At 32.0% G+C, this 58,889-nt stretch overlaps 5 protein-coding genes across 7 annotated transcripts; 2 read left to right on the plus strand and 3 right to left on the minus strand.

Moving 5' to 3' along the window:
• Positions 1–277: 277 nt before the first annotated feature.
• LOC145599215 (uncharacterized) lies at positions 278–2,145 on the minus strand. The gene is made up of 2 exons (XM_081655618.1): positions 1,221–2,145; positions 278–675 (listed from the first exon to the last, which is right to left on the minus strand). The coding sequence occupies exons 1-2, from the start codon at positions 1,945–1,947 to the stop codon at positions 278–280; spliced, it is 1,125 nt and encodes a 374-aa protein (XP_081511744.1). The 5' UTR covers positions 1,948–2,145.
• Positions 2,146–9,164: 7,019 nt separating this feature from the next.
• LOC145598430 (pentatricopeptide repeat-containing protein At5g47360-like) lies at positions 9,165–14,448 on the minus strand. 2 transcript variants are annotated; one of them, XM_081654781.1, is made up of 3 exons: positions 12,789–14,448; positions 12,570–12,680; positions 9,165–9,978 (listed from the first exon to the last, which is right to left on the minus strand). In XM_081654781.1, exons 1-2 carry the CDS (start codon positions 14,194–14,196, stop codon positions 12,673–12,675), a joined length of 1,416 nt encoding a protein of 471 aa, XP_081510907.1. In that variant the 5' UTR covers positions 14,197–14,448; the 3' UTR covers positions 9,165–9,978; positions 12,570–12,672. The 2 variants fall into 2 exon arrangements, with proteins under 2 accessions (XP_081510907.1, XP_081510906.1); XM_081654780.1 differs by having other exon boundaries at positions 12,570–14,448.
• A 3,976-nt stretch (positions 14,449–18,424) lies between these two features.
• Positions 18,425–22,759, minus strand: LOC145599216 (7,8-epoxymelianol synthase CYP88A154-like). Its single transcript, XM_081655619.1, has 9 exons — positions 22,566–22,759; positions 22,014–22,341; positions 21,744–21,896; positions 20,991–21,260; positions 20,493–20,576; positions 20,040–20,118; positions 19,838–19,947; positions 19,431–19,549; positions 18,425–19,240 (listed from the first exon to the last, which is right to left on the minus strand). Exons 1-9 carry the CDS (start codon positions 22,757–22,759, stop codon positions 19,150–19,152), a joined length of 1,428 nt encoding a protein of 475 aa, XP_081511745.1. The 3' UTR covers positions 18,425–19,149.
• Positions 22,760–29,950: 7,191 nt separating this feature from the next.
• LOC145599290 (uncharacterized) lies at positions 29,951–32,419 on the plus strand. Its single transcript, XM_081655688.1, has one exon. It carries the CDS (start codon positions 30,174–30,176, stop codon positions 32,094–32,096), a length of 1,923 nt encoding a protein of 640 aa, XP_081511814.1. The 5' UTR covers positions 29,951–30,173; the 3' UTR covers positions 32,097–32,419.
• A 24,172-nt stretch (positions 32,420–56,591) lies between these two features.
• On the plus strand, positions 56,592–58,497 carry LOC145598378 (homeobox-leucine zipper protein HAT4-like). 2 transcript variants are annotated; one of them, XM_081654721.1, is made up of 4 exons: positions 56,592–57,032; positions 57,129–57,445; positions 57,526–57,617; positions 57,736–58,497. In XM_081654721.1, exons 1-4 carry the CDS (start codon positions 56,708–56,710, stop codon positions 58,109–58,111), a joined length of 1,110 nt encoding a protein of 369 aa, XP_081510847.1. In that variant the 5' UTR covers positions 56,592–56,707; the 3' UTR covers positions 58,112–58,497. The 2 variants fall into 2 exon arrangements, with proteins under 2 accessions (XP_081510847.1, XP_081510848.1); XM_081654722.1 differs by having other exon boundaries at positions 56,593–57,032; positions 57,538–57,617.
• The last annotated feature ends 392 nt before the right edge of the window (positions 58,498–58,889 follow it).

Below are 58,889 nucleotides of genomic sequence, written 5' to 3' on the forward strand. Positions count from 1 at the left end.
AACACATTTCCAGTCAATGGCTAAGATAAGATGAAAGACCAATTAGCTTTCATATTAATAACAGGAAAAAAGAAAAAAAGAAAAAATATTGGACAAAATTCCACAATGCACATGATTTTTTCATTTTTTGAACCAATATTTGACAAGTGTATGTGAATCCACCATATGGTTCTTAAGGTTTAGAATCCAATTTACCTTTTTAAAAAAAAAATATGTTCATAAAAGACCAAAATAAATAATTTTAAAAATAATTTAATGAAGGGACTTAATTAAATAATTAGGAAGGACCCTGTTGATTTTTGTGGGAATTAGCCCAAGTAAAAATGGAGGTAGCAAGCCTATTAATTGCTTCAGTTAAACCATTAAAACCTTGTCTATTAATCTCTAATTCTGATTCTTGAATCCTTAATCTTGATTCTTGTATGTTCATCATTTCCCTGTGTCTTCTCTCTTCTCTTTCTTCACTTGCCTGAATTGCTTCTGATATCATTGTTGCACTCCTACTTATCGCTGTGCTTACTTCTTCAAGTGTTGTTGTTGTTGTTGTTGTTGTTGGCTTTGCTGCGGCCGCTTTGGCGGCTGCTGTATGAGTAGCAGCAGCAATGGCTTCTTCTTTTCTTGTCCTCTTGGCTGGTGATGATTCTGGATCATGTGAATGCTGGCTCGTTTCATATTCTGATGATCACCCACATTTAATGTAACATCACTATCATATGCAACATTTCTATTTGCATAATATTTCCGTATATAAAACAATTTTGGTAGTGTCATTGTAACATTGATATCACTCATAAATTGGTTTGTTCGTTTTTCGAATGTAGACAAAAAAAGCTGATTATTATCTAGGAAGTATATAATTAACTTAAAATTTGGAATAGTCCAACATTTAATACGACTATACGAGTAATTAACATTTATATTTAGATAACCAGTCAAACCAGGTAAGAAGAATTGTCCTATCGGATTAAAACCCCCACACGCCAATTCAATCTGAGTTAACGATTACGAGTAGCTTTTTAGGATCTAATGGGGAAGTATAAGGACTGAGTCCCACCTCTAGAGTGTCCCTAGTGAAAATTGAAAACTAATTTAAGGTACATTTAATTTCTAGCTATTATTAGGCCAAGTTTATATTAGTGTAATATGAAATAACAACCAAATTTAAAATAATTAAGTTAATTTCACAACTATAGTGCATTGGAAGAGTTAAATAAAATTACCTAGTGTAGGCGATGGATGATGCGGCGGTGGTTGAGGAGAGAGAAAAGCCGAGGACGGAGGAGACTGCAATAGCGGCGGCAGCCGAGGAGAAGGAAGCATAGATTGAGGCGGAGACAACTGCAATGCCGGCACTGATGACGGAGTTTGCTGCATTTCAAGAACTGGAGAAGGCAGTAAAAAATGAGCTGCACTAGTAGCAGAAGTCGGAGTCGGAGTTGGAGTCGGAGTAGAACTAGTACTAGTACTAGTCTCAACAACGTCAAACAAAGCTTGATAAATCTGAGGCAACATATTAGTAGGCAGACCCTTGTCTTTCCTTTCAACCTTATCCATACTCCAATAAGACTTACTGATACTGGTACTACTACCACTTCCCCCCTCGGGTTCGGGTTCGGTTCCGGTTCCGGTTTCAGAAAGGTTCTTTTGGTAATCTCTAACTTTCTTGTAATCTCTCATGAGATTATCCCATTTATCATTGCACTGATTTTGGCTCCTAAAACAGCCTTTTCCCCAACAATACTCTTCCACCCATTTCCACCTTAACTCTATTATTGGCTTACTAGTAGTAGTTGTAGTAGTGCTTCCACCACTAGTAGGAGTTGAAATTTGAAGTGTTTGTTTTGATCTACTAAACTTCCTTCTTTCATCATCTTTCTTCTTTGCTTCAATTAAAATCATAGTCTCTTCAACTGTCCAATTCCCTTTTCTGTACTCTCTCATTGCCATTGATCAGGAATATGATTGTGCATGCAATGTTGTTTTTTACAAGAAATATTCTCAAATCAAGAAATGAAAAAAAAAAAAAAAAATGAACAAGTTAGTGAGAGAAAGAGGATTTTAGTGAGAGAGGGAGTAATGGAGGAAAATATGGGTCTTCTGTCACAATATCTCTCTTTTTTTCTTGGGGCATATCATTATTACTATATCCGTACCTCGTTCATTGTCCCACTAAATATATATGGGTCAAATTTTAAAAACTTAAATTTTTACTAGTCATGTAAAATCTTATTATCGAATAAATTGTTTTGATATCTATTTATTACAGCCCGTCTTGTGTGTGGTCAGCCACACCGTGTGGCCACATATAAAAGAACAAAGTAATCCATATAAAACTGACCAAGTAACCCTTGTAATACTAGATGAGTAACCCCTGTAATACTAACTGAGTAATTTTATAACACTGACAAAGTAACCCCTTTAACACTGATTAAGTAACCCCTATTACGCTAACGAAGTAACCCCTGCCACACGGTGTGGCCAGCCACGTATAAAACTATGTGTATTTATTAAATTTTACAAGTAAATAAAGACGTGTTTTAGAGATAATGAAAGATTAAAGGTGTAACTTGGTAAAATAGATGGAGTATTATTATTTGTATAATTTGATAGTAGGAGTAATTTTTAATTTAGTTGTGAATTCTGATGATGTCCTTTTTAGAAGTTGATGTGGACATAATGTAGGGACAGTGTAGTTCAAAGTTCAATCAGATGCTAGTCAAAGCTGGTGGTCAAAGGTCTGTAACTACATGAAGTAATAAAAGTGACATTAATAAATGAGAGGAAACAGCCAAAATAAAAATGAGAGGAAGATCAATATGAGTGGTTAACTTCAGATTCATCTTTATGGCAAATGCTTATAAAAGACTGATCAGTTTTTATCTTGTCAGGCATTTGTAAAAAAAAAATCTACATTTTCTATAGCTTCCACCAAAGAAAAAAAAATAAATATTGCCTCTTTAAATTTCTGTGGGTCAAAAATCTATAAACCTTTTACCCCAATCGTCAATAAATAACAATAATTACAATATACTCTCTCTGTTTTTAAATACCTGCTCCACTTTCCTTTTTCGGTCCGTTTTAAATACTTGTTTCATTTCCTTATTTAGTAAGCTTTTGCAATATTTAATTTATTTCTCTCACCTAGTAGACCCAACAAATATTATATTTTATTAATATCATATTCTCTCTCCTCCAATTTCTCCACTATTTTTGCTTTTACAATTTCTTATTCTTCTACCAATCCTACTACCTCCATATTTTATTACTTTCTCCAATTTCTCCTAAAACTCCGCGCATGGAGAAATGGAGCAATTATTTAAAAATGGAGGGAGTATTTTTTAAAAAAATTTATAGAGTATCATTTTTTATTTTTTGAAAACCAATATACAGAGTATTACTCATATATACGGAGTTGTTTTAATTGGTACTAAATTTAAACACATATAAGTGGAGTTCTTAGAAGAGTTGCATTTGATAAAATTAGCCCATCTACTGAAGAGGTACTCGCATGTCCTTTGAAAATTTTCCAATTGTATAATATTAATATATTATGGGTCAAAATTAGAATCTTTGAACACCAATTCTCATTTTGCTCCATATACTTTGTAATGTATTAAAGCAATGCACAAAATATTTACACGAGATATTGTTAACTTTGTATCAATGCTTACATTTTAAATACGACTATTAGTTTTATAATTACATGTGTGCGAAATAATACAAAACTTGTAATTATTGTTGCAATATCTAAGAAAATAACTAGAGGAACTTCAAATAAATGAAGATTTGTTTAGATAAGTTTAAACAAAACACACTCACTGTTTTTATAAGTGTTACTCCCTCCGTTCCTAAATTACATTCCTCTTTCTCTCTATTATGTGAGGAATAAATGCTAGAAAGAGGAATGTAATTTAGGGACGGAGGGAGTACATTTTGTCCGTCACAATGTTTAAGGTAATTTAATTGACTTTAATATAGAGTGCAACAAGAGGTAAGTGGAGTTAATACTCTAACTGATCCGTAGTTGTTAGTCAAAAATAAAGTGTACTCGTAACATATGGAGTAGTATTTTTTTCTTTTTAACCAAACTAAGCATATGGGATTTTTTTAAAAAAAAAACAAGGTAAAAGATTATAACTACTTTGACCAAAAAAAAAAAAAAAAAAGTTTGATAGAAAGGTTAGAAGACCATTTCACCAATAACTCAATAAGCTTGAAAATGGTGAATTAAAGCAACTTTTCGATGTAAAATATGATTAATTATATGACAAAGTCCAATGTTTCACCTTAAAATCATCAAGAATCTACAAAAGCTAAAAGTTGAAATCTAAATCTACTGATTAAAGCCAGTGCTCCCTAAAAGCACGTATTAGTATTTGAGAGGAGGAGAGAGAGTTTACATTCCTCTGTTTGTAACTAGTGATAAAGTGTGTAGCTCTGAAGTGCTTCATCATCATCATAATTTTTACAAGTTTAACGTTTTTATTAGTCTTTCTAACGTTTTTAATGTGTTTAAACAGGTAAATACAGCTGCCATTGTGTTGGTTTACCAATGAGTAATACATTACAGTAATACCCAATAAACTAGAATTAATTCTTTGAGATAGGAAAACCACTAACTACTTTTGGTCTTTAGGGAGACCACTAGGATATACAAGTACGTAGTACACAACATGAACAAGCTAATTCCGCCACCATACCTCATCTTTCCCATTTGTAATGTGTTGATGTCCATATTGATACATATGTTTAACTTAAATCGATTATATCTTTAATTATCAATAAGTATAAATTATAACAATTGAAAAAAGTAATAGAATATATTTTGAGACGATCTAGCAATACATATAAGAATATGTTTTTTCTAATGTATAATTCACAATCATTGATTAAAATAGGTCAAGTATATAAATGGAGGGAGGTTTTCTTTATTCATAGTCTTGATACGAGATTCTTATGGATTGAAAAGAAAGAAAAACGATGTGTTTAGAAATATTTTCCAAAGGAACACTAAATTCCTATTTGACCCTTTACCCTAGAGGCCTAGATAGTATAGTCTCATTTGAACTGTCTTTCCCCATCTCACAGGTCCTCTCGGCCCGGGTTGATGGGCTAGGCATTTTGAGCCTGTGTGTATGTGTGGGTGTGTAGGGGGGGGGGGGGGGGGAGGGTAAAGGAATTCTCACTTCAAAGTTTCTCTAGTGGGGTTTGATTCCACAATTTCATGGTTGTGCAATACAAACTTTATTACCACTAGAAGCTTGATAATTTCACTTGTTCATATGAACATTAATATACAGTACGTACGTAGAGTAATAAAGTAAGAATTAATTCCTTCAATTTTTTTTTTTTATTTATGCCACTTTAACTTATGTGCTATAATCTTAACATACTTTAATATGTGTGAGATCTTGTTACAATTAAATGGCCTCAAAGTGTTGAAGTAACATGCATGTAATATATAAAGACATTTATGCATAAAAATAAAATAAAAAATAATATCTATTTGTATATGAAACTTATACGATAAGGTCATATGAAAAAAAAGGTTATTTATGAGAAAATGTAATAATAGTGGCAAATGTTATAACCAAATCCCATACTAGCTTCAATAATAACTTTATCCGTATGAATTATTACGATACTTTCATGGACCCTTTTCTCAAATTAAAAATGATACTTTTTTGTATTCTACAAAGTAAGAAAAGAAATAAAAGGTGTTATACATACATACGGAGTAACAATTATAGCACTTCTCTTAACGTGTGATGCCCCCACTAATAATGATTAAGAAGGTAAAATTGGTAGATAATGAGAAAAAAGAGGAGATTGCCATGCACAAAAGTAAAGCAAAATTGTAATGATATTAAGAGATCTGCATGGAAGTACTCCATAACATAATACTACTAACAACGCCATGCAACGATACTAATCATTTGATTAATTATCTTGGTATTTGTGGGCACTCCCATGCATGCAAAGATACATTACATCTTCTACTTTTAATGTGTGTTTCATGATTATTATACACTACTAATACACATGTATTATAACAACTTCGTACATGAACATGCATATCTATTTGTAATTTTATTTATTAAGCTAGATTAACGAATAGAATGCTCCCTTTGTTCTTGGTTGAGTAATATTTTACTACGTACCTTTCTCTGAGGGCTCGACGTTGCAGATCATTAGGCCTTGCTTGGCATCTTTGAGTGATATAATTTAGCAATTTTCAATAAGATCTTAACTGTTGTATAATACTATTATTATTTTTGGTGATTATTTTGTCTTTACGACTATGTATTAGATTATTAGATTCAACCTTTATTTATTTTATGGTTAGTTGAAATAAAACACCTTTCAATTTAAATCCTCAATATTGATGATATATACCCCCCTTCATCCCATATTACCATATATGTATTTATTTTATTGTGGGTTTTTAAGACGCAACTTTAATCATCTATGTCTCTAATTATAGCAGTGATTAAGAAAAATTAATTGAAAATGATTAAACAATATAATATTTCATGTGTTCATATTAAAAATGATTAAACAATATAATATTTCATGTGTTCATATTTTTTAGGCAAAATTAGCCTCAACCCCTTCAACTATTGTTTCGGTGCAACTTTAACTAGTAGTCAAAGTTTATCAAACACAAAAATCCGACATACCTAAAACATGAAACACTTTAGGATTAGTAATCATACCGTCCCTCAATTCAATCACATAGTCATGACTCATGACGGACATTACGTAATATTGTGAGCTCCTTTAACGTTTTAAGGGCGACAACTTCATTGAGAACACGTCATTTTTTTTTTGAAAGCACACATCATTGATCTTCTTGATTGCGACCTTTTCATTAGTTTTTTTTCCTTTTTGGGAGACTTAATGTCTTAATTGTTGTTACATCACCTGGAATCAGAAGGGGAGTTTCAACCACTTGAACTGTGTGTCCTATTCTACAATTGTGTTAAGGATACTAATATATGGAAATTAATCCTACTTATCATAAGTAAAAATGTTCATAAATTCACAATCCATTATGGATAATAATATTGTGAAAATTAAGGGCCTATTCACATTTACTGAATTGAGCTGAACTGAACTGATTGGAGCTGAGCTGAACTGATTGGAGCCAAACTGAACTGAGCTGAGCTAAAATTAATATATTATGAGAGATGGAAATTAGGAGTCAAACTGAACTGATTGAAACTGAACTGAATTGAACTGCTTGGAGCTGAACAGAACTGAATTGAAATTAAGTAAATGTGAACAGACCCTAAGAGTAATTAATAATTAGGAGTTGAAGCAGTAAAAAAACTGATATATTCCTGGAATCAAATTCACTTTTTTTCAGTAATTTTGTTGCTTTGTTAGGATTAGAGACTGTTTAATGTATTTAATTTTAAAATTACACAACATTCAAAATAATTTTACAAATCCAAGTAATAAGAGACTGTTCAATGTATTCATATTCTAATTTTAATTTAAAATATATATACCAAAATCTCTAATTTTGAAAAAGTAAAATGTGATAAAATACACAATATTGTAAAATGTGATAAAATACACAATATTGTCATGTACACATCAAGGCTACATAAGAAATCCAATTTAATCTAACCCAATTGACCAATCGTGCTTTAAGCATTGCTTAGTCGTCGCACATTATCATTCTTTAATTTGTTGTTTTGGTCAAACCTGATTAAAAATTACGAGGATCAAAAGAAGAAGAGTCCATCCACACCTTTAATTGACCAATCAAACTTCAGCAAAATACGATTAAAGTTTAATCACTATCAATAATATTGGGATTTCCTTTTAAATTATAATCCCCGCATATTTCTGCTAACGTATGACCACACATTAATAAATTCATAAATCAAAGCATAACACTAGACTACTTCTTGAATTTCAATACCTCTTTATTATTTTTATTTTTGCTACTAGTACATTTTAATTTTTGACAAAAAATATATAAAAACGACACTAGTACATTTCCTCCAAAAAAAAAAAAAAAAAAAAAAAACGGCTAATGATCCTTATAATTATAATGGTTTTTCCTCAAAAAAAAAAAAAAAAAAAAAAAAAAAAAAAATACTATAATGGTTATACAGCATACACACTCATTTGATACTCCGGACTATACTTTATAGCAATAGCTCCGTAAGGGATTTTGGTGTATTCATATCATTATACGTATTAAAACATCAAATTTTCATGATTTCAAATACGACACGTGTGTATAAGTAAACTGTAAGCTATTACATGAAAACGGAAGGGGTATCTATTTATTACGGAGTAGATAGCTGCTGAATCAGAATTTCGAATGGATGGTCCACAGGAGATACTAGTGAGTAGTGAGTCAGTGAGGCTTTAATATTGTGGTCAGCTACCTAATATCAGGAAATTGCTAACATGCACGAGTAAAACAAGCATAAAAATATTATTACGCACAAAAGATAACAAGGACCATACAGACCACTCAGTGACACTGGGGAGTACAAATATACGAAGTATGTGACATCTAGCTTTACGATTAATATTCAAGACATGATATCAAATCGACAAATCCTGTAACATTCTGTTATATGGTTGTTCGATCTTCCATACTCTGATGATGTAGCATTGGAGTATAGATGATTCAATCGAACTAAATAAGATCTTAAATCATTAAAAAGCACAACAAACAGAAAAGCTAAAAACAGATGTAACACTATGAACTGATCAATCAATTCATACAAGCAGACATAACATGAGTTGGGTAAACACAAAGCTGGTGAGAACAGATGCATTTCGCTTTCAGAAAGTGCCTGAACCAAGCTCAGGCTTATATATTAAACACAAGCATTACGAAACATTGTAAATCATATTGTTCTCATTGTAACATTTGTTCAGTGATAAAAGCACAATATACTATAAAGTTATCAAATGTTATGGCAAATAGAAATAATCGCAGACTGGCTTATTGCTAGGCATCTACATGACTACATCTAGTAAAATGACATCTTCATCTTAGTTTTCATCTAGCTAACTATAAAAGCGATACAGTTAAAGGGTGAGTCAGGAAACATAAACTTTGCTAGTATTATTAATTAACCTGTATTAGGTGACCAATATAGGCAAATCCACAAATGCAAGAATCCAACTGAGACTGATAATATAGTACAGTCAGTCACTTATCAATCATTGATATTTTACACTTAACAGGAAACACAGATTAAGAAAATAGAAATATATGCCTATAATAAGCATCATCCCAATATTTGTCAGTGCCAAGAATATCAAAGCAGTTATCATAGCATGAATCTGGTAATGACAAGTTGCCAATGAAAGTAAACTTTCAGAAATAGGACAAAATTTCTAAATAAACATAAAAGTAACCTTGTGCAGGGAGAAACTAACCCTTCAAAGTTTTATGTAAAATTTTCAGCTCGAGAAAATGAGGGCAACAATTGCAAGCAACGCCTATTCTTTCCATCACGAATCATAATCCTCCTCTATAATGATACCACCAACTTACTTCCAGCCTCCCTGAGAACTAAGTGGAAAAGAGCAGGTTGAACAAGTTTGACGAGTTGAGCAAATGAAGATATGGACCCTTTTGGCAAGTTAACAAACCATAAAAGGGCTGGACCTTTGTTGAACCAAATCCTCTACACATACAAGCTTCCCAGTTCCCACTTATGTTGCATAATTGGAACTGTCATCATTAAGCGTACCTCATATAGAGCCATGTGACAAGTAGATCTGTCACTCCGTCATACTGTTGCATCATCAGTAAAGTGCTATAGGAGATTGACATAAATGACATTGTCAACAAAAGGAGTGCATCGAATCATTCAAGGCATCACGGGATGAGAATGCCACCATCCAGAATGCTACTGAACACTTTGGAATTTAGGCCCTTTTGAGGGTATGGATCTGGGATTTCAAGGCATAGTTCCTGGAAAATTATAATTTTTCCTGTTTCATTGAAGACAAATGTTTAGGAATTGTAACCTCATCAGAGATAAACACAATCAGTTTCCTACCACAGCATTGATGAGCCTACTAGCTAAGCAAGCTGCTCACCCTACAAATTCAATCAACAACTTATTGTGTGAAACTTATGCACAGGTTAGTGCACACAGGATTCCCAAACATTCATCTTTTAATCATCCCTATATCTGAAAAAAATTTGAATTCAAGGATACCACCAAGATTAGCTTCTTTGAGACCATGTTACCAGATAATGCCGAGGGTCAAAAATAACTATATAACTGAAAGGCAAGGAAGATAATCAAGGAGGAACAAAATGAAATTACTCTTTGATCTCCTAATCAACAAGTACTAAGATTTCACAATCCAAGAACCATGTGCTGGGATATTCTGAAAAAAATAGCTATACCTAACAGAATCAGATGACTTCCAATTCTCTACTTAAACTGTTCAATATAACCAAATACAAAATTTGGACGTGCCAACTTTATTTTATTTTATTCAGCTCTTCAACATTACTTTGTCTATCTAGGTTTATATCTGCAAGCCCTTGGGCTTAGCTATACATGATCAAAGACTGGATTAATACAAATTTAAGTTGAATTCTTAGTTCACATTATAATATCAAAAGTGTCCTGTTCCATGAGATGCAGAGTTGAAAAGAGCACATTAAAAAAGAAGCAAAGACAACATTCTGCTTTGCCTCTTCATCTAATAAGCATTGATAAATACCGAATTTCAATAAGAGGATGTGCGAATAGTTGCACCATTGTCACAAAGGTACAGAAAAATAACATCATGCAATTGCCAAATCTTTAGTAGAGAGACAAGCAAATAGTAGGGATGATGCAACACAATTTCTAAACAAGCTCCCTGCATGAGTTACCATAAAGTTTGTAGAGACAAGGCATTAGCTGCTAGCTTATATTCAGTCAAGAATTGTGCAACAACACTTCTAGCATGACAATAGTGCAAAGAAAATAAATTAGAAAACTCCAACCATACACATGTTGAAAAATTGAAACAACCCAGCAAGAATATGAGTACAGAATACATGTCAGATCTGTCATCTCAGGACTCAGATATGGCTAGTTGGCTACCAATATTTAAAACCAGTGTCCTAAATATGCAGAATTAGCCTATAAATCACTCAGATGCATACCCATACTTCAATCAAGTAATATGGAATGTACAAAAAATAAACATAAAAACAGATGAAAGCATTATCATGCAACATGTTTGCTTGTCACTTTGTCAGTGACTAATCCATAAGGAATACTATTGGGTGGGAATGTGGGATTGTAGTCAGGTGTAAGAAGTTATAACCCCTCTATTCGCTCTATCACCATGTACAATAACAGTTCCGCACACCAATGCCATATCTAATGTTGAGCGTCCAAATTTCTGAACAAATTTTTTCTGATCTATTGTATCTGCAATTGCAGTTAGATGTGAAGCGAAAGAGTTAACGTGAGGGTTACTCAATTCATGCGATGAAGTTTGGGCATAAAATCCATTCTTGAAGGTTGCCTGTCTATTCGGTGCTGTGAAAGTCAAAATAATGATGCAACCAACTACAGAAAGTATTACACTATTCATTGAGGAACAATGTAGCAGCAGAGAAATTCATGGAAATTGAAAAAACACCTAGTTCAGTTTTTCTGACATTTCAAATTTGCCTCACTGTGTGGAAAACAATCAAATAAAGTTAAGCACAACATGCATTCCTTTCCATAACTTGCATTGTAAACTAGTAATAATACTGCTCAAGATAGGAGCACCTCAACTGCAACCTAAAATAGTAAGGTACCTCTGCACCTAACAAGGAAATATTTCAAGTCCATTCCCAATTCTCAACCCAATAAATGATAGTTAAAAAACAAGCAATTCTTATCATACTTTCCACTTTCAATCCCTATTTGTAAAATATTAGCCTCTTAGTGCTTTTTAAGTATTTTAACATCCAAACCCTCACTTTCAATGTCCACTATCCCTTCACAGGTCAAAGTGTAACCTTAATAGCACTACTAAATATCATTCCAAAGTTTCTATACTATTATTTTATACCCCTTGATTGCCAGCACTACACATCCTACACTTTTATAATAATAATCCTGATACCATGATAAATCAAAGCAATTATACCCAAAAAAAAAAAAAAGAAGCAAAAACTATGTTACTCGTACTCTAAGAAAACATCAGTAGACTTTCCAAGCTAGTTCAGACTTCAGAAGTCAACATGCTAGATAGGGGAGAATTCAACTACCAAATCATGGTGGAAATCACCAGGGAAAAAGGCATAGTATGAAGTACAAAATCCCACTGTCAATTCCATAACAAAATTTTGGGGGACAAAAAAAAAGTGTTTTGGTTTCAAGAAAAAAAATTAAAAACACTCACAACTGACCAGGAGTCAAATTACATTCTAGTGAGTAGTGACTAACTCATTTCTTTCCCATCAGCCCACACTTCTTCACATCACTCCAGCATACAATCTAATACTTTAAAATCAATCACTGAAATACAACAATAGTACATTAAAAAGTGAAGAAAGATTGATTGAATAAGATGCTTACCATGTATACTGTACAACTAGCAACATGAATACTCTGCTTTGGCAGAGATAAATCTCACAAAGTACTTGAACCAGGAGTCCAGGATTGTGCAACCTGCATGCTTTTAAGGCGCTAAGGAAGAAGTCAGATCTTACAACTTGCAAAAATCTTCTAGAAATACTAATAACCAAGACAGTATTGAAAAAGAAAGTATAATTTAGTATCATCTTCCCATCTTACTCAAATGTGCAAGTGACTCCATCACAATTGATCCTTTTAGGTGCTTGTGAATGTTATCAATGTAAGAGGAATTGATTGCTACCCCTTTCTCAACCATATAATAGGCCAGTTTTTCTACCTCTTTCACACGTTTTTCCTGACAAAGACCCACAAGTAGGGCTGAGTATATATCAGAATCAATTGTTAGTACAAAACCCTTCTTCACAACATCCTCATACAGACCAAATGCATCAATAAATCTCCCTTTTAAACACAAATCTTTCATCAAGACAGTACATGCAAACCCATCAGGCCTCACAGAACTTCCTAACATCCACCTGAAAAGCTTCTCTGCCTCCTCAAATCTTTGGATCCATATCAAGGAGATCACAAGAGAACTATAGCACTCACCTTTCGAGACTTGACCTCCAACAACTACATCATTAACAAGTTTAAATGCCTTGTCAATATACCCTTCACGACAAAGACCTTGGATTAGCACACTCATAGTAATCCTGTTAGGATGGCATTTAAAACTCTCCATACGCTCCAATATCAACAATGCCTCAATTGACTTGCCATTTTCACACAAAGTCTGGATAATTGATGTATAAGTAATGACATTCGGTGTACACTCCCCGCCTTCTTTCTCCATCTCACCCAACAACTCCAATGCTCTCTCAAAACTACCAGCTCTACAAAGCCCATCAAGGAGTGCAGAGTATGCTACCAAATTCGGAGCACACCCATGACTTTTCATAGTCTTAAACAACTGACAAGCATCCTCCAATCTCCCGGCAAAACAAAACCCCTTTAACATTGACATATAGGTGATCATATCAGGACACAAATCACATGATTCCATCTCTCTCATCAACCCCATTGCCCTATCAAGATCCCCCCTTTCACAATACAACCCAATAACCACATTATACATCGTTGAATCCGGCCGACAACCAAAATCACCCATCTTTCTCAATACCCACAAACCCTCATCAGCTCTCCTAGCTTCTCTACACAAATTAAGAACAACTTTAAACAATTTCACATTAGTTTGACACCCTTCAACCCCATAACACTCAATAATCTCTCTAATCCTACCCGGGTTTTGACGAATTTCGAGCAACTTACAAGCTAAGTTATACATATATTGAGTATGCCTATACTTAGGCTGTAAACCAGCCCATATGAAAAACCGAAGACCTAATTGGGGATGATTTAAGGAAAATCTACGCAACACCTCAGTAACACATTGAACATCTAATTGAGCATTAACATTAACAAGGGTTTTTTCAGGGTTTTGGGGGCAATTTAAGAGGTGGGTACAAAATTCTTCTGCTGTTGAAAAATTGATTCTTGTAATCAGTGAAAATGGTGGGTTTTTTAGCCTATATGCGAAGGTGTAGCGAGAAATTGATGAAATCGCCATTCTTGGAAGAATAAGATAATATTAATGAGCTAATTCAAGGAAAATAAACTCAAAAATCACCTTGGTGAGATTCTGCGAGATCAAGGGAGCAGATAAAAATCAATTAAAATGGTATGAAAATCTTACTGCCAGGAAATGTATGGAAAAAGGTAGCGGTGGTGGTGGTGGTGGCAAGTCCGCCGCAACAGCCGCGCTCGTCGGCGGTGGTTGTTGTGCCTCTTATCTTGGTATTGGGTTCAATTGTTGATGCGTAACTTGTTTATCAGATGATTGAATAGGAGGAAGGCCCAATTAATCATCATCATCCTATTAACATCAAGGGGTAAAATTGGTATGTTTCAGAAAATTGGGTAAAACAAACCGCTAACTAGGGAAATCGCTAATGGTGTTAGCCCTTAGCCCCTTAGCAATTATACATTTATACCCATGAATAATGGAACCACTAATTTTATTTTAAAGTTTGTCATTTGCTAAACATATTTTTTTAAAATTTTAGGAGCTTGTTTGTCATCGTTTTTAATTTTTAGTTTTTTTAAAAGCAAAAAAATCAGAATTAGAAAATAAGAAAAAAGTAAACAAAAAACAGAAAAGCAAAACAATGGCAAACGAAACCTAATAAGGCTTGGCTCAAGGAAGTACTAATGCAGGTTTATTATGCATTTGCAAATGCATAACAAATACTAAATTATGGAAAATCACATGAAAGTTAGAGAGAGAAAGGAAAATAGAGATGAGTAAGTGAAATCACTTTTAAGAGTGCATTTTATTCACCTGATTTTTACTTATCTGAACTTACCTGAACTTATCTGAACGTATTAAAATTTATTTTGTTGTAATTTGTACTTGGGTAACCCTTATCAGAACTGATTAAACTTTATCTGAACTTATTACACCTGAAATAAGTGAAAATAAATTAAACAGATTAGACCCTAAATGTACTCGTATAAAACAGTGGTTGTTTTTTATTATTAGGAAAGGAATTTGATGGGTTCTAAAAGTCCCTAGCCTAACCTAGCGTATTGCATTGTTAGAGAAAAAGTCCAAAAGAAATAATTTAATTTGTTTCAAACTTCCTTTTACCCCCAATTTCACTTGATAAGTTAAGCTTTTATTTCTTTACTTTTCAATCTTTTTTTTTAAATAAGGTAAGTTGATTTTTTTTTTACACGAGGGATATGCACTCGGTGCACAGTAAATCCGTCCCTGAACACAAAGTTTAGGGGTTCAAATCTCATCCACACTTCACTTTTCAAAGTGGAATATTCATGCATATTCCAACACTTCTCACTCGCAAAAGATTATTAAGTAAATTTATATTAAGGCTATAAAATTAAATAAGCTAATTAAACAAATTTTAACAAGAATATGTTCTTTATCATCTTTAAACAATAATATTCAACAAAAATAATGGTAATTTAGCAAAGATAAATAAAGTAATAGTAAGAAAAAAAATATACATTTTTGTAATAGTAAGTACAAATTAGCTTAGTAAAAATCTATAACTTTAAATTAAAAAAATACAAGGAACATTGAATCAATATTATAATTAAAGTTCAACTAATCAAGATAGTGATGGATAGCTCAAGTGGTTAGAGCTCCCTTCCGATTACAGGAGATATTGGGATCGATTCTCACCCCGCCCATGTGGCTCTTTAAACACCAAAAAGTTCAACTAATTAAAAATAATAAAATTTCAGTTAAAATATATTCATTGTAAAAAAATAATTTAAATATAGTGATAAATGAAGATAACATGGCCAATGTTTGGATAAATTATCATTTAACTCTCTGAATTTCATTGTATGCCTTATATATATTTAGAGTACGGTTTTTTTTTTTTTTTTTTTTTTTTGGAAACAAATCAATTCATTAATAAAAATCCATCCGACATCTACAAATGAAAATCTAAATTAACAAATACATAAAATTGAATCAAATTAGGGTTTCCTTCATCAAAGCTACGATCGTTGAAAAGATCTTGCACTGTGGTACATCTCTCGCACAAATCGCTGGAATATACAGCCTTTTCGGAGAGACAGTCTAACGATTTGTTGTAGCCGTAAGGATGATTCTCATCTGATTCGCCTGAACGCATTTGAAAACTTGACAACCGTTATACATTTGATTAACTTAAATTTTTAATAAGAAATGGAAAAAAAAAACAAAAAACAAAAAACAGTTATACATTTTCCGAAACAAAAAAAACTGAACTTTGCCGCCATTAATGCATATACTTGCAATTTCTAAGTTTAAAGAAATCTCCCATCTCCATTAAAAATCAACATTTAATTATAGTTTATTGACGATAAACGCAATATATATTACAAGGTCCATAGATTTAGCATCAAATTTATCAAACAATGAATCAGCCACCATAAAAGAAAACCAGAAAAATCGAGGAATAAGGCTTTGTTTGGTTCAGTATTAGTAAAGGAAAGAAAGGGAAAGGAAGGGAAGGGAAGGGAAGGGAAAAGAAAGGAAGAGAAGAGAAAGGAAAGAAACTATATCATCCAATGTTTGGTTTGATATTAGTAAAAGAAGGGAATTGAGAGGAACCTATTGTTTGGTATGACATTAGTAAAGGAAGGAAAGGGAAGGGAAAACTAATTTTGAGTTTAATAGATTTAATTTCTTTCTTTCCTCCCAAATTCCTCCAATTTCGAGAGGAAAGGAAAGGAAAGATTTTGTGAAGGGAGCTTTCCTTCCATTTCCCTTCATTTTCTATTATATCCCATATAATATTTAAAACCAAACATAGGAATCTGTATTTTTCCCTTCCTTTCTTTTCTTTTCCTCCCAATTCCTCCCAACCAAAAAGGGCCTAAGGAAGATGATGAAAAATTGTGAGATTAATCTCTAATTTTCAAGAAAACAATCAATTGGCATTAAAGATAAAAAAATACGGGGTATTAATCATCAATAAGATAAATTAGAAATTTCATCCTTAGACCAAATTTTGAAGTATTTTAAAATCTGAATTATTTTTATCTATTTTTTTTGGATAAGATGTATTTTAAAGTAACTAAATGGATGGATATGATGAATTTAATTAATTGGAGGGTTGTGATTCACTTAGTTACAATGGCCACAATTTTATTGTAGCCATTTGAAAACTGTCCGTTAAAATGGGACACTTAAAAAGTACAGAGTAGAAAAAGTATTAAAAGCATCACGCATTAGTTTATATTCATTCTTTAAAAAAAAAAAAACCTTTTAGAAGAATTTTTTTTTTAATAACCCTTATACTACACATCAACCTTCACAATTTATTTATGGTGTTCGTTGTAGGTTAGACACTCTGATAGAGAAGGGGAAGGGCCGAAGGTTAAGGGATCCCCACCCTTAGATCGCCAGTAATAGATTACACTTCTTCTTAGTAGGGATTGAGTCCCGTGCAATTTTTTTCCACTAGAACAAACTTAATAATGTACTACCATAATTGACAAAGTTTTAATGTATTTTTTTTTTTACTTATTTGACAAAATTTTCAAAATATCTAAATTACTTTAATTTTTATTTGGTCTTGTAAATGATCTGATTGGTGAATATTTATAGATCATTATTATTTCATTATTTATTTTATCTTATTATTAATTTATTATCTTTTGATGAAAACTATAAAATTAAAAATTAGTTTTTTTAATTTATTAATTATTTTTATTTTATTTTTATTATTCATGCATGGAATATTATTGCAAGTAGCCAAGTACCATATATGTAAATTATATGCAGGCAATGCAGCCTTTCTCATCTCTAGAAGAATACAGATTTGAGTACGTAGTATTTTTGGATCATTTTACAATAGTCTTTTGAAAAATGACTACCTTATTATTTTAGTGATATACAATATGATTAATATATTTTTTCACCTTATAAAATGATCACAATTAGTCTTAATATATCTACAATGTAAATATATTTTTTGAAATTTTCAATCCAACATAAAATTAAGTTACATCATCAATTAGATTAAGAAAACCACAATTGCTTCAAAAATCCAAGTTAATTATACACACTAACTTGATAATAAAGTATAGCTAAAAGCCTAAAACACTAATAGTGAGCTTACCACTGAACATATACAAATTCAGGGCAGTTATTCAAAATCACTAATCACTATATCCAACTGACCAATTCTAATATCAATTTCAAAAAATCAGAAATGCAATTATCCAAACTAATCAATTCCAAAAAAAAATCAGAAACCCTAAGCTCTAACCCCCCCCCCCCCCCCTAATTTCATAGATTAATTATGAAATCATCAATTTTACTAGCCCATTGTCAATTTATAATATCAATTTCAAAGAGAAAAAAAAAATATAAAATTCAATATCACAATTCTTAAACTAAAAAAAAAAATCAGAAACCCTAACTCCCTAATTTGACAAATTTACTAACAAATCAACAATTTCAAAGAACATAACACCAATTGACTATATTAAATAACATAAACAACTCAATTAAGCACAAAATCAATCTAATAAGTCAACAATTAGTGTATAATACGAAATTTAAAACTTGAAAATCAATTAAATTACCTAGAGCTAGAAGGGTGTAGGAGTGGAATGCGGCTGTGCAGACGTGCGGTGGGCCACTGGGCTGAGGGCGGTGGTTGAAAGGTGCAGCGGCAACGGCGTGGGCGTATGACTATTTTTGTGTGACCGTGACTTGAATTTGACGATGAGAGAGAAAGTAATGCTGTAATATCACTGTTTTGTTTTTTTTTCCCCTTTAAAATATTTTTTTTTTTGCTAGGTCACGTGACCCACCGTGACCAAGGGTGGGTCCGCCACCGTGTGTGACTAGCAACCATGCTCATGGAGTTCTAGCAAGTCTAGTTTCAAGGGTCGTCGTCCAAGAAGTTGAATTATTGACGTAACACATAAATGAGTTTTAAAAATATTGAGAGTTTATTTTATTTAAAATATACATATATATATAATTTGAGTGTCCTTAAACTTTACTAATTGAAATTTCAAGGCCATCCCTAGGTAATGGATGTGAAAGATACTTGACCTTTGCATCAGGATTAAGCAATTCCCACCTGCAAAAGAATCAAATTCAATTAATAAAGATACAATGTGTTTCATTAATATTAACAATTCAATGAGATATCTTTCAAAAAAAAAAAAAACAATTCAATGAGATATAAGTATATAATTCCATTGATTATGCTCTAATTTGGTTTAAATTTGATATGAAAGCAACAGTAAGGTTAACTAAAGATGCATTACTTGTATCCAATGGACAAATGATGGAGAAATAGGGCTAGAGAAACTCGAACAAGCGCACTTCCGGCACACGATCTTGAACCACCCCCAAAGGGATGGTATGTTCCTTGCTTTGGGCGGGCCTGCAAAATGAAGTTTTTTGTAGTATACATAGTTTAAGGAAGGAAAAGTCAAAAACCACCTTTATTTTAAAATTGAACTTTTGTCAAAAACCAACTTTTTTTCTTCTTTGTGTGTAAAAAAGCACCTCAATCTTAATTTTTTTTTATTATTATAAACCCTATTTTAAAATTAAATTTTACTAAGAATATAATAATAACTATTGAGCAAATAATGTAAATTACTTAAGTATTAGTAGTTCTATTAATAAGCTGATTAAGTGATTAGTTGTGATAAACAACAATGCTTACATTATCCCATCTATCTGGATTAAAGGACATAGGATCTTCAAAATTTGTTGGATCATTGTGAAGACTCCTTAGCCATACAAGAACACTCCAACCTTTAGGTATTAAGTAACCTGCAAAATGAGTCGTACATGTGTTAAAATGAAATAATTGTTTTAATTTCATAAGATATAATTGTATAAATTAATTTGGGAATAAATGTAACCTTTAAATACAATGTCATCAGTGGCTTTCCTGAAAACAAAGGAAGAGAGGTTTGCCATCCTAATTGTTTCTTCCGCAACCTGCAAAAAGAAGCTAGCCATTTATAGGGAGCGTCCGTTTTTATTGTACTTCATTTAGGTTGTCAAGATAAAATTAAAATTTTACGGAGTACTTCATTTGTTAAGGAGTACGGAGTAGTATTCTATTTGCAGGACACGTATAAAAGTGAGTGTGTATATACATAATATATTAATAGGCTTATAATATTTCACTTCAAAAGATACGTACGTTGTATTGATTTTTGCTAATTAAAATTATGTTTTGCTATTCAATTTTGAATTATTTAAATATCGAATTTAATTCACTCTATATGCACTACACTATTACTTATTATTATGAAAGAATTTTTTATTTTTGAAAGTTATATACTTAAATATAATGAAAGATGATATACCTTATTTGTGTACTTGAGCTTCGAAATATCTTCGTATGTGATGTTCTCGTTGTTGTTCTTTTTAAACATAGCCTTGTTCTCCTCCTATACATTTGAATTTCATTAATTATTAAGTAATCCAATGAACAACATAAAATAGTCTTTCAAGAATAGAAATTCCAAAAAAAATTAGGGTTATATTAGACGATTTACCTTCAGATTTTATATGTTAGTAGTATGATAAAGATAACATTAACATTTTAATTTCTTTAAAGAGTCCATACTTGTATGATGAGCTTAATAATTAAACTATCTTTTGTTTTTTCCTTTGTACTTGCATTATTATCATCACATGTTTCAAAGAAAATTAAAGATCACTTGACTTTCTAGCTACTTACTTTGTTTTTGTACTCCTTAAGACTGTGACGTTTTTTTTATTATTTTTTTATTTTATATTTTTAAACCATATGCCTAGATATTTAAAAAAAAAAATTGAGTGAAGAAAATTAAGTTAATTACCCGAAGCTTGAGTAGAACATTCGGGTTATTGGCTAAAAATTGCAGAGACCATGTAATAGCATAAGCAATGGAAATATGACCAACGAGAATAGTGCTCACGACATTATCTAACACCTCTTCGTCACTTAAATGCCTTTGTTCTTCATTCTTCATTTGCATTAAACCATCCATTAGATCGTTTATTGTACTCTCTCCCGAAACACTATCATTATTCTTCTGCTTCCTTTTCTCTAGCTCCTCCTTCAGCTTCTTTGTAATCTTCTTTCGACACTAGAACGAATATATGCATGCTTAATTAGTTAATTGACCATGTACCCTTCTTGTTACGCGTTAGCGTAGCTAGACATTAATTCATATTATTACAATACTACATAAAGGAAATCCACGTTTATCTTCTTTTTAAACAAATTTTGTTTATAAAGTGGTAAAAGCATAAATAGATCAACAATTTGTCTAGTCATCATGACATTTTTGTAATAAATAAAAAAAAAAAACTGTACAATCATGATATTTTGATAAATAAATCAATAATTGTGACTTGTAAGACTCATATATGACAAAAAGTTGTTGATTTATTTACATTTTTGTCATTTAATAAACACATTTTGTATATCAAGAAGATAAACTTCTATTTTCTCAACTACATCCTCTCAAATTATTATGTCATATCTCTTACTTCGTATGTCATACGTCATATATATATGTCATGCATGATGTCTAGACGAATTGAAAATGAGGGCGACGTGCATATACCTTGAGGGCATGATGGTAAGCTGTTCCGGGAAGGTTCAATGGTTGAGCTCGAAAGCCATAAATTATGCCCTGGAATAGCTTCTCAATAGCATCTATATGAGAGCTACCAAATTCAAGATGAGCGATATATCTCATAGTGTAATCAAGCGTTACCTATTTATTAGTCATACAAAGATATGATTATTATTACTTGTATTATTTGGTGTATGTAATACGAGTATCTAAATATGCATATACAAAGATTTGATTATTATTACTTGATTATTTTACCTTTTTCACTTGATAAAATGCATTAAATTTAGGCATTTGGGACCATAATTGAAGGGCAGCAACAATGGTAGGCTGAATTTGGAGCACAATCTTCGAAAGAGAATCAGGTTGATTGATAGTTTTGACAATAACACTCTTGATGAAATTATGTCGTTGGCCCTCATTAAGCGTGATTACAGAACTAGCTCCTAAAACTTGGGTAGTTGGCCATTCTTGTGTAAATTTATCGCTTGAATTGAGTACAAATTTGCACACAGACGGCGAGCATGCTATGATGCTTGGAGACCCATACAGATGACTTCTATATATTCCCTCGGTATATCCATACCTGTCCATAAAAATTTACAATTTGTTACTGAGAATTTTAGGTAAATCGACTTATCTGTCTCTAGAGTCGGTATAATAGAATAATAAAATACAAGCATTAGCAGAATAATAAAATACAAACATCATATACAAGCATATATGTATAATCAAAACATAAGGTACTTAAAATTATGTCAAATCTCATTCAGGAGTATATATCAAAACTCGTGCTACATACATACTTACTTGTGTCTCTTAAAGGTGATAAAATCATCAGGGCGGCTAACGATATTAAAGAGCCATAGAAGCGAGAGGGTCTCCCCTAACAAAGGGAAACCCAGATGACCGAGAGGCATTTTGGCATTGGATGCAGAGCACCTTGCCTTGAGTGGTCTAACGTACCATATCTCATTCCACCACCATGATAACCACCCTATCATTGATAATATTAACACTGCATATACAATACATATTATCATGCTATTTGTTTATTTGTTGATTGATTATCTTATTCGTACTATTATAGACCTACAGAAAAGAAGGATAGATCTAGTACATATAATTTAGCATGCATGTTAATAAAATAACACGTTACATAACAATCAATGTGTATATTATGTATATATAAATGCCAAAAGTTGTACTATGTAGATATTTTTGATGCCACAAAAGTAGTCGTACTATGTAGATACTAAATTGACCACAAAACTCAATTCCTTTAGTTCTTGAACCATGCTAAATATCTTACGAATGATTTTTTTTGTTTATTTTTTGTAAGCCGGTAGGATGAATCTTTCTATCGGATCAAAACCTTTCACAAGTAGTCAATGTAATCGAGTTTGCATGCAGCCTAGACACTTTAAGAGTAGGGGGGAAGAATAAGTGAAATTGCTAACCTCAAAGTGTCTCTATTGAAGATTAAGCCCCCAATATCAAGATTAAAAGACTTTAATTATCCCTACTGATTAGGCCAAACTTTACTTGATAATGTCTTACGAATGATAAGTAGTCACAATGCAAGTTTGTATAAGGGATAATGTTGGGATTGGCACGTTTATTAAGTGGTGAGTAATTGAGCTACGCGTTAAGATAAGGGCGTAAGGCACTGTTTCTAGTGGTTGGTTTAATTTATTTCTCAACCAATTTAGATTTTTTTTTTTTTTTTTTTTTTTTTTTTAAAAAAAAAAAACAACGATGAGGGGTCCTTACTCCTTAGTCCTTACGTAATACGTATTGCTTACAAAGTTGCAAGGTTTTTGGCACATGTCACCCTTTGTTAAATTTCGAGACAATATAAAATGGGTCTGAGCAACCCAAACAAGGAGGAGGAGAGTTAGGTCCACAAACAAGGTTTTGGAGCTTTCATACTAAAACCAATTGGCAATAGTAGAAGTTACTCATCTACCTTATAAAGTGGAACCACCTCTTCTCTTTCTCCAATGTGGGACACTCACAAGTGATACACATTGGGTTCCAACACTCCCCCTCACTTGTGAGTGTCCTTAGAATTATAGCACACCAGAAGGTACAATATAAATCCTCTTTGGGAATGAACATCCAATAGAGGCCTCTTAACCAGTGCCTTAACAAATATCCAATTATAAACGGCTCAACAAACCTGGGCTCTGATACCATGTTAAATTTCGAGACAATATAAAATGGGCTTGGGCAACCCAAACAAGGAGGAGGAGAGTTAGGTCCACAAACAAGGCTTTAAAGCTTCCGTACTAAAACCAATTGGCAATAGTAAAAGTTACTCCTCTACCTTATAAAGTGGAACCACTTCTCCTCTTTCTCCAATGTGGGACACTCACAAGTGATACACATTGGGTTCCAACACTCTTTTAACTGCAATTTTAACAAGTGCCTCGAGGCACTTAGCTTGGAGCCTTGGAGGAGATTAGGAGAATTCATATTGGAGGGGATTAGGAGAATTCAAAAAAAAATCTATTAACAATTAAGGATTTTTAAATTTTACCACAAAAAAAAAAAAAAAAAAAAAATCACAAAATTGTTTTTTACTATTAAAATTTCTAAAATTTTATTTTACCACCCAAAAAAAAATTAAAAATTGTTTTTTACCATCTGCTGTTAAAAATCTAACGGAATTTTTTAAATTATTCGATTTTCGTGTCAAACAAATGATCTTTAGAGGTTTTGGAGGGAATTTTGGTCCTTTGGAATCAATTTGAGGTCAGAATTGAGAAAAAAAAAAGATCGAAAATGCTACATTTTGCGTGTTTAAAAACACCTCAATTTGCGTGAAACACACAAAATGAGGCATTTTCGATCATTTTTTTGTCAATTCTGACCTCAAATTGTACCCAAAGGCCAAATTGCCCCCCTAATCGTATGAAAAATATGTTTTAGGAACGAAAATCGAAGAATTTTATTAAACCGTAATTTAACGGTTTTCTTGATGGTAGGTGGTAAAAAACATTTTTTAGAATTTTTTTGGTGGTAAAATAAAACTTTTAAAATTTTTGGTAGTAAAAAACAATTTTGTGATTTTTTTTTTTGTTTTTTTTGGGGGGTTAATGTCAAAAAATCCAACAATTAATTACATATTTTTCATAAGTAATTTTGTCTCTTATGTTTGTTATACTACTACCGTCCTGTTCTCTTCGGCTTAATTTCAGTTCAATTCAGCTAGTTAGTTCAATTCAGTTCCTAATTTGCTTCTTTTATAAACAATCCAGTTCAATTCAGCTCCAATCAGCTCATTTCGGTAAATCAGAACAGGCACTACCTATTCGTATTTCATTTTACTTCTACCGGTTTAATTACAATCTAATAGAAGTATTAAAATAACACAATCATATTCTAAGCTGATAGTGCAAGTCTCTTTATTGATTGATTTTATGCTCTATGTTACTAATTGATCGAGGGGATTCAATATATCCATCAAATTAATTTTTAAGTTGAATTTCTAACATGGTATTAATTATTATTAATTAAAACCTGGTCCTCTAATATATTCTAGTGGCCTAATGGATACACTGGAAACTGGTCCTACTATATGTACCATCATCATTGTCAAAGCTTTGAAGTGTTTGGTATGCGTCACAATAATAATTACTTGTAATATCTAAGTCATTGTCTAACTATTACTCACTTCAATCCTTTTTGGTTTTTCCCATTTGAGATCTTAACACCGTTCATAAGTTTAAGATAATCTTCTAAACTATTTTTGACATATAAAATATATAACACACAGTCATGTTGAATTGTTGAGTTTATTTGATTTGTCTATTGAGGAGTGTGTATATTAATCTTCAATTATTACATGCAGTATAAGTTTTTACTAATATACTAAAATACTCCGTAGATATTTATAGTTGAAGAAATGTAATGATAAATATGCACTTTCAAAATTGAAAGAACATTTATAATCTGAGAAAATAATATTCTAATTATTCATCACTCTTTTTTAACATCCAAATTATAGACACTCATTTGTAGGATCGTTCTAATTCTATATCCCGAAGGGAGGGAAAAAAAAAAATATGTTATGAAGTATTAATGTGTGTGGTTAGTGTAGTGATGACTGTTGAGTATATTATATTTTTGACCGGCCGGTAGCTAAGCATTGCAATTAACTCAATCTTAACAGCTAACCTGTATCTTTACATGACTTAAGCTAAGTACATCCTAATTAACTTAATCTTCTTTTATATTTTTATGACACTAATTAACTCATTCTTGAAGTCATTTAAAGATATAAAGCTAAACAAAAATTGTAGTAAAACAAAAGCGTATATTTCATTTTAGGAGTTGTACATAAAATCCCTCTTTGTTGCAAATAAAAAGAAATAGAGGTAGTATTATTATTATTACAAAATAAAATATATCCCAAGTCAATAACCAATTGGTGCAGCACCGACAAGTTTAAATATTAGATAGTAGCCGTTGTACCCTTGTTATCTTTGTATACACTATGTCACTAGCAATAATATTGCATGCCGCATAACTTTAAAAAAAAAAAAAAAAAAAAAAAAAAAAAAGCCCTTAAATTTTAGTGTGGGAAATCTCAAGGCTATCAGTAAGCATTGGATGTGAAAGATAATTAATCTTTGAATCAGGATTAAGCAAGTCCCACACCTGCAAAAATAAAGCCAAGAATACCTCATTAAATTCCTTATTACAGAGTTCCAAGAATACATGGTTTTTTGGACAATGCAAACAAGCTAGCTGCTAGGAAGAGAAAAACTCAATCTACTTATATGCCCAAGATAATTTCTATGTTAAACTAATTGAGGATTTGAAGTATACTTACATCCCATCGGTCTGGATTAAAGGACATGGGATCCTCGAAATTCAATGGATCACTATGGAGGAGCTTTTCAAAAAAAAAAAAAAAAAAAATGGATCACTATGGAGGTACCTTAGCCATACTATAACACTCCCAACTTTTTGGTATCAAACAACCTGCAACATTGTTATAAGAAATATATTTGTTTTAGATTTTTTTTTTTTTTTTATTTTTTTTTTTTGAAAAGGAAGATACATGAAAGAGATTAGGTACGTCTTCTTGCAAGATCGTGACCTAATCTATCAAGAAGTAAAAAATAAGAAAATTTACTATTTAGAAACAGATCTATAAATTAATTCGATCATGAAGGAAAGAATCGATTTGGAAAAGAAAAAAAACCATAGAGGAAGTAAAAATTTAGGGTATGGTATTGAAAATTTGGAATTATAAGAAAGGTTGTGTATTGTTGTTATGATTAAAAATTTCTTTTGAAAAGAAAAAATTATTGAGAATGTACTTCCTAATGAACTTGGGCTACCGTCTTTTAGGTCATGGTAAAAACCTTAAATTTATGCAATGCCATATCCCCGAAATTTAACTCAAGCTACTCAACCTAAACTACAGTACATCACACATGAGCTTCACCACAGCCGCCGCCGCCACCACTACTCCACTACAATAAACCTAATACCACCATTATCACTGCCCATCCATCACCAATTCACCACTAAAAAACTGTACTGTTCAATTCGAATCCCAACAGCCTCCGTCAGACCGTCACCACTTTAGGTTCAATTTGGTTTATTTTCTAAATCTTAGTCATACATCTAGCTACCAAAAGAAAATTAGCGTAGACAACCAAAAGACGAATATAGATTCCTTAACCACATCTACGCTAACAATATGCTCCCCTTCTTGGACTTGCTCTAATCCAAAGTACTGTCATAATATTAAACAACTTATTCCCAAATATATTCAGTTGCTTATGGATATAATTTATACGCTTTTGTTAGCCTATTTTCAATTTTCTAAATTAGCTACCTAGCATTGTTTTGCCAACTAGATGGATTCACAATTAGTTTGTTGTCATCTTTATTTTATACATGTAAAGCTCAATTATTATTCCATCTATTACTCGCTATTATAAAGTTCATTATTTTCTTCAAAAAAAAAAAAGTTCATTATTTACAGTCATACTGCTTTAGTACTTTAGACCTTTAGTACTCAATTTGTTAAGGTTTACCACAAATCCTTAGCTAGCTAATATCTCAGGACTACTACCAATCTTTTCTAAATTTTCTTTTCCATGTTCAAGGTCAATACTTTCATACAAGTATTTCCAACATAGTAACGTTAGAAACTTAGAAAAAAAAATAGAACAATTTAGAAATTTGGGGACTAGAAGATTGCAATTCAAGTTTGGTAAATTAGTGGTCTTATTCAACTTAAGAGAAATGAATATAGCATGCTATCCAGTGTTGTCCACATAATCACAGTGAAAAGTTGGGAGCTTGGGACTTAAATAGTCATAGGTGACATTATCTTATTTCTCCTTCCGAATTTTGATCTTTCACAACTAGGGTGAAGAATTTAGTAAATCACTCAGCTCAAATCGATCTTTACTTATACCAAGAATTATCTAGATTGTTTAGTCTAGTCTAATTCCAAGATTAGAGCACGTAAAACAGATACATGTAAGATTCAATATAATCGCTCTACACTTTTAAGTGGTCGAATATATAACGCTCTACACTTCTCCATGACCGCATGACTGTGTTACATGCATTGTCAATTCTTATACTAGATGCCTCTAAGGGCATGTTCTCTTCAGCTTAATTTCAGTTCAGTCCAGTTGAGCTCCTAATTTCCTTCACTCATAAAATATTCATTTTAATTTAGCTCTATTCAATTCAGTTCAGCTCAGTAAATCAAAACAGGCCCTAAGAACTCGTCTACGTTGTTCATGAGCAAACGCGTAACATTCCATAACAAAGAAAATAAGAAGAGTACAACAGAATTGGAATTTTGTTTTGTTACAAGTAGAACAATTTTATTCAAAAAGAAAAGAATAGAAAAAACACAGCACAAAATTCCCATGGCATCAATACCCACTAAGCAAACTGTCAGATAATATAAACTCATTGATTAGAGTGATTTCCATTGATCAATATTTATAGGGTTACAATGAGAAACCTAATCATATTAGGTAACTATAAGATATGTACAGATATCAAAGATAATCTTATACAAAATATATCCTAAACCTAAGATGAGAATATTCTATGGATATTCTCTATCATACCCCCGCAGTCAGAGCGGGAGAAAATTGGATGCTCAGACTGGATCTGAATCACGCATCGAGCGGTAAGGATAGTATGGTAACCCATGATCAAAAGAGAAGTAGTAGACATGTGCCGGTGATGACGATGAGAAGCAACAGCCACGACCTACATAGAGTAGAGATAAGCACTGCTAGGCCGGAGGAGAAGGAGAAGGAGAAGGAGAAGAGCCGCACACAGACTTGGGCTAAGTTGCAGATCCAGAGAAGAAGAAGCTAAGGGATCAAACCATCATCAGGGAGAAGACACTACACTACTACGTGAAATCACAATTGAATAAAAACAAATAAAATAGCGCAAGATAAGATTAAATTCCACCGCTTGAAAATAATCCAAAAGAGAAACCCAGGTAGCAAGAATCAATACTCCACAAAGATTCCAAGTGCTGCAACAATAAGAGGAGCCAACTTGATAGCAAAAGAGATTTGCAAAAGTAGTTGACCTTCTTTTGATATACGACCACCAAAACAAAATCTATGTGATTATGTGTAGAAAAACCAATGGAACAATGTAAGAATCATTGTTGGTCATGAGGAGGTGGAAATAGAGTGCGGCACATGGAGAAGGTTGGCAGATTTGGTTACTACCAGTAGTGGGAGGCGGTAGTGTATGCGATTGCCACCAATGATGGAGGCGGCTTTCGCGGTTGCTACTATCGGTGGGAGGCGCAAGGTTACATAAAGATTATAAAAAAAAACTTTGAGAAAAGGAAAAAAAAATCTATATGTGTGTGTTTGCGGAAGCATAAAAAGTTTGTGTATATCCCGCCGGTGGGTTTAATTTTCCAACCCACCGGCAGGGTGAGAATTTTTATATATGATCCCAAGATCTCACCTAAGCTGTGATACCATGTCAGATAATATAAACTCATTGATTAGAGTGATTTCCATTGATCAATATTTATAGGGTTACAATGAGAAACCTAATCATATTAGGTAACTATAAGATATGTACAGATATCAAAGATAATCTTATACAAAATATATCCTAAACCTAAGATGAGAATATTCTATGGATATTCTCTATCACAAACGACTGTTACAAACCATAAACAAAGAAAAAAAAAAGCACAAAGCAAACTTCTTAAAACCCAATCACACGTCTTCCCAATTAACTTTATACCCTCCAATCCACCATTTTCCTCTTTCTCTCTCCTCCATTTTGCTTAATTCTCAAGGCTTCTCTTCATCATCTTCTTATTCTTTCTGCAACTTTTTCAATCAATTACAAATCCCCTGTTTCTGGGTTTGGTTGTGTTCATCAATGGCGGATGGAGGGTTATACACGAAACCCAAAAGGGTACCAACAACCCAAACACAAAACAAAAAGAAACCAAGTAAGTTATACTCTAATTTCTTATTCAAAGCCACAATTGTCACAATTTTCTTAGTTATAATCACCATTTTTCCTTCAGAAGCTCCTGAAATTGTTAGCCCATCAATTTTTTCACGATGGTGGGAGCTTCTTCATTTAATTTTTGTGGGAATTGCTGTTTCTTATGGTTTATTTAGCCGTAAAAAGGTTGATGATGATTCAGAGGGTGATAAATTTGATACTGCTCAATCTTATGTTTCTAAATTGCTTCAAGTTCCTTCTGTTTTTGATGATGATGTTGATTCCCCAATTGGGTCTCATGATAATCATATTCATAATCATAGTTTGAATAGTAATCATAATAATAGTAATAAGGTTCAAACATGGAGTTCTCAGTATTATAGAAATGAACCTAAACTTGTTGTTGCTAACAATAGTGCTATTGTGGATGATAATAAATCTGGGTTTGGTGAAAAACCATTGTTATTGCCTGTTAGGAGTTTGAAATCAATGGTTTCTGATGGAAATGATGTTGATTCTGGGTTTTCTAGGGTTTATGCTAGATCAAATTCTAATGATTCGAGAAGAATGAGTAGAAATGATGTTAAATTGGTTAGTGAGGAGGATTCTGGGGTTTCTAGGGGTTATGCTAGATCAAATTCTAGTGTAAGTGCAAAGGGTGGGAATGATTCTAGGAGAATGAGCAGGAATGATAGTGTGAAATCTCGAGGCTCGGTTCGTAGTGAATTTGGGTCTGTTAATGGGGATGGTGAGGTTTCTAGATCATTGAGTAGGACTAGTTCGAATTCGAGTTCAAGGGGTTTTTCAAGAATTTCAAGGAAGCCTTCAGGTGGGGATTATGGGGGATTGGATGATGAAGTTGTTGAGGAGCGTAAGGAGAAGGTTGAAGAGAGTGTTGTGCTTCCATCTCCAATTCCGTGGAGGTCGAGATCAGGGAAGATGGAAATTAATAAAGAATCCATTGATTCTTCCTTGCATTCACTCCCTGCATCACTTGAGGAGAGTGGAGCTGCTCAGCTGTTGAGATCAGAGTCCTCTCTGTCATCTCGATCGAGCTCATCGTCCTCTTCACCTAAGGAGTTCTCTCCATCCCCAACACTGTCCTCTCCGAAAAGGCTTTCTCCTGCACCATCCTTATCATCAGAGTCTCTAGCTAAAAGTGTTGAGGATTATGGGAGAAAGAAGCCTGTTTATAGTTCCCATCTCCCACCACCCCCACCTCCTCCACCACCTCCACCAAGTCATAAATCACAATTTGTGAAGGCGAATTCTAGCAAACTCAGTGATGAAAAGTCCAGCCGTCGCAAGGAGTTCAAACGAAGTATATGGAGTGAACCAAAGGACATAGGCAGGGCCAATAGGGAAGAACCATTGAACAGAAGTTATATTGGTTTGGAAACAAAACCTAGAAGTAGCACTGATGGTTCATCTGTGGGGAAGTCTGTTAGAACTGTTAGAGCCTCCCGAGATATTGATGAAGAAAACAGAAGATCAGAGGACATTGATTCAGAGTCATCAGACATGTCTGAAAGGCCTGAGAGAAAAACTGCAGGTTACAATCCAATTTCAAGTGGATCTTTCACAGAATACCCAAAGGAAACCAGGGATTTTCTTGAACAAGTTCTGGTGAGAAGTGATGATGATTCTGAAAGCGAGGATGATAACTATGCTGAAGAAAGAGTGGAACCTGCAAGGGTTGAGGAATCGCCTTCTGATAATGTTGATGAGGGGCCTGATGTTGATAAGAAAGCTGATGAGTTCATTGCCAAATTCAGGGAGCAGATAAGACTTCAGCGTATTGAGTCCATTAAGAGAACAGCTGGGCAACTTAAAAGAAGCTCTGTGAGGTAACCAAGGTTATTTCAGCTGTCTTATTCGCATCACTTGTCTTCTTTAGGGGCCATATGTTTGTAATATTAGTTATCATCAGAATTTTACTTGGATACAATGTATAGAAATTTGAATGGATTACTCTGTAATCAGCTATGACATACAAATAGTATCTTGTCAATGCTATCATATTGTAGCTTATGAGTTATGACTATGAACCTTGTATTGTGCTGAAGATGAGCATTTGTCGTTAGAGATTTGAGTTGTAAGTTGTAACTTTTGTAAAATGGCAGTGAATCTCAGACAATCAGTAAAATTTTATAGGTGAAATACTTTGAAATCAATGATGAAACCTTCTTCCAGGTAGAATTTTGGGTTGCTGAGCTTTGGTAGTGTAAGTGTGTAACACATAGCCAATGATCTAGATATACAGACTTTCTAGTGTCGAATATTAAATGCAATGCATGCGAAAGGGATTTCTTAATGTTAGTCTTGGATTGATCTTGTTTGCTCAGAACCTGCTATACTGTTGAAACTTGAATCAATATACTCTACATTCAAATATTTTTAAATGACTAGTCTACTTCTCCAGACATCTTGGAAATTTAGAAGTTGCTGAAAATTTTATGGGTTCAATTTGATGAAATTTAAGTGCTTCAATGCACTAGTTACATTCTGACTTATGTTAGCTTTGTCTGCTTGTCATGATGATAATTTGATGGTAAGCTCATACAAATTAAACATATTTCTTTCAAGGCAAATGCTAACACACGCCCTAGGGGCGTCGGATAAACTAGCTAAAAGTAGAAAGATTAAATTAAAATGAACATTAATTACATTGATCAACGCGTGATTTTGTCATGCATTTCTAAATTAATACCACTTTAGGTAATATTTAAAATGCTTATCCAACGCCCCAGGGCGTTCGTTAGCAAGATCTTTTTTTAAAAGATGCTTATGTTTTTATTTAATTTAAATTTAGTGGTCACATTACTAATTTAAATTACACCATTATCATGACAATTTTTTAGGCGGTATGTCTACATTTGGTAATATTAAATGAATCGAGATAGCCTTGAAACGTTATCCTATTTTCGTATCAATTAGGTTAGAGAAAAGTAGAACTTTCTGCACTAGAAAGTGTGGGATAGATACCTTATTTGAAGAACAGGTAAGGCAATTGACTATCCGGTATTCAATTATAAGCTTTAAAGCCAAATAATAAAAATTAAAGGGGAGACATCAAAACCTAACAGGATGGAATATCATGTGATCAACAAAGTGAAAGGAATTTGGGTTAGGGCGGAAAGAAAATAGCAATAGCATATTCTTTGCCAAGTGAAAAAGAATAAGCTTTTTTTTGTTATTCTTTGCTTAAGGTAAAAGCCTGCCAATATGAGTCACTGCCTCATTGAAAAAGTTTGAAATGGATCTGGTATCATGGAATAAAAATTAAAGCTAGGATTTTGTTAGACTTGTGGTGTGTAACTTGTAAGATGTAACCATATTGGCTATTAATTCTGTTCAGGTCAAGTTCGGTGTTCTAATTCGTATTAGTAATATGGATTATGATTTTGTATTTTTGTTACACCCCCACCCCAGAAAGGATGATGGTAAACTCACCATCATTTACTAACAATAACATGATTTGCATGTGTGCGAGGTTGACTCATTCCGGTTTTATAAACCAACCTGACTATGAGGGAGTTTCCAGTACAATTCAAACAAAGTAACTTATTCATAGACATGTATGAGGGAGTTTCGAGTAGTTTACATAGGTTAATGGCAAATCCCTGGGGAGAAGCAATATTGATCATTGGAAAACATCCCAAGAACAAATCCGAAGTTAAGTAATGGACCATTCCAAGGCAGTAATAGTAATCGTAGATAGTAAGCAATTAAGCAAAACACCTTAGCCACTAAAATATCACTGTTTAGGATACACACTTCAATGAACATATAATAAAAGTTGTAATTTCATACAGATTTTGATCTCTTAATTTCGGGACCATACTATGTATTCCGTACAACTCTGTGATAAGGCTTCATGACTTCCATCCTTGGCGGCTTCGTCTGAGATAGTAAAGCATGTACAAAACAGGATATGGGCAAGTACAGAATGCTTTCATATCCTGAAAGTAATGTCTCAAATTCCCTACAAATATCTACCAAAATACTTCCTATCAATCCTATGCAACATAAATACTACGTATAAGGCTTGGTCATTTATTGGGCCAAATCACAATTCATATATTGGCTAATTTCTGATAAAAGGTACACATTCTTGTCCAAACCATTGAGGCTTATATTAAAGGTCTGCCCATATTTGTCGTTGTCCATCTAACCCTCCAATCAAGTCAAAAATATGGGCCTAATCTTTCATGTAGGCCATATGGATATACTAGACTTTTTCAGACTGTATAATAGCCCAAGTGTTTAATGTCCTCTTTCAGCCCGATAAAACGGCCCATGTTTTGTATTGCATTTTTTATAGTAGCATCTCAATCACCTATATGGTCACCAAGGTTGGTGGTAAACAAAAAATAATAATTAACTAATTAAAAAAATAATAAAAAAATTAAAAAATATATATATAAAAAAAAGCATTTGTTAATATTAAGTGTTTTGTCAATGTTCGTGCATGAAATTATTTTAAACCAACATGATAGATAATTAGATATAGTTTTAAAATGATACAACTTAATGACGATCTACTTCGTTTTATACTTCATGTTTTTGTAGTATGGCTCATGTTAAGGGGATCTAGCTTGGTTTGATGAAATTATTACTCCCTTCGTCACATTTTAATTGTCACGTTCAAGGAATGGAAAATATTATACGGAGGAACATAGTTTATTGTGATGTTTTCCATCGTTTAGATGATGTTTTACCAACAAATATTACGAGTAGCATAATGTTTCTATAGTTTGTTATTGGAAACTTGATAATTATTTAGAGACATCCCAAATTTAAAATTTAACTAAAACATACTTTAAGGGGTTTGGTAAAGTTATTATTGTTAATATATATGGTGTTAGGTGGAGATAGGTGAAGTAATTAACCATTTAGCTACTCATTTTATATTGCTGTATTTGTATATTGATTTATCGCATATAATAATTTGTATATGTGATGATTATTTTAAGTTTTTTTAATAAGATTAGATAAATATCCCGTCTTGTGTGTGGATGGCTACACTGTGTGGTCCCTTATAAAAGATCAAAGTAACACCTATTAAATTGGCAAAATAACCCCTATAACACTAACAATGTAACCCTTATGATGATTGGTCACGCGGTGTGTCAGCCACATATAACAATTGTGTTAGACAAAAGTGAGATGATGTTAGTGAAAGTTACCACATAAACAAGAATTCTAATAATTTTGTTAGGTCGTATTATCTCTGAAAAAAAGTAGGGGTGTCAAAACCAATCATCTAACAAAAAAAAATGTATCAAATAACATGCCAAAAGCTCAAAAACAAGAGTCAAAATGAACTAGTCCTAGATTCACTATGGTCCAAGTCGCAAATATTCTTTAGCATGGCTTATTAATATTTAATTTTACACTAATTAATAATCTAAACCACATTATCAAACTTAAATTATATGAGTATATATGATTGGGGAATAGATTACTTATATAACGATGATTAGTGTGGGTCCTCCATGCCTCGCAACTATGACAAATCCCATCATGATCAACTGCTTTGAGTCTGTTAATGGAATATAAAATTATTGGACTATACCATAGTTATAATAATAATACGAAGTATTAATAATAAATTAATAATAGTAGGGGATCCAAAACTTTGATTGTTAAATCCAAAATCATGATTAGGCTTAACATCAATCTCAGAATTATAATTAAACTTATTGTAATGATTACACATATCATGTGCAATTCTATATTCTGTCATTCCTAATTATGGGAAATCCCACCAACCAAACATGCTTCCCTATCACTTGTGTCTTTCTATAATTATTATATTTCACTTTTTTACCAAATTGCCCTTCGTATTGTACTTCTTATCCCTCTTTCAGTTAATCCGAAGGGTATTATCGACCATGCCATTAATATATCATCTTTAAAAATAGGTTAACTTCTACTGTCCGTACCATCACACGTGCAAACCCTATGTCCACTTGCCATGAGAACTGAAGACAATTTGTTGTCTTAATGCTTTGTTTAAGGTTTGTGATGAATAATGTATTAATTCTTCGTTTATGGTTTGTTGTGGCACCTTGTTTAACTGAAAATATGGCTTAAAACAAGGTTATAATCTTACAATTATATCCGGTTAAAGTTTTAAACTTTAAAGAGCAGTCGATATATATAACACAATTACACAATATAGACCAGAATGAATCTCGACTAAATTATTGATGTTTAATGTTAAAATTGAAATGTGATCCTAGCATGAATGGAAGAAAAGTAGATCAAATATCTTAATATACATGCCTTTTATTGTTATTATATATATCATGTGAGCTACTAATCAAGTTGATTAGTTCATTATTATCTACGACGAGTAAAGTGTATGTAGAAGATTGGATCAAGATAATGCATTTAAATATGATTATAGTATTTTGATGTTTTGTGGTAATGTAATCTTATTATATATTCATAATCAGTTGAACCAAATGAGATGTTAGTCGGCATCCCTAAACAAATACTGTACATCTTTATTTTTATTTTATTTTTTTTGAAGACCTGTACATCTTTATTATTGTAATGAGATTTTTTTTTTTTTTTCTGAGGCAAATGAGATATTTTGTTTAACAATCACCTGGACTTAATCTCCTAATTAGCATCTTTTTTTTTTCTTTTTTTTTTTTTTTTGAAAAAACCTAATTAGCATCTTAATTAAGTGCCAATCGATAGAAAATTGAATACTTGTGATAAGTAATAATTTAAAAATGAGCAGAATGATTTAGCAAAATCTTAACGTATTATCTTATTATATGTGATATGTCATGAATCATATAATATCGATCAACTCAAATAAAACAAATTTTCAATAGATAATTGTCTGATTATGTATTACAAATACGAAATACTGTATGATCCAGATGCTTCAAATTTCATTTCCTATGGTTGTAAATCGACATCTATTCACTAGGTTACAATTTACAAGAGATTAACCACGCATCCATGCTTAATGATCTTTATTATATGCAAGTTGAATTAAAAGTTTGAAATAATAATTTATTTATAAATACAAGCTTTAATCTAACATAGATGAATTATTTGTATTTGCATTTCATCATTACATTCTCATTGCAAATTCTTTGTAATAATCACCTTATTTCTCTCAAAAATTGATTACTCTAACTATATACGAAGCATTTTTTATCAATATATACATACATACACTAAACATTGTTATGTAGAGATCTTTTTATATACTTACTTATAATAATGTGTAGGTCAGGATAATACACCGGACTATTGATATGCAGTCATTGTTATCCACCTATATATTATGAAATGTAGTCATTTTACGTACACATTACACACTCTCTTAATTATGTACTTACAACTGGGAGTACAGTCGATAATTAACAATATATATATGGCTTATGTTATGAACTTATGATTAGTTAAATGATAGTTGTACACGAAGTAATAATCTCCAATAATTCATAATTCCAACAAGATCTATTGATTAACGATCATCTTAACCGTTTCCTGGAAATCACATGGTGACCAACTAAGCCGGTCACATGGGGGGTCCAGATATGTTCGCACCCACTTCTAATTTCCTTTCACCTACATTGCACGTGTGGGTTCATCTAGGGATCAACGGCTTCGATTAAAATAATAACAATCCAACGGCCAAGATGCATCCGTACGTGCTTCCACGTAACCGGTGTTTCCCGGGATTCTACTAAGTAAAAATTATGGGACTAATAATTGGGTTAATTATTCTTAGAAGCCCATAAAAAGAGCGTTGACCAGATCTCAAAAGAGGAAAACATTGACTGGATTTGCACGTGCGGGGGAGCTGGGAATACACGTGTGCTTTGCTGGGTGTGTGCTGGAAAATGGAGAAACGTTGGATACACATGATTTGTAATAATGGAAGAGTTTATGTTTTTTTTTTATGCAACTTGATTGATTGTTTGGTTTGTTTGGAAGAGAGATTTATGTGAAAACCGAGGTAAACAATGTGGTCGCACGATGTGTTTTTTCATCCTTAATCTACGTTTAATTGTACTTATTTGTCTTTTCAACTTATTTATATAAATTTTAAAGGTAACTTTTACTATGTTTAAAGGCTAGTACTTCTTTCTACAAATCTTACCAAAGATTAAACTAAACAAGTACATATTAGGAATCCTATTCCATTATAAAAAGTAATATCTCTAAGTAATTTGAATATTAAGATTTGTCAAAAAAAAATTTGAATATTAAGAACGGTGATTATTGTACTTAGCCAACGTAGGCCTGTTTTTGTAGATATTTTAATCTTTAATTCCGTCCTAAATAAAACCATCGTATTTATATCATCACGACCTCTAAATAAGTTTAATTGTGTTGGTTACAAATTACTTGCATCACCCAATCTTTAAAAAAATTTTACATGTCAAAAAAATTAGACCTATGTTACAAACTACGTAGTTCGTATACTACTTGGCATATCATAATAAATATTGTCTTTGATAGAGAATATCCATAGAATATTCTCATCTTAGGTTTAGGATATATTTTGTATAAGATTATCTTTGATATCTGTACATATCTTATAGTTACCTAATATATCAAAGATAATCTTATACAAAATATATCCTAAACCTAAGATGAGAATATTCTATGGATATTCTCTATCAGTCTTTATTCCATATTATTTCATTATTTGCACGATTAGATATTTTCTAGTCCCCCGTCAAAAAAAAAATAAAAGAAGATATTTTCTAGTTACATTGTATAGTAAATCGTTGCAAATAATTTGAAAAGAAGATAATACATTAATTCTCTAAATATCAATCCGTTTTCTTTTAAAGACGTATTCTTTGTAATGATATGAGTCTGGAATCTGGATATTAGTTTTCGTAAAAACTTATGTGTGTCATGGTTTTAGACAATGAGACTTAAAAATTTAGGAACAAAGATTGTTTCTAAAGCATGAAGTAATTTTGGGTATCCCTTTGCTAAGTAAGTCGACTTTACAAAAGGAATCTTATATTTTTCTTATTGGAATACTTCATATTTGTTGTTTACCAGTATTATTTATAACTATTTTTAATCTCGCAAAAATATACTTTTTTTTTTTGGCGGGTCGCAAAAATATACTTTATCATGTATTAAATAAGTGAAAGTGAGAGATAGCTCAAGTATTTAAATCTTCCCTCCTGGGTGATTTTAAAATCGATTCTCATTACTCATTCTTGTGACTCTCTGAATGTATCAAATAGATACAACAATAAGGACTGATGAGATTTTTTTATAAATTATTTTCAATATATACACAGCTTTTAAATTGGAAGTTAAGATTGATCCATAATGATGTGGCATATCCTTGTGATTATGATCTCCCTCCCTCTTTCCAAGTATGGACATATACACAAATTATTTAGTTTTGTTAGGTAATCATTATTACTTCTTGCAATAATTGTTAACTAATTTAACAAATGCAATTTAATAGGTTGATTAATTCATTCGCACCAAATTAATTAAACCTATCAAATTACTTGATTGAATTGAAAGCAAGACTCGTGTATTGATACAATTTGACGCTCCATGCATTAAGAAGGGAGCTAGGAATTTTTTTATTATTATGTACCTACTTGGTGGTATGATCTTGGATGTTACGTATCAACAGGTAAAATTCATTTAGTTGTCAAAAAAATCAATTTAGTTTACGTGTATTATTTCAGCGAAATTTAATATTACATGCAGGACTACTAACATATATAAATTGTAAGTTAAATGGATATAATAAGTAACTCTTGAATGATTAGGTAATAGGGTGTCAAGTTTCTGTTGAGATAAATTTAATTGAAATATCGTATCTGTAAGGACTGTAACTAATTAAACAAACTCTTCATAGTAATAGTGAAGTAGTAATGACATTATAACTTGGGAAACATTCACGACTTAAGTCTACAAGCAACCAAAAACTAAATAAAATTTGTAATAAAAAAATGTAAGCATACACGCACACAAAAAGTCTTACTCCGTATTTTATTATGAGCCAATCATTTAAAGGTTCATGATCTACATCAAAACATATTCATAATACAATTCGTGCAACATAAAAATTCCCAAAAGATATGATACATCTAATTAGGTCATGATTTATACTAAGTACATACAAAGCTCAAAATTTTATGTAATCACATGCATGAACACATACACATTTTCCTTCTTTACATGTTGCAATCCATATCAACAGCTAGCATTCTTGTGATCATCACCTATGAAAAAATACGTGCAATTGTTCGGTTTTTTCTTCTTTCAATTATAACGCAAATTTTTGCGAGTGAAATGCGTTGTTTACAACAATAATGTCATGAATAACATGTATGTGTGATTGTGTCATTTGTGTGGTGAGTAATAGTCGAGTTATGGGTGTGACTTATGACAAATCAACTACGTGGTAGATTTTCTAACTATAAATTGCCTTGTCTAATCCTCAATTTGCAAAACTTACCACCTTGTTCACACTTTTATGTCAAAAATAGATATTGTTCAAAATTTCTTGTCTACTTAATTCAAGTTGTAGTTTTACTTGTTAGGTAATTTTGTTGCATAGTACTCCGATCCGATCTGTATATATAAGACGGTTTGCTCTAAAAATTCTATAGTGTAATCTAACTAGCCTCTTTTAAAATTACTTTATAGTATAATACATCGTGATTTTTCAACTTAATTATATCTTAGACAAGACAGTAGTAATAATAAGTTATTGTGAAATGTCAGAAACTACCTAACAAATTAAATAGTATGAAGTGATTCATATAACGTAAAAGCATTCACCATAGTTTAATTTGCATGCCTTAAGTTATTGTTAAACTGATGACCATAAAAGATTTTTCTTTCGACTCTAAAGTAGTAAATATAAAAAAAAAATAAAAAAAAAAGAAAGTGTATGAATACTCTGATTTCTCCCGGAAAATTAAGTGACCAGAAATTTGTACACCCTTGATCTATTCGTCTCATAATATAATGTCTATTTCATTATTTATGAGCATAAAAACAATTAAAGAATAATACCTGATCTGATAAAAAAACTTTTATTCAATTACATTTTAAAATCAAAGTTATTTGGTGGAATCGTGGAAGATTATATCCCTTGGATTTGAAATTGTTTAGGTGCACATACAATAAATATCTTAAAAATCAATCACCTTTAATCATAACCAAGATTTATCGTTTGCGGTCGTGAATTCATTTATATTCAAATAATTAGATAGAGAGTCTAATAATATATTGGGTTGTTAAGTAGCAGAATGCATGTGTTGTCAAAATCTTGGCAATAATAATAGTGAAAGAACTAACGAATTACTCGTATCATGCTTTGGGAAATTTGTGGGAAAGCAACTTCTAAAGATGTGTTTAATTGCTACGTAGTATAAACATCGAATTAGGATGAGCCACACATCAAACATTTTATATTTTATAGTTGCAAACAAAAGGAGAAACAATTAATTGTGCAGTTGGATTCATTACAACAATAGTTTATCATGTACGAAGTAATACTTTATACAGGTTAGTAATTCCTTTGTTTTTGTTTTTTTATTTTTTTTTTTTCCTTGCGTTGTACAATTATGATTTGGAACGTTTGTCATCGACGTGCAACTTTAACTCTAACTGATGAAAGAAATTTTGGAATATCTATTAGGTATAAATAGAAAACAATAGTCAAATAAGTGAAGTGACCACATATAGTCAAACGTCAAAAATAAACAGCTAAAAATGTGGATGGAATATACGAGTAATTCATAAATAATCGTCTATACATGATAAGGTTATGTAATCCTCAGTTATTTGTAGTAAAGAGATTGACACAAAAAGCGGAAAACTAGTACGCACTATTCGGAATTATTAAAATGAAATTAACCTTTTCATCTATAACGTCTCAGCCCTTGAATAATCTCTTGGAATAATTTAGAAAGATAAACATGAATAACATGATCGAGGAATAATTGAAATTGACGATCGATTAGTACAAGTGAATAGAAAGTAGTCGAATATATGAATTGAATGACTAAACAAGCTTTAAATTGTTGTTTTAAGAGACATGAGAATGACAAAGCACGATGATGCATGGGGAAGACTTCCAAAAATCAAAATGTTAAAATTGAGATAGAATCCGATGATGATGCTAGCTGCGAGTGGTATTGATCAGAGAAATCGTGTAAACATAAAAATAAATAAACCTAGGCAGAGGCAGAGGCAGAGGCAGAGGCAGACTATAATATAAAATACAAGTATATATTATGAATATGTAGCTCAGATATTCCGCAGTTATGCCTGCCAATATTATTAGGTTGGTAGGATGCAAAAAATCTATCAAACAGCCCTACATACACATTCATATCCACTTGTATATCTCTCTTTCGACTTTTATTTAAGAGTATTCTTTTGATCAAGACATGACAAACCCCTTCTTCCATTTTTTGAGTTGTCCAATCACTCTCATTTTATGTTATTAATGAAAAGGAATTCAAATGTACTCTTGTCTATGAAAAATAATACTATAAACATTAATCTCTGATCTCTTTTTTCAATTAGTTTTTATGTACAATTCAGTTTAATACTCCGTATAGTTTAGGTTAACTCAAATCGATCAGTTGATTATTGAAAATTATCTATGTAGTACAACTTAAAAGAATAGGACGGCCAACACGTAAATAGCAATAAAAGTTGTGTGAATTATATGATGAATAGTACATATTCAAACAAGTGTGACAAGATCAAACATAATAAAATTTCCTCGATTTGTATTGTTTTAATTAACACATTTTACTTAAACATGTTTATCAACACATAATAATATCGTCGGCAAACTAATATCACTGGGCGCAGGGCGTGACCAACCATCTTAGGGGTTACTTGTTTAATATTACATGGATTACTCGATAAATGTTATAGATTGGATCACTTGTTTCATCATCTCCTAGGTGCTTTGGTTTGAATATTTTTTTTTACCACGCAAATATCATATAAGCATCTCTCTTATAGATGAAGTGGACGAAGGTAGAGACTTTCATCTTCTTATTTACGATCTCTTTCTTCTAAAGAGACTCTAAGGATTAGCTTACATCTTTTTCACTTTGTTATTTTACAAGCAGATAAATAGTATAATTAATCGCGCACATGACCATTAAAACAGATAAATAATAATAAAAGTCAAAATAAAAATTAAAAACAATGGAAGAAAAATAGTGGTATACTCCGTATAGAAAGAGGGAGCCCACAAATCCTATCTTAAATAGAAATAGGTCATAGGGTGGAGGTTGGGTGTGTGTCCATAATAATTACTCTATCATCCCATTATGATTGATTGAACAAGACATTAGACCCTATTTAAATAAAAGAAAAATAGAAGGGTAATATAGTAATTTCAAAAATAGAAATTGAATAATAACACAAGTTGACAAAAGGCGTAGGGTTACATCGAAAAGAAGGAGGGGATGTTGTGGGAGGGGCCTCGTTCACGTGCAAATCACATGGGAAGTGAGCCTCGTACGGCCCCAGGAGGAGAGAGAAAAGAGTGGGGCCCATAAAAGATGATGATTGGTGGGGATTAAATTTGTCGTGAAATAGGGATGTACTCGTAATTCTAATAATTGGGAATTAAATTTAAAAGAAAATGTGAAAGGGAACACGTGGGACAGCTAGCACGCACTCGTGGGGACACTCAATCATCACCCAACATCTTGTCGGCCCCCTGCTCCTTGCTTCACTACTAATTTTTCTACTCTCTCACTACTACTACAGTACTAGTACAAGTACTATTATTATTAAAATTAATAATTGGTTTATCATCGTTATTTCCCCCATGCTTCACTTGCCAATTATCATTGCCTTACTTTGAATCATTGTCCAACTCTTAATGCTTATGGACCCACTTTTTTATCTTCATTTTTCACTTGTCACCTAAAATAGACATTTTTTTTTTCTATTTGCATTGTGTATTTGTATTTGCATTCAATTTACTTTCTTCAACCTAGTCATGTAAAAAAAAACAATAAATGTTGATAGTTATATAGAATTTCTTATATCTATTGATGCAAAAAAAAAAAAAAAAAAAAAATCATGAATTATTGAGTCAATGGATTATAGTGATCGGTTAGGGTTATTGATCCAGCATAAAAAGGATGTTTGAGCAACCATATGATTTTAATGGTTTCTGCGATTTTGGCAAGAAGAAGTTATAAAGTAGCGAGGTAAATGGAACACTCTCCGTATTAATTGAAACTTCAAGAAAACATAATATTGTTAGCTAGCCCAACTATTGCAAGCAACTTCAATTTCTTGGTTTCATCAGTATGGGAGAGGTGAGTTTAGATTTGAGAACATTATACAAACAAAGTCTTCTCAAAAAGTTTGTCCACGATATAATTATAACCTTCTCGATTATAAAAATGCTTTGTATGGGATAATTTACAAGATTGTTAAATAAGTGTATGTTAAAGTTACATAATACGATTCCAACACTCAAAACAAATTCAACAAGATTTTATTATAATTTTTAGTCACGTCATTTAGGAAGAATTATGCCATGCATGATTTGTCCTCCAACTTGAGAATTGGTTGTGTTAGATTAATAATAGATAGTCAATTGTTCATCAATGTACATAGAATCAAATTTGAGCAATAAGATATTTTTTTCAAATTAGAATAAGTATATAATTAAGATGGGCCAACGACAATGCAATTATATTCTCGTACACAACGATTATATGATTTGCCACATAATCACCATGTGATAGTTTGATAGCTTAAACAAGTTGGATTATTAATAATAATACCATAGCTTGGCTTTAGACATACAACTTTATTGATTAATGATTCCCTCAAAACAAGCTCTCTATATGTCCATAAAAGGTGGCTTCATAATATAAATTAAAATTATTTGACTACATAGAGGATTTCCTTGCCTAAATTATGGCTAAATCTTGAAAGTTGTAAAACATCAAGTATGCAATATATAGTATCTTAATTATAATTATGATAATCTAAAGTCATCAAGTGCCAACGTGATATTGCACCAACATAACATGGCCTACTAGGGTGGAAAGCCTTAAGACCAAATTGATGCTGTCCCTAATTAGACTGTATTAATCTAAATATTGAGTTTTAAAATATAGTTAATCTAATTGTCATAATATAATAAAATAAAATGTACATGCTCAAAGGTTTTGAGCCGGCTTTGTTTACGTGATTACAAAATTGAGATTGATATTGCGCTTGGCATTATTCAAATCGATGGGGCAGACAATAATTAATCAAAGTACTAAATATATATATATATTACTAGACATTATTGTTATTGGTTTTCTAATTAAGCTTAAATTAGGCTTGATAATATGAAAGAATCGTATATTTATTCTATGATAATTAATCAGCTAATTGACTTTTTCTTGGACTACATATAATCAATTAACAAGCTGCTAACCACGATATTGTTCTAATCACTTCAATTAAATTTTCAAGCTAAGGGACATAGTGACATGTCACCTGAAATTATATTGCTAATTTAAAGCATGATTATGAGCTGCTTATTATGAGTATTAGTTTTTGCCATTATAGATTACCACAAAAGATAGACATTCAATCAAGATTCAAGGACAATCGAGTATTTATTTTTTCAAGTTATAGTTTATGCAGAATTTATATTACAAAGTGTATTAAATACAAGTAAAGTTGTGTAGCTAAACTTATTTATAAGGTGTACATTCAACAATTTCCAAATGTTATTTTATTATACCTACATGCATTAAAGCCTAAATTAAATTGAAAAAAAAAAAATCAACAATTAAAGGGATAAAAGATAAAAATAGAAAGTGTAAATTACAATATGATAAAAAATATGGGGCTGTAATTATAAATGAAATTATTCACTATTCTTTATGAGCTCAAATCATTAATTAAGTCTATAATCTACATGGTCGTACATTTTCCAATTTTCATCATATCCGAAATTGCAATAGTATTAGGGTTGGTTAAAACTTGATAGCAAGTTGTATACTTTGTAGTACATATGCAATGATTTGGAAAATATACACTTGTCTAAATTTATATGGACTAGAATAAATGGGCTACATTTATTGGACCAAAATTTAATGTTATATTAATGTAAAAATACGAAATTAGTGTTCCAAAAAAAATTTCTAAAGGACGAAATGAATTTTATTTAAGAAAAAATAAAGATATTTGAATAGTAATCGTAGTGTAGTGTACCTGTGGTGTCGTGAGGTATGAAAACGATTTATTATTAAGTGACCCTAAAATAGGTGACGAAAATCAAAAGGTTTTGTGTGAGACCGGACTCACGTGAGACTGGGCTCAATAACAAAAGTCCAATAAAAAGACGCGGGCTAACTAAACCCGATCTCAAGGCCCGCAACACCAAAAACATGATAGTGGACTCACGTGAGTCCGTCTCACCCAAAACTTTACCATCGAAAATAGTAGGTAATCCTTTGACATAAGTTATCAAAATACTTTTAAGTCCTAATTAATAATTATCCATTCCACAAATGACATAACAAATGGACCAATTAGTGTGTCGAATTTCAAGTGTCACCTAAAAATAATGATTTGACTAATCACTGATAATATTAATGTGTATGTTTCATGCTTTCGTTTTTCAACCAATGAAAAACACATTGCTATTTGCATGACAAGCAAATTTGTGCACGCAACTCCGTCATAGAGTTGTTTTGATTGGTTCAAATTACATTATGTGGTACTGTAGCATCATACCAGTTTTTTTCATTGTAATGAGATGATGAATACTTTTTACACTTGTATATATTTAACAACTTGCTCGATCACCTTTTATTGAAACATAAATGAAAAAAGTCCATCAAGCTTAGTGCTTAAAAATTGTATTTTAAAAAAATATATTATGCTTCATCATAATTGAACCACTACTACAAAATTGGGTTACGGAACCACTTTGTATGAATTTTATTGTAAGTCAAAGAATAAAGACAGTTAAATTAAAGCATCAAGCTAAGATGAGACAAACAAAAAAAATCAGGATAGTATTTTATCTACTTATTTATAGTTGATTACCACAACACAATGCATAGGTTTTACGTCTTTACAATTTATACATCACCTTTTCCTTCGCAAAAGACCCCTATTAGGATTGGAAGAAAATGCAAAACACCCCACTACAATATCATCCAAACATTAAAAACAATCCATCATGCGGAATTTATCTACTTATTGTGATGGGTTAATCAACCTCTTTTTCAACTAATTGTTATCAAGTCTATTCCATCTAATAGATAAAAGTTGTCCTTAGCAATGATTCTAAAATCGACTGAGACTTGCCTATTGTTTGCTTAATATAATTAATTTGGGAGTAGCTTATTAAATACGCAATAATTCTACATATTTATTTTAAAACCTAAAATAACTTTATTATCATGTAATTCATTAATAATCTTTAAAACTACAATTGATTCATCGTGTAATATTAGCCGACAAATCTCATATAATTGGACCTATGAACTAGAAATGAACCAATTTTATTTTATTATTTTTTTTCTAAAAAAAAAAAAAAAAAAAAAAAAACTAAACATAAAGGACTTCAGAAAATTGATAATATTAAATCGCAATATAACAAATAATGAATTCAAATATGAACAAATCTAAGTGCCCAAGTGAAGGAAATTGATTTTGGCACACCCTTGATTGATATTGGCACACCTTCATGTGAGAAGAGTATACAAAAAAACTTTTGATCTCACATAAGGTGTGGCACCATTAATTTATGGTCTGCCAAAACCAAAATCAATTCCCTCAAGTGAATAATAATTTTTTTTTTCCATTAATTACACAACAAATTGAAATTAGTTCTACTACGTATTATCTTTGCTCTCACATAAGCATATGATTTTAAATAGTAATTGGGTGTATAATATGAGAGACAATAATAAGACAATCCACTTGATATGTCTAGCTAATACACGGTAGGAGTAATAGTTTTGTATCTTATCATAATGTTTCTCCAAAAAAAGAAAAGTTCTCATATCATAATCAACATAAAATCATGTTAGTGATTGAAGTTAAAAGATGGGTGTTGGGGTTTAGATTCAAAAGAATCCCATGAAATAGAAGGTTGAAATTAAGGAGTAAATAAAAAAAAAAGAGGGGACCAACCAATTACATGAAAAGTTGAAGTGATTGGTATTTGGAGAACCAAAAATACTGATGGGTGCAATCATTTCATGTCTGACCTAAATATGTTGATTAATCATACCACTCGCATACGCATCACGCTTTATGCATGAACCCTTTTGCCCACTTTGCTAAAATTCTTTCATTATCTTGCATGCAATGACTACTTTGTCCTTACACCCAACTAACTAATTAATTAGCCATTTTAACTACAACGAAACCAACTTAGCAACCCCATCCATACATACCATATTCTTAAAATGAAACTAAATCAAAGGAATATATTAGGGTAGTAATGATATCATTATTCCACACATTACAAGTATACTCCATCCGCATAAAAGAGTATAAAGTTGGTATATATCATTTGTTTTAAGAAGAGCCAACTAAATACAAGTATACTCCAAATCATATATGCATGCGTTTACATTTTGTTGTCATATCAGCCTTTATGAGTTTAGATAAGTTAAGGGCCTATTCACATTTACTGAATTGAGCTGAAATGAACTGATTGGAGCTGAACTGAACTGGACTAATTAGAGCTGAACTGAACTGAAATTAAGTAAATGTGAACAGGCCCTAAAAAGAATAGAGCAAACTATTAATATTAAACAGAGCAGATACAACAACTTAAAAGAATAGGGTCATACAGTCATACTACTACTTACAAATCAAAGAGAGACAATATTAAAAATCCTCCTCTTTTTTTTTGGCAAAAGCTAACAAACGCGGTGTTGGATAAGATAACTAAAAATTTGAAACTTTGGAATAATTTATATCTCACAAATAATACTCTTAAGTTACAACTATATTTAACGGAAGTAGTAGTCGTATTACTTTAAAAAATAATGTTTATTTAACGCCCTAGAAGCATCCATTAACAAGATACTCCGTATTTTTTATTTATTTATTTATTTATTTTTATGTCTTTACTCCCTCCGCCCCTAAATTACAATCCTTTTTGGAAATTTACACGGGAATTAAGGAGGGAAGAATAAGACAAATAACAATAATTAGATAATGCAATGGGAAGTACAAAAATAGATTAGTTATTACTCATGACAAGTCATCAATCCTTTGCAAAAAAAAAGGACCAATCACATGCTCCTAATTAAAAAAAGTTAACTAATCATATTTATCGTAATTTAGCACAAGGATTATGAGTGAGATTAGGTAAGGATGAGTGAGAACGCATTAAATATAAAACAGAAAAAGAGAGTTGATTTACTATAAAAACTTACCAAAAATAGAAAGGAAGAATGTAATTTTGAAATACCAAAAATAGAAAGGAGGAATGTAATTTAGGAACGGAGGGAGTATTTTTTTGGAATTAACAATCCTCCATTACGACACCCAAAATAATAAATTAGGAAAACTACAATGAAGAGAAATTAAAAAATTAAAAAAATAAAAATAAAAATAAAAGAGGGGGTCAAATGATTGTAAGCTTATAGGTGTCGGGTCAAAGAGAGACAACATAACACGCACGATCGGATGGGTTTGCCGTTTGCGTGGATCCCACTTTCCTCCTTTCTTTTTAATTTCTTTTTTTCTAAAAATATTCATATGCATGGGAAGGGTGAGGAGAGTGGTATGACACCCACGTGTCAACCAGCACAACATGTTTTGGGCCACGTGAGTTCCTCATCTAAATATTCACTTGAACAAATGTTTTTTCATAATATAATAAATAACAATAATAATACTCCCTCCGTCCCCAAATGATAGTCCCTTATGGGCAAAAATCACGGGAATTAAGAAACTTAAATAAAAGTAGTAAAATTACATTGAAAATATAAATTTACATTGGGTATGTAAAATAGTAGAGAGAGAAAGTAATAAAAGTACATTGAAAAACAAAATTTACATGGGAAAGTTAAATTTGCACAAATATTGTTGTAATTGGAAGAAATTTTGATAAAAAAATTGATATTAATGGTACTTGAAAAAAGCAAATGGGACCATCAATTTGGGACTAAAAATATGTCATAAGGGACTATCATTTGGAAACGGAGGGAGTAATAGTGATAAATGTATTTAATTCTGTCTTATTCTTCAAAATACCTCCATTCATCTTAAACTTCATTTTCACAAATGACCCCTCATCACTCTCACGCCCACGTGAACTCCCACCCGCCCATGTCCCAAACCCATCTCCCCTTCGGGTCCACCCGGCCCCCTCATTTATTGTTTTCATGACTTTGGGTCTTTTCCCTATTCAACTAACTACCCCCGACATTTTTCCTCCAATTATCCTCTCTTTTCATTCATTTTTCTCTTCCTATTTTTGGTATCATCATAATCAATTCTTGCCCCTTGTTTTTATTCCTATGTTTAAATATCACAATACACTGTGTTTAAGACATATAACGTGTTTATCTATTGATGAACTGGCTCTACACGACACGTACTGTACTGTGACTTTATAATTTGTCGTGTCTATGTATAAATTTTCTACAATACAATAAATTATAATTATTCATGCATGTATGGGCTTTAATTACATCTAATTTTAGCACAATTAAATATTTTTTCTAAAAATATCCTAATTATTCCTAGATATGGATTGGGCTATCAATTTCTTAATTGTCCTTTATAGTTATTAGCAAATCCATTATCATTTAATAAAAGAAAATCTTGGAAATTTATTTAGTCATTGGTTAAATTCTAAATCATTAATAATTAAAATGTCTAGAAGTCAACAAATACAAGCAAGGTTGGACAAAGAAATAAAGGGTTTGTCATTTAGCACTATCAATGAAACTATATACATAATGGTTTAAAAAGAATATCCAACCGAAAATTGATTAATTAGTCGACGTTTGATTCACGTATTATATCATTAGGAAATTTGGCCACGTTCTTTTGAGTTTCTGGATAAGCACAGTAAATTTCAATAGAGCAGAGCACAACATAGCAGATTGATTCAGCGCAACAGAGTAGCTCAAAAGAACTAACTCCAAATTTAAATGATCAAAGATCAACAACTAGTAGTTCACTGTCAAATAAGAATACTCGAAGTACTAAATTTAATGAGATATTGTTAAATTTTTACAAATTTCCTAACACATTAGGGCCTGTCCTGATTTGCTGAACTGAACTGAACCGAATTAAATTGATTGGAACTAAACTGAATAGAGCTGAAATGAGTTGTTTGTAAGAGAAGAATATTGGGAACTGAACTAAACTAAGGTTCTCATATGATTATTTTCAGTTCAAGTTAGTTCAATTCAGCTCTAATAAGTTCAATTCAAGTCATTTCAGTTCCTAATTTTCATCTCTTATAAAATAATCATTTCAGTCCAGTTCAGCTCATTCCAGTCAATGAAAATAAGCCCTAAACTAAACTGAAATTAAGCCGAAGAGAACGAATCTTTAATCTAAAAAGTAGCAACCTTCAAGTGAAAAAGTATTCAAAAAGCATTTGTTTTTTTTTTAAAAAAAATAAATAAAAAAGCTTGGTATACAAAGCTCATAATTGCAAGGCTGTAGTATGCAGAAATAGGCACCACCCTCCATATGCAATCATGGCATTCTTATGACCCAACTCGATTCTCTTTGGACATTTCCCCTGTTTAATCCACTGCGCTATTATTTGTAGGACCCACCTCCTTTTTATCTTCTCTTCTCTTCACCTTCATTGCAAATGCGTGACTCTCACGCTCCTATTTCATAAGAGAATCAGAATCCTAAGCTATTTTTTCATCTTTTTTAAGAAGGTGTCTCCACGCGCCAATCCTTAAAAATAGAAATTAAAAAAAAAAATATTGGTGAAAAAGCAAAAAAGATGTATCTGACCAAAGAAAGACATTATAAGAGGGAAAGGGTTAAGAAAGCGACTCCTTTGTCGGGGAGATCTACACCCCTCGTGCAGTCGTGCTCATACCCCCCTGCTCCCTTTCTTTCTTTATTTATTTATTTTTAAAGTACTCTTTTTTTTTTATATATTAATTTAATAATATTTCATAAAATAAGGTTTTTTTTTCTTATTATTTTGTTTTAATCAGGAATACAACTTAGGTAAACATACGGAGATATACTTTAAAACGCTATTAGCTCTTTATATATAGATCCACAAAAATAGTTCTAAAAGTAATAACCTTGCATTCAAAAAAAGTCATGTACTACCTCCGTTATAGGTTATGTACAACGATTTGGCATAAAGTAGAGAGGGAAAGTGTCTAATCGTTGCACATAACCTGTAACGGAGGTAGTAGTATATACATATATATACCAGTATACTACCCACAAAAAAACATATGATTACCAAAATCATAACGAAAGGGAGTGTAATAAGGAAAAAGTTACTAAACCCATACAATGAAATAATGAAGGTACAGTAATCAATTTTAGGAAGATGGGGGAGTAATAAAAAGGTGGGACCAAGTGTGATGGAAACAATATGATTAGGTTTTCATCTCTATTGTTTCTCCCCAATCATGGCCATCCAATCTGCTCATGATTTGATGCTTGTCAATGTCTTCTACTTTTTCTTTTCTTTTTATTTTTTTTTAATTTTTTTGTAAGTAGGAGTAACAAATATTAACCCTAAGTTTTGGTTTGGTTTGGTTAGGTTAGGATTATTGGTTTGTTCAATGATAGGGGGTTGAGTTCAAAGAAGATCAGAGCCGTTGATTTAAAGTAAGGTAAGACTTTGGAAATCAACGGGTGATGATTAATGTAAGGACTTTTTTGATGGGTCATGTCTATCTGATGGTGGGGTCTGATAAAAGTAATTAATGAATGAATGATGAGGGATGTGTGTGTGTGATATGATGCTGTTTTCTGCTGTTGGTTAATTTGTTGCTCTCTTTTTTTTTTTTTTTTTTTTTTTGTCCTCGATTTTTCCCCTTTAAATTTTACATATTTTTATGCAAGATTACCTAATTTTATTGTACATACGTTGAAGTTTTGAACCTATTTTTGTGTCATTTTTAACTTTCTTTTATGGTGCATTCTCACTTCATTGCTTTATTTTTTTGGTAGGGTTGTACCGGTTATTGGGGAAAGTGGGCTTTTTTACTGTCTCTTTGTCTCTAAATTAATGCTTTTAGATTATTTTGAGAAACAAATTTCAGTTTTATTGATGATTGCAAGACTAATGGTGAGAAAGTCACGTATAGTGATCACAATTTTGGAACACTAATTTAAAATAAGAGCTTGAATACGATTTCTAATTATCAATCTTCTAACTTGAAGTTGAGTTTTTAATTTGATAATAAGTGTTACAACTAATTTTAGCCAAAAATGGTACGAAAAGCAACGACTCCAAGTTTATGTCATACAAGTAAACAATACGGGAGCTTTAATTTGGTAGTTTAAAAACTTTATCATGTGATTTTATTACAATATTTCTTGTGCTCTAAATACCCTTGCTCGATACTTAAATTACTTGTTTTTAAATGACACCAGATAATGATTGAATTAGTGTGACTAGTGTTATGTGAAACCTTAACTTCATCCTCAATAAAGTGAAACGTGTGATTAAAAATTGGTACAGTAGCTTAACTGTGTTTAGATGATAGAGATTGCAATCGATTTATGGTGCTATTTTAATACTCTATATTATTCATAATTTGATGTTAACTCTTAAGTTTTTTTTTTTTTTTTTTTTTTTTTTTTTTTTTTCCTTCTTTATATTTTATTAAAAAACTAAATATACAAAGTTGAAAAAGGACAGTAAATCTTCAATTTAAAATTGTACTTCAAAAATTAAATTAGAAAAATAAATACAAGTAGCTTAAATGGATTGACCAAAATACTCTCCTCTAATCCACTATACATAGACCCTATTTATAGATAATTGACCAAAATAACTTGAAACAATTATGATATTGAGGATTGACCAAAATAAATATAAAATATTAGGTGCAAGCGTGTAACATTACTTAAAATAAAATGCAATAAAGATACCACATTAAAAACTCACAATAAACAAATAACAAGGAGTTGTAACTTCATGTGGTTTGTGCATGAATTGAATGAGTTGTAACTACTACAAAGAAATTCAATTAATTGGGGTTCTACCATAATGTGAAAATCTCTACCTCGTGAGGTGAAAAAAATGAATAAATTAAATTCTTAGCCTTTAATTCAATTCTAAATGCTTTCACGTTTGTTCACGTTTCACTCATCAATAGGAGTAGAGTCATAGGTATTTATTATTACCATGGTAAATGGTAATAACTCCTTTTTACCCCCCATTATTCCTTAAAATTAATTAAAGAAGTGTGTGATTAATAATTAGGTATGTACCCTAAAATAGATAAAGTAAAGTAAAAAAAATTCTTAGCTTCATTAACAAGGGAAGTACTAAAATGTTAAATTTAATGCATTTTGTTTGCTAGAATAACACTTTATTTTTACTTTTTGGAAAAATTGGTGGTTTTTAAGATGGGAAATGAGTAAATAAAAAAGGGTAAAAGTTTAGGTAAAGGGTGCCATAAAAAGTAGAGGGGGTTGAATTGGAACTCTAAATAAAGAAAACACATAAATTGCATTTTCAAACACCTGAAAGGAAACCAATCATCTTAATTTTCTCTCTCCTAACCTTTTTTTTTTTAATTTTTTTAATATCACTTACCTTCTACCCTTCACAGTCAACGGTCAGCAGAGGACCCATACGCATGCAATTTGGCAAAGCAAAACCAAGATTATGAGATAAAGTCCATTCATAAAGATCAAATTTACTAACCCTTTTTTCCTCCTCCTTTTCAGAGATCATTAAAGGATGCATTATTCTCGCATTGTTTCTTTCTTAATTATTTTTAGTCAAATCCCATCTAACTCTTCTTATTTTACTTTTACTTTTTTTTTTTTTTTTTTTTTTTTTTTTTTTTTTTTTTTTTGAAAATTTTGTTACATTGTTCAATTTATAATACGTGTAAGTCATAATTTTAATTAGAAAATTGATAAATAGAGCCTTTTACTTATACAAATTCTTATACTTCCTCCGTTTTCTTTTACTTGCAACACAGCCTTGTGGCACGTGTTTTGAGGTTGGGTTTATGTAATGTAAACGGACAAATTTTTCATTATGATTTTTACAAATGATACTTAACTCTATTCTAATTTTTGTGTAAAAATTATATTGATAAAATCGCTTGTTTACCCTTACTAATCATCTCCTAAAACTGCGTGCTTAAAAGGTGTGTTGCAAGTAAAAGAAAACGGAGGAAGTATATTGCTAGACATTTCACATGACTACCCATTATGGAGATTACTTTTAGTGATTTGTTATATGGGTTACTCGATCAATGTTGTAGAGACTATTTAGTCAATACTCCCTCCGTCCCCTTTTGATAGTTCCTTATGGGCATTTTTCACGGGAATTAATAAACACAAATAAGAATAGAAAAAGTACATTGAAAAGTAAATTGACATTGAGTATGTATGCAAAAAAGTAGATAAAGAAAGTAATAAAAGTACATGGGAAAACAAAATGTACATGGGAAATTTAAATTTGCCCAAGTATTGTTGCAAATTGGAGAAAATTTTGGTAAAAAATTAATATTAATAATTGTTGGAAAAAGCAAATGAGGTGAACATTGGGACTAAAATTTGTCCATAAGAGACTATCAAAAGGGGACGGAGGGGGTATGATATAGAGATTATTCAATCAGTGTATAAATAAAATCTACTCCGTATTTTGTTTTTTACAAGCAGTCACATGACATGGTCAGTCACACACTAATCATGCAGTTCTATTACCTTGAAAAAATAAAAACCAAAATCAGTAAAAAAAAAAAAATTGTAAATTGAATGATATATGTCCTACAAAATCCTTGGGAAAATATTGTGCAGGTTGAGAAAATAGTCCTAATAAAGGCAAGTGAGTAGTCCAAGACACAAACAAGACACCTTCTTTTGATACAGTAAATTCCCAGATTTTACTACCCAATAACAACACCCAACAGTTAATTACTGTATCTTTTTAATAAAAAAATAAAAAAATGATTGTTCAAAAAAAAGGAGAGAGAAACGACGACTAGTGCATCCCCTCTCATTAAATTTTTTATTTCTCTCTCATACTTTCTCTCTCCACACTGACAACATGTCATGATTGAACTGTTACACTTACATCCCTCCCTCCCTCCCTCCCTCCCTCTCCACCTCTTTCTTTCTTTCTATATAATCCCCCTTTCCTCTTCTTTTCCATATCCTCTCCATCTCCCCTTTTTCCAAAACACTTTCTCTCTCCTCTCACTACCTTATTTTCTCTCTCTACAATCTTCAACTTTCTGGGTTCATACAACAACATCAACATGATGGTAGCTGGTAAAGAAGATTTGGGTTTAAGCTTATGTTTAGGATCATCCTCTAATCCTAACTCCAACAACACTACTAGTACTAGTGGAAACAATAATCTTAATCATAATAATCTTGGGTTTTTCATGAATAATAATAATAATCGTAATTTTCATCATCATCAACCTCAACCACAACCTCAAACGACGTCGTCTAACGCCACCCCGCTTCAGCTCAATCTCATGATGACGCCTTCCTTAGCTTCTTCCACCGCTTCACCTTCTCCTCTTCTCCAGAAGCTTCCATGGAACCGTAGCACCGACTCCTTCCCACCTTCTTCCGGTTAGTTCAGATCTACTTTCTCTCTAACTATTTTCATTTTTAATTTATTCCGGTTTTTCTGGATATTAATCCGGTTTGTATTCGGTTTTTTTTCAGATCGGAACTCAGACTCAAGCCGGTCATTTCTCCGAGGCATCGACGTAAACAGACCCGCCGGCGGCGACGAGGAAGACGCCGGAGTTTCATCCCCAAACAGCACCGTTTCAACCGTAAGCGGTAAACGGAGCTCCGGCGAGAGAGACTCCATGACAACCGCCGGCGCCGGTGACGATATCGAGGTCGAAAGAGCTTCGTCTCGCGGATTAAGCGACGACGAAGACGGCGGTGAAAATTCTAGAAAGAAACTCCGGTTAACCAAAGATCAATCCGCTATCCTTGAAGAAAGCTTCAAAGAACACAACACCCTCAATCCCGTACGTATTTGATATACACCTATTTATTTGTCTTTTCATGTAATAAGGGTATTTTAGTCTTTTCACTCACATGGTTTTAGCTTTCTCTACAGAAGCAAAAGCTGGCTCTGGCAAAACGTCTCGGCCTTAGGCCACGCCAAGTCGAGGTCTGGTTCCAGAACCGTCGAGCAAGGTACATAACCATAACCAATGGCGTTTCTAACATTTTATAAATTAATTGATTGATTCCGGTTTTACCCTTACGAGTGATGGTATTAACGGTTTTATTATCCTTTGATTTTTTTTTACAGGACAAAGTTGAAGCAAACGGAAGTAGATTGTGAGTTCTTGAAGCGGTGTTGTGAGCAACTAACAGAAGAAAACAGGAGGCTGCAAAAGGAAGTGCAAGAACTAAGAGCGTTAAAATTGTCCCCACAATTTTACATGCAAATGACCCCACCAACCACCCTCACCATGTGCCCTTCATGTGAGCGTGTGGCGGTCCCACCTTCTGCCACCTCATCATCGCCTGCTACTCAGCCACCACAACAACAACCTTCTTCTACTGCTATCCCTGATTCCAGGCCCAATCACACGGCCCACCATCGACCCATGCCTGTTAACCCGTGGGCGGTTGCTTCCCCGGTCCCGATCCGATCCTTTGAGGCGCTTCGGCCTCGGTCGTGATCAAGGGTGTTTTTGTCATTTTGACAAGTTTTGGTCATGAGATCTAGAGGATGAAAAAAAAAAAAAGAGAGATGTTATGTGATGATATAAAAATTAGTCATGTAATATTTTGATTTGTTAGGATTAATATGATGATTTTGATGTGGTCTTTAATATGTTTTGGTTTTTATTGACCCATCACTCAAAATTAGATCAAACCAACAAAAAAAAAAAAAAAAAATCATCCTCTTTTAGTGAATGTTGTTTAGTTTTTCTTCTTTTTGTTTAATTACAAAAAATAGTGCTGATTTGGCTCCCTAGATTCAGGAAAAAGGTATGAGAAGTAGAGAAGTATGTTTAGTTGTAAATTATCTATCTAATTAATTAAATTTCATTATATTATTATATAGTTGGATCATTATTCATTAGCATACAATTCTCCCATATTTGTGGCAATCTTGTTTTTGACTCTTCTTTCCTGCATTTTCTCTTGCATGACCCAATCATTTACTCCTTAACTTGTGATTATTAATCGGGGCCTTAATTATTGCTACTATAAATGAGTATAGCGTTTTTTTTATGCGAATAAATGAGTATAGCGTGATATGGAGAAATTTCTTCTTCAATTCAAGTTAAAGCTACATGCAAATTAAGAACGAAATTACTCTATACTCTACTAGTATATTTTTAAGTACTCCCTCCGTCCTTAAATTACATTCCTCTTTGGAAATTTACACGGGAATTAAGGAGGAAAGAATAAGACAAATAACAATAATTAGATAATGCAATGGGAAATACA

The sequence above is a fragment of the Chenopodium album genome, chromosome 20, assembly GCF_948465745.1.
Source record: "Chenopodium album chromosome 20, dcCheAlbu1.1, whole genome shotgun sequence".
Classification (NCBI taxonomy): Eukaryota; Viridiplantae; Streptophyta; class Magnoliopsida; order Caryophyllales; family Amaranthaceae; genus Chenopodium; species Chenopodium album.

Bases quoted from the DNA above. Each gene is read 5' to 3' on its own strand.
- LOC145599215 (XM_081655618.1), bottom strand. From the start codon at position 1,947: ATGGCAATGAGAGAGTACAGAAAAGGGAATTGGACAGTTGAAGAGACT. The intron at 676-1,220 runs GTAATTTTATTT...GGTGATCATCAG, and splicing joins TCATCCATCGCCTACACTAG to AATATGAAACGAGCCAGCAT.
- LOC145598430 (XM_081654780.1), bottom strand. From the start codon at position 14,196: ATGGCGATTTCATCAATTTCTCGCTACACCTTCGCATATAGGCTAAAA.
- LOC145599216 (XM_081655619.1), bottom strand. From the start codon at position 22,759: ATGATAGGGTGGTTATCATGGTGGTGGAATGAGATATGGTACGTTAGA. The intron at 21,261-21,743 runs GTATATGCACGT...TATTCGTTCTAG, and splicing joins CTTACCATCATGCCCTCAAG to TGTCGAAAGAAGATTACAAA. The intron at 20,119-20,492 runs GTATATCATCTT...TTCTTTTTGCAG, and splicing joins AGCTCAAGTACACAAATAAG to GTTGCGGAAGAAACAATTAG.
- LOC145599290 (XM_081655688.1), top strand. From the start codon at position 30,174: ATGGCGGATGGAGGGTTATACACGAAACCCAAAAGGGTACCAACAACC.
- LOC145598378 (XM_081654721.1), top strand. From the start codon at position 56,708: ATGATGGTAGCTGGTAAAGAAGATTTGGGTTTAAGCTTATGTTTAGGA. The intron at 57,446-57,525 runs GTACGTATTTGA...ACATGGTTTTAG, and splicing joins AACACAACACCCTCAATCCC to CTTTCTCTACAGAAGCAAAA. The intron at 57,618-57,735 runs GTACATAACCAT...TTTTTTTTACAG, and splicing joins TTCCAGAACCGTCGAGCAAG to GACAAAGTTGAAGCAAACGG.